Source organism: Stegostoma tigrinum, chromosome 14 (assembly GCF_030684315.1).
Source record: "Stegostoma tigrinum isolate sSteTig4 chromosome 14, sSteTig4.hap1, whole genome shotgun sequence".
Lineage (NCBI taxonomy): Eukaryota > Metazoa > Chordata > Chondrichthyes > Orectolobiformes > Stegostomatidae > Stegostoma > Stegostoma tigrinum.
In genome coordinates, this window is record NC_081367.1 from 13,752,070 (window position 1) to 13,824,158 (window position 72,089).

Here is a 72,089-nt window from a genome sequence, read left to right on the forward strand (position 1 = left end):
CTAAACATGCCACCCATATTTGCATCCAAATCATTTATATAAATGCAAAAAAGCAATGGACCAGCAGTGATCCTTGTGGCACACAGAGCTCCAGTCCAAAAAATAGCCCCCCACCATCGCTGCCTGTCTTCTACCTTCAAGTTAATTTTGTATCCAATTGTATAGCTCCTCCAGATTCCATGTGACCTAACCTTGCCAACCAGTCTATTATGTGAAAACTTGACAAACACTTTGCTGAATCCCATATAGGCAACATCTACTGCTCTGCCTTCTTTGTCTCCTCTTCAAAAAAACTCAAGATAGTGAGACATGATTTCCCACGCACAAAGCCATGTTGACTATCCCTGATCAGTCCTTACTTTTCCAAGTGCATGTAAAACCTGCCCCTCAGAATCCCTTCCTGCAACATACTCCCAATTTACATCAAGTTCATCAGACTATAGTTCCCTGGCTTTTTCTTACCATCTTTCTCAAATAATGGCACTGCATGAGCTAACCTCTGTTTTTCCAGAACCTCACCTGTGGCAGATGATGATACAAATATCTCAGCAAGGGGCTGAACAATCACTGCCCTAGCTTCCTACAAAGTTCTGGTCAGGTCCTGGGGATTTATCTATCTTTATGCATTTTATGATCTCCAGCACCTCTTCTTCTGTAATATGTAATTTCAAAAAAAATCATTATTTATTTCCCCACATTCTCTAGCTTCAATATCCTTCTCCATAGTAATACTGACATGAAATATCCATTTAGTGTCTGACACATTTCCTGTGGGTTTCACACATAGACAGCCACATTGATCTTTCAGGGGCCCTATTCCTTCCCTAGTTATCCATTTACCCTTAATGTACTTATAGAATCTCTTAAGATTCTCCCTAACTCTATTTAGCAAAGTTATTTCATGCCCCCTTTTGTCCTCCTAATTTCCCCCTTCAGTATACACCTACTGCCCTTACAGTCCAGTTTCTTCACCAGAGCCTCAATTTCTGTAGTCATCCAGCATTCTCTACAGCTACCCACTTTTGCCTTGACACAAACAGGGACAGATTGTCTCTAATCTCTCATTATCTGATTTTTAAAGGCCTCTCACTTCCCAACCACCCAATTACCTACAATTAGCCTCCCTCGACTTCTGAAAGTTCCTGCCTAATCAAAATTGGCCTTACTCCAAATTAGAACTTTAACTTATTGATCAGTTCTATGCATTTTCCATCACTGTCTTAAAACTAATAGAATTATGATCACTTGCCCCAAAAGTGCTTTTCCACTGACACCTCAGTCACTTGCCCTGATCTCCTTACATATTTGCTTCTCAATTTCCTACTGATTATTGGTGTGCTGATGTTACTATTGGCTGTCTTTCTGAGACAGCAATTAACCTCAATGCAAGTGAGGCACAGAGTGCTTTTTAAAAGAAAAATTCACTATTTTATTCTTAAATGTCTTGAGGTATCAAGTATCCAAAATATCAAGTATCAAAAATACCCAAATATCAAAATGTTCCTAAATATAAATTGTAGACACTTAAAAGAAACCACACTAGTCACTCTTTTGCTAACTTAACATTGCACTTAAATTGAAACACATTGCACAGCTGGCCAGGCAACACAGTTCATTTGTTCTCTTCACTCCAACCTCCTGGCAAGCGGTTAATCATGCATTGTTCATCCCCAGAGTTACATTAGAGGGCTTAGGTGATGCTAGGTTTTATCCCTGATATCTTTTCACCATCATACAATCAGAGACATCCCATCCTGTTGCTAAGCGCCAATTCTCCACTCAGGTACCAGAACTGCTTCCCCTTTCCTTGATTGGTCCAGTCATCAGGCATTGTGGACGGGACTGTTACCACTCCACTTGCTCAGCTTGAGCAACTCACAGTTTCTCCAATTCGAGCTTTAGCCCTTTGTAGCCTTGACCAACAATGCAATGCCAATTAGGTGATCATCACTTTCGTATTTCTCATTTTCACCCATAAAACTTCACTGGATGATCTACAAGGAATATTCAACCCAAATACAGTCTTAATGTAGTCCGTAATCTAAAACCCCATTCCCTTTCCTTGCTTTCCTTCCTTCCTATCCTTCCTGTTGCATCTATACCTCAGAACATTAAGCTGCCAGTCCTGTCTGTTCAGGAGTTGCATAGTTATCCAGAAATTAGGAAAAAAATCTTGGATAACTAAGTAAATTGGGCCCATCTGAAATCTCCAACTCCAGCTTGGGGTCAGAGGCTAATTTGGAGGGTTCCAGGAGCAGAGGATTTGTCTGTTGTAAACTCAAATCTCCTGACAATTCCCACAAAGCTTCTGTATTGAAACTTCTAAGGAGCCTCACAGCACACTTTCTGGGATACATGTCATCTCTAAGCAGAAGAACTAGGCCATTATAATTCCAGACTCAACAACGAAAATGTCCCAGATTATCTATGTGACCATGCGTGTGCACCAACCAGAGGGAGTGTGCATAACTTAACTCCTCAACCAAGCCACTCGCAAACAATGATAATGCACATTTATGAATAAAGTGAAACCAAGAAAATGTGAAATACCAAGTAAAATTGACATTAGAAACCTGTAGCATCTTTGTGTTCTCAATAATTGGAGTCAGGCAGGAGTAATGTGGCTGTATACACGTCCCCCCTGTTTGTCCAGGAGGCTCTCTTACAGTTGTTTCTAGCTGCTGCAGTACCTGATGATGGCAGGATTTACCACCAGAAAGCTCCCCCACCTCCTCCTTCTGCTGCATGATCGCAGTATCACTAGAACATACTGTCATCATTTTACATTTTACTTGTAATCGCCTGGGAACCAGCAAAATATGAGAGAGGAGAAATGGCGCTTGCTACCTGTTCTCCCACTGGGAACAACATACCACATATAATTCAGATTCTTCAACTAGTCAGTTCTGGCCTCGCCTCTGACTGCCTGAGAGTTTCTGAGACCTGAGGAAACTGTTGTTGCCTTGCACAGTGAGAGATTGTGATATTCTAATGGGCATTCCATTGTTTGCAATTATAATGTGGAAAAACAGCATATCAAGTGGATGTACCCTTCATGAAATTATCTTCAAAATACTGTACATGCCATGCACATTGTGAAGATCATAGTGAAGACCTCTGCATCAGAATGATACTATACCAATGATACAGTGGGTGAATAGTACAGCCACCTTGTATGAAGTGCTGAGAATACATTTTTATACTCATAGTTGGGCAGGGAACATTAGTACTCGACTCCTCCATCAGAGTTTCCTGTCAACTAATTGATGTGTATAACATGACCAAGCGATGGATATGTTCATCAGGAGAACTGAGGGTCTCATCCCATTGGTCATGGCAGCAACACAGCAGCATGATAGGCCCATGTATTAAAAGGTTTCCTAAAGTATGATGTGCAATCAATCACAATTTTAACCTCTTTAACAGGAGGAGCTTTGATCTGTTGAGTGTGGAGATGAGATGTGACAACTTGTACAGTTTGTCAGTCAGTTAACATTTACGTGTCTTCACATCACTCAAGGTTATGTTAAACTGATTTCCCATGGCTGCTTGATATGAGCCTATGACTTTGGGTTCAGTCTGTGTCCCCTGCCCAGCCTCGTGATTTGAAAATAATTTCAACTTTTGCCAAGCATTAATTAGGGAGCTCTCTCCCCCATTCCAAACGTTGTGTAAACTGTAATTAAAGTATGCCCAAATGGAGGCTGCACCATGAAAGATGGTGTAATACTGAGTTGTAGACTCTGTGTACTCTTACTACCACTACTAATGCCCAATTGATAATCAAAAACAAAACTTTAAAATTAATATTATAGAACAGGTTCCATTTGCAGTCCTTTAGCAAATACTGAGAGCATTGTTTAGAGATAACAAGGTGTAGAGCTGGATGAACACAGCAGGTCAAGCAGCATCAGAGGAGCAGGAAGGCTTGGCCTGCTGTGTTCATCCAGCTCTACACCTTGTTATCCCAAATTCTCCAGCATCTGCAGTTCCTACTATCTCTGAAACATTGTTAGGACTTTATTTTCTTACAGCCTCATTTCTCATTGTACCAGATTAATTCATGAGTGAATCTATTCTCTTATTCCATTTCAATATCAGTTTTAGATTTCATATTTTGTCGTACTTTCCCTGAACAAGTTAATTTTACCCGGATCAGTCATTGACCAACATCAATTGGCTTGAATGTTTACTGGACATTGAGGGAGAAATAAACTTCCATTGGGCGAAATGATACAATGGGTGTATCATGCATGACTTCAAGATCTGTTCCTACAAATAAGCATTAAATATAGAACCTGTCTTTGCCATTCTTAACAAAAATAACACTTGTTCACAACAAATGCTGATTCTGAGTCAGTGAGCTTTGTTTGGCTCATGTCCAATTTAAGGTATGTACATAATTTATTTTAGTGGAGTTGAGTTCAGAAGCTCTAAAACTGAATTGTATTTTTTAAATACTGCTGCTTTCATGCACTACCACCTCACATGTCAAGCCTATCCTTATAATAGAGTTTATAAGTGTAAGGCTGAAAGAGCACAGCAGGTCAGACAACATCCAGGAGCAGGTAAGTCAATGTTTCGGTCCAAAACTGTTCCTTATAATAAATGGTCAAAACCCCATTCACATTATTTATGAGTCAATATATGTCTCTGACTTCTTTTGAGGTTGTCTGAAGTCCTTTATCCCTTGATATCCCATCTTCTCTCATTTTTCCCTTGTGACACTGGATGAGGATCAGCGTTAATGAACACTTATTTGTTGGGATTTGTTGGAATTCCAATATGGTGTCAGCAATCCACACAGAATCTGCTGGGATAAAATCATAATGAAAGCTAAATTGGTCACAACATTAGAAGGCGCAGTTATCATCTGACTGATTTGTGCTGATTTATATGCAGTTAATTCATTATTTTAGGGAAGAGATACATGCCCACTTTAGTTCTTTTGAAAAAGCAATTGCAGCATTTAACAATTTGATTTATAAAGATTCATAGATTCATACAGTGCAAAAAGGCCAACTGAGTCTGCACTAACCTAACTTTACCACTAGAGGTGCACTAATCCCAATTTCCTGCACATCTCCCATTCCCTTGAATGTAATGATATGTGAAGCGCTCATTCTAGTATTTTTTTAAAAGTTGTATGGTTTCCGGCCTCAAATACCTTCCAAGGGAGTCCATTACAGATTCCCATTACCTGCTGGGTGAAAATTTTTTTCCCAAAATTCCTGCTGAATCTCCTGCCCCTTATCCTAAAACTATACCTTCTTGTGGTTGGGCAACAGCTACTCTCCTCTCACCCTGCCAATACTACCCATAATGCTATACATCTCAATCATGACCCCCATCAGTCTTCTCTGCTCTCGAGAAAACAATTCAAGTCCTACCCTGATTTTGCCTTCCAAAAATGCAACACCTCACAATTATCTAAATTAAACTTCATCTACCACTCATCGGCCCATTGGCCCGTCTGATCAAGGTCCTCTTGTACGTTAATATTCTTTAACACTATCCACTGCAGCACTTATTTTGGTGTCGCCTGCAAATTTCCTAACCATACCTCCAGTATCTTGTCATTTACATAAATAGAAAGAAACAGGGGATCCAGCATCAATCTTTGTGGCTCAAAGCTGGTTTCAGACCTCCAGTCTGAAAAGCATCTCTCTGTCACCTCTCTTGGGCTCCTACCTTCAAGTCAATTTTGTATCCAATTGGCTAGCTCCCCTGGATCCCATTTGATCTTACGAAACAGCCTACCATGCAGAACTTTGTCAAAGGCTTTGCTAAGGTCCATAAAGACAATGTCTATTGCTCTGCCTTCATCAACCTTCTTTGACACGTCTTCCAAAAACTCAATTCTGAATGAGACACAATTTTGCACACACAGAGTTGACTATCCATAATCAGCCCTTGCCTTTCCAAGTGCATGTAAATCCTGTCCATCAGAAGCCCCTCCAATAGCTTCCCCATCACTGACATCTGGCTCACCGATCTATAGTTCCCTAGCTTATCTTTACTACTTTCCTTAAATAATAGCACCACATTAGCTAACCTGCAATCTTCCAGAACCTCATCCACGGCAGTTGATGATACAAATATCTCAGCAACAGGCCCAGGCATCTCTACCCTATCTTCCCACAAAGTTCTGGAAAACACCCGAAGAGGTCGCAAGGATTTATCGACCTTTATGCATTTTGAGACCTTCAATGCCTCCTCTTCTGTAAAATGAGGTCTTTTAAGGACTTCACTAGTTATTTCCCCAAGGTCCCTAGCTTCCACATCATTTACATAAATGATGAAAAGCAGTGAGCCCAGCATCATTATGTCACACTACTGGTCCTTCTCCCTGTAAATACTGATACAAAATATTTGTTCAGCATCTCACTCATCTCCTGAGGTTCCACATATAGACAGCCTTGTTGATCTTTAAGGGCCCTATTTACACTTTTGCCTTTGAGGCATTTGTAGACTTTCCTTAGATTCTTCTTAATCCTATATGCCAAAGCTATCTCAAGTCCCCTTTTTGCCCTCCTCATTTCTTGAGCATACTCCTGCTGCCCTTATACACTTCAAGGGATTTACTCGATCCCTGCTGTCTATACCTATGTATGCTTCCTTCTTTTTCTTGATAAGAACCTCAATTTCTGTCATTAGCCAGCGTTCCCTACACCTACCAACCTTGCCTTTCACCCTACAGGAACATACTGTCTCTGAACTCTCATTATCTCATTTTTAAAGGCCTCCCACTTCTAAACTGCACCCTAACCTCTGAAAAGCTCCCCCCCACCATCAGGTTAACAAAGTTTCTGTCTAAAACCGTCAAAATTGACTTTAGTCCATATTATATCTTTAACTTTTGATCAGCTCTATCCCTTTTCCATTTTAATAATGAAAAATTTTAACTCTTGTTCGTTACATGTAAAACACAAATGTCCTTCCTATTTACTGTGTTTATCTCCAGACAGGATTTATTTTTCAATTTCTTTTTCTTCTAGAGTAAGTGTCAATATGTATACCACAATATTGAATAACAAAGGAGACAATTTTTAAAAAATCTTCCTATGAATTAATATTAGCTTAGATTCTTTGTGATCCATCTCATCTTCGGTTGAAACCTATCTCTACAAATTTGGAATCAATTTAATAGATAGATTTATTCTTAGTACCAATCATTGCAAACTTTTAACAATTCTACTGCACTGAATCAAATGTTTTGACCAAATCAACAAAATCATTGTCCAGTGTTATTTTATTAAGTTTTGTTCCTTTCTGACAATTCTGGATAACAGTTGTATTTCATTCCAACCTGAAGTATTAGCGAACAAATTTATTGGTACTAATGTTAATAACCTCGGTCAATTTCACAGCTATGGTTTTTGTTAAAGGTCATAATTGAATGGATCCAGTGGTGAGCAGCCTCCAATTATCATTAAAGTGCATCAATATTTCTGTGTCCTCAGTTTTGAGATTGAACACTCTTCTGCAAATCTTAACTGAACAGGAACCATTAGTTTCATCCAAATTGTGCATTAGAGGAAACAATTCAATACCTGTGCGTCTGAACTTCTTGAAATGCTCCTATAAACTGCATACCGACTTATAGACAATAGACAATAGGTGCTGGAGTAGGCTATTTGGCCCTTCGAGCCAGCACCACCATTCATTATGATCATGGCTGATCATCCACAATCAGTATCCTGTTCCTGCCTTATCCCCATAACCCTTGGTTCCTCTATCTTTAAGAGCTCTATCTATCTCTTTCTTAAAAGTATCCAGAGAGTTGGCCTCCACTGCCTTCTGGGGCAGAGCATTCCATATACCCACCACTCTCTGGGTGAAGAAGTTTTTCTTCAACTCTGTTCTAAATGGCCTACCCCTTATTTTTAAACTGTGTCTTCTGGTTCTGGACTCACCCATCAGCGAAAACATGCTACTTGCCTCCAGAGTGTCGAATCCCTTAATAATCTTATACACCTCAATCAGATCCACTCTCATCCTTCTTTGCTGTGAAATAGCTATTGGAAGATTGATAACTTTCAGGGAGGATGCCATGGGATCCAAAGTGAGTTGGCAAACTGGATCCAAAATTGTATCAGAGATAATGGGAACTGTATTTCTGGAGAATTCAAGGTAACAAAGTGTGGATCTGGATGAACACAGCAGGCCAAACAGCATTTTAGGAGCACAAAAGCTGTCATCTGGGACTAGACCCTTCATCAGAAAGGGTTTAGGCCCTAAACATCAGCTTTTGTGCTCCTAAGATGCTGCTTGGCCTGCTGTGTTCATGCAGCTCCACGTTTTGTTATCTTGGATCCAAAATTGGTTTGCCAATAGGAGGCAAAGGGTAATGGTGGAATGCTGCTTTTGGTATTGGAAGCCTAGGACAAGTGTTTTACAACAGGGATCAGTACTGTGGCCCTGGTTAAGCAGTTGTTCCTGCATAACTGTCACTACCTACCCAACCAGAGCATACTTTCCCTTTAAGAAGTACAGGCTAGCTTTAAGTGAAGTTAGCCTTTCATGATTTCATGCCCTCTATTCAGGCTTGCAGCCAAACAATAACAAAAGTTATCGCTGGCTCTGGGCAGAAATCATTTAAATGAGCAGGCAGCATGTTATTGGCTTGCTGCCTGAATTACATTTTACATGTACCCGTTCATCAAACACTGCAATCAAAGTGATCACTTACAGGTACAGTATCTTTCCCATCTGTATTGCGTGTGGATGTATATTTACCTATGCTCTGTAATGTTGTGTGCGTATGTCTCTCTCTCTCTATAAATTCATCTATCTATCCATCTGTTCTGTGGTATGTTGACTTTCCCCATGTGCCTCATTCACAAGGATAAAGAAGATTGCTTTTATTTTCAATTGCCTGCAAAATAAGTAGAACATGTGGACCGAGGGAATACTCTGTTTTAACTTCCTTTTATATCGCAGTACCTTTAATTTATTTTTAAAGCTCTTTCATGGGAAGTAGGTGTTGCTGGCACAGTTGTACTTGTTGTCCATCATCAGTTGTCCTCGATCTGAGATTGAGGAAGTTTGTTTGGTCCATTTCAGAGGGCAGTTAAGAACCAAATATATTGCTGTGTGCTTGGAGTCTCATATACGTCAACTAGGTAAGTTTCTTCTCTGAAGAACATTAGTCAACCTGAGCATCTCTGAGCTTAGGTTTCAATTCCTGGGAAATCATTTTATTTAAGTCCCAATTATACCATTGTACGATAGGAACCCAAGTGTCCAAAGCACTAGCCTGGCCGTTTGTATTAGTAGACCTTTGACATCACCACTTTGTCATTATCTCACAAATAAATGTATGATATTTCTGCTAATATCAACAATGCATTTTCAGACTGGAACATGAGCTATTCTTTGCAAATGTGCAACTACCTATTGTCTGTGAAACCATTGAGGAAAGATGTGATTAGACACGTTACTTTCAATTTACTCATGTTCATGAGTAAAAGGTAGCTTACGTAAGGTGGAGGAAGCAAGGGTCTAGCACAGCTTTAGAGGATTACAGGCTTGCTCGGAAGGAGCTCAAAAATGGACTGAGGAGGACCAGGATGGGGCATGAAAAAGGCTTGGCAAGAAGGATTAGGGACAACCCGAAGGCATTTTACTCATATGTGAGGAATAAGAGAATAATCAGGGAGAAGGTAGGGCCGATCAGGGATAGCGTAGTGAACTTGTGCGTGAAGTCTGAGCAGATAGGGAAAGCCCGAAATGAGTTTTTTGCTTTGGTTTTCACTAAGGAAGGGGACCTTGTTGTGAATGAGAACTTTGAGGAGCAGGAAAACAGGCTTGAACACATCAAGATTGAGGAAGTTGATGTGCTGGAAATTTTGACAAACATTAAGATTGATAAGTCCCCAGGGCCAGGCAAGATTTATCCTAGGTTGCTCCGGGAAGGGAGAAAGGAGGTAGCTAAGCCGCTGGCGAAGATCTTTGCTTCCTCACTCTTCACGGGAGTCGTACCGGATGATTAGAGGGAGGCAAATGTTGTTCCTCTTTTCAAGAAAGGGAATAGGGAAATTCCTGAAAATTACAGACCAGTCAGTCTTACGTCTGTCATCAGCAAGGTTTTGGAAAGAATTCTGAGGGATAGGATTTATGATTATTTGGAAAAGCATAGCGTGATTAAAGGGAGTCAGCATGGCTTTTTGAGGGGAAGGTCATGCCTCACAAATCTTAATGAGTTCTTTGAGGAGGTCACGAGACAGGTTGACGAGGGTCGAGCAGTGGATGTGGTGTACATGGACTTCAACAAGGCATTTGATAAGGTTCCCCATGGCAGGCTCATTCATAAAGTCAGAAGGTATGGGATTCAGGGTGATTTGGCTGTCTGGATTCAGAATTGGTTGGCTGACAGGAGGCTGACTGTGGTTGTAGATGGTAAGTATTCTGCCTGGAGGTCAGTGCTGAGTGGTGTCCCACAGGGGTCTGTTCTTGGGCCTCTGCTCTTTTTAGTTTTTACAAATGACTTGGATGAGGAGGTTGAGGGGTGGGTTAGTATGTTTGCTGATGACACAAAGGTTGGAGGTGCCGTTGATAGTATCAAGGGCTATTGCAGGCTTCAGCGAGACATTGACAGTATGCAGAGCTGGGCTGAGAAATGGAAGATGGATTTCAACCTGGATAAATGTGAGGTGATGCATTTTGGAAGGTCGAACTTAAATGCTGAATATAGGATTAAAGGCAAGATTCTCGGCAGTGTGGAGGAATAGCAGGATCTTGGTGTTCAAGTGCATAGCTCCCTCAAAGTTGCCACCCAAGTGGATAAGGTTGTTAAGAAAGCTTATGGTATTTTGGTTTTCATTAACGGGGGATTGAGTTTAAGAGCCGCGAGGTTTTGCTGCAGCTCTACAAAACCCTGGTGAGACCACACTTGGAATATTGTGTCCAGTTCTGGTTGCCCTATTACAGGAAAGATGTGGAAGCTTTGGAGAAGGTGCAAAGGAGGTTTACCAGGATGCTGCCTGGACTGGAGGGCTTGTCTTACGAGGAGAGGTTGACTGAGCTCGGACTTTTCTCTCTTGAGAGAAGGAGGAAGAGAGGTGACCTGATCGAGCTGTACAAAGCAATGGGAGGCATGGGTAGAGTCGATAGCCAGAGACTTTTCCCCAGGGCAGGATTGACTGCCATGAGGGGTCATAGTTTTAAGGTGTTAGGAGGAAGGTATAGAGGAGATGTCAGAGGGAGGTTCTTCACCCAGAGAGTTGTGAGTGCATGGAATACTTTGCCAGTGGTAGTCGTGGAAGTGGAGTCATTAGTGACATTTAAGTGACTGCTAGACATGCACATGGACAGCAGTGAATTGAGGGGAATGTAGGTTAGGCTATTTTAGTTTTGGATTCGGATTATTCCACGCCACAACATCGTGGGCCAAAGGGCCTGTACTGTGCTGTACTTTTCTATGTTCTGTGTTCTATGATTGCTGCTGACTTTGTGTTCTCTGTTTCTACTTCTTGTTTCTGGCCACCCAATCATGAAAGCCTTAGCAATTATCTTTATTTAGATATTGGTAAGGACATTGCTGGGTTTTTGTTTAAATTTGTTTCTCTTAAGGGTAATCAGATCGGAAAATGTACCAATGCCTATAAATTTTCAAACAATATTTTTTATCATTGTGAAAGAACAATAGATTTTTCAGACCAAAGTTCATAAATCTTAATTGAAAATATTGATCAAAACTCAGAAGGACTATTCCTTCCAATTTGAAAGGATGAGAGGTTCTCCATTGACATCCAAGGATCTTCTCTGGCCTATCTTTTGACCGTCATTGGTTGACCCTTTTGACTAGCTCTCAAATTCACCGACTTGGCTGGTTTCATACTCTTTTTGCCAACAGAAGTGGGCTGTCCTGTAATTTCCACTTTCCCTATCCCAAGATAATGGGGAATGAAGATACCGTGTCCGAGGTTTACAGCAGTGTCCTCCAAGTTTTCAAGGTCAAGCTACTGCCTTATGTTTGATTGTCTCAACACTGCAGAATAACATTTCCAAAGATGGTCAACATTCCTAACCTGCAGCCTAGAGCAGTCAGTTCAGCAGCACTTTTAGTCAAACTCTGTTCCTTTAGCAGGAAATAAATCCAGGGTTTTGCATAATCTTTTGGCTTCCTTGGAACTGATATTGTGAAGTAAGAAGAATAAGAGAGCTGACTAACACATAGAGTGGTTGCAGCACATAGCAGAAGTACGAAATTGTTCCACCATTCAGTCCATCATGATTTCACCAGTTCTATTCCCCACTGCCAATCTCCTACCTTCTCCCCATATCAGTGCACCTCATTTTTATCTAAATAATCGTCCAATGCCCCCTTGAAAGTTATTGTTAAGGCGAGCCTGGTTTCGATTTGAAGGAGAGAGGAATAGAAGGACATTGCGATACGGTGAGATTAAAGGAATAGAACAGAAGGTCCACATGAAAAACAAACAGTGACTTTGGCTAGTTGGGCCAATCAATAATTTCTTATCTGCAAGCTCTGAATCATTTAGTGCAGGCCCAGGTGCATGTGCAAAACCAGGGCATGCAGGTTTATGCACAGAAAAGTTGTCAGTAATGTGTTTACTTTGTTACCTTAAAACAGTTGTAATGATATTGTGAGGAAAGGTCAGTGGACTGAAATGTTAACTGTGTTTATCTCCCAGCATTACCTGACCCTTTGCGTATTTCCAACATTTTCTACTGCCAATTCAGACATCCAGCATCCACAATATTTTGTTTGTTTGCAGTCAATGATATTCCACCCTATTAAGTTCACGTTCAGGCTTTTGAGAGCATTTGAGGCAGCAGATGTTTGGGTTGGGTGTCTGTGTGGGGCTGCTAACAGTGAAGATGCATCATAATGAAGCAGGTGAAGCTGTGTTCCAATGACTGGCTGTGAGAGTGGAGAGATGGTGTGACAGAGAAGGAATATTTACTGCAATATTGGGCTGGATTTCCTCGGCCCCGTTTTTGTGGGAGTGGGTGTGGGATGGGAGGTGGCATTTGGGGATGCGTGTAAAAAAGGTCAATTTTCCAACCCAATACTTTGCTCAACCACCCACAATCCCAGCCCCTCACTCCCCTTGGTGGGTCAGTGTCAAAATAGACTGCCCACCTGCCATATAAAAGTAAATAATCAAAGGCGAATTAAGCTTAGAGTCATAGAGTCAACAAAATGTACAGCAGGGACACAGACCCTTCAATCCAATTCTTCCGTGCAGAACAGATATCCTAAATTAATCCAGTCCCATTTGCCAAATCCCAGCCTACATCCCTCTAAACCCTTTCTATTCATATATCCATCCAGATGCCTTTTATATGTTGTAATTGTACCAGCTTCCACCATTTACTCTCTGGCAGCTCATTCCAGATACACACCACCCTCTGTGTGAAACTGCTGCTCCTCAGGTCCCTTTTAAATATTTCCCCTCTCATCTTAAATCTATGCCCTCTTGTTTTGGTCTCCCACAGCCCAAGAAAAATACCTTGTCTAATTACCCTATCCATGTCCCTCAAGGTTTTGTAAATCTCTGTAAGGTCCAGCTCTCAGCCTCTGACACTGCAAGGAAAATAGCCCCAGCCTATTCAGCACCTCCCTAGAGCTCAAACCCTCCAACCCTGGCAACATCCTTGTAAATCTTACATGCTTGCTAATTAGCCTATCGAACTGAATAGCATGTGGATGGTTTGGGCAATTGAATGGCAGGGGGAAGCATATTTTTAAAGGCTCACATGCACAAAGGTGGGAAGGGTCAGAGATATTTATTTAGTGTGTGCCCAGCCCTACACCACTACCCGACCTCACTCCAAAGATGTCAACTCCGCTTTCTTTTCATAATTCTGCCCAAATGAACTCAGCCCATACCCAACTCTACTCCCTCCTTGAGCTCTATGATCCCTCCCTGCTCTGAAACCCATAAGGTGAGCTTCCCAGCTGGGGGAATCATGGTCACCTTCAGACACCTCTTTCCTGCAGTATGGCAGTGCCAATTCTGACCTCTGGCACTGCCAGGAGTGTTGGAGCTACCATCCAGTCAGATGGCCTGGTGGCTCCTGAGGCTGAAACGTCCCCCTGAGAGGAGAAGGAGTCCAGCCCTTAGCCAAGTTAGCTAACCACAGCAACCCGTGCGAGCTTGTAAAGGACAAGTCAGTTTCTAGCCAACTTTCTGAGATGGGGTGAGGGTTTCAGCATTCTTCAGCTACTACCTGCCCCTCGCCACCTCCACCCCCACCTGTACAATCAGCCCACTGACACATTGGAATTAAATCAGCTCTGGGCAAGTACAGAGGGCCAATGGAACAGCTGCAATGGGAACCGCATTTTAGTTTCCATCAATGCCCGCTTGAGATGTCGCTTGGAGAAGTTGGCGGTTTCTCCTGCCACTTCATGCCAACACCCCACTCCGAACTGGATGGTAAATGGGGAAACAGATGGGAAATAAGGGGAGATGGAAGAGATGCAATCAAAATGAGAAAGGGAGAAAAACATTGCAACATGAATACAGCAGAGAAAGATGAGAGAGAGAGGGAGAGAGACAGCTATCACATTCTCTCACTTTCTGGTTGCAACATAGTCAGATCAAATGATCGATATCATAAAAGCCACTGTATTAATACAGTTTTCACTGAATAACGCACCATTATTAGAATTTAATCTTCGAAGCACCAGAAAATTCCATAGAAAACCATTTAATAGGAGTGGAATTTTACCGGTTCAGTACACTGTAAATTGTTATTCCATGGAGTTTTGAGAAGATTTGTAGCTCAGGTTGAGGTTCTGGATGTGAGTTTGCTCGCTGAGCTGGAAGGTTAGTTTTCAGACGTTTCGTCACCATTCTAGGTAACATCATCAGTGAGCCTCCGACTAAGCGCTGGTGTTATGTCCCACTTTCTATTTATCTGGTTAGGTTTCCTTGGGTTGGTGATGTCATTTCCTGTTCTTTTTCTCAGGGGATGGTTGATTGGCTCCAAGTCAATGTGTTTGTTGATGGAATTCCGGTTGGAATGCCATGCTTCTAGGAATTCCATGGAGTTACGGCACAGGAAGAAGCCATTTGGCCCGATCAATCCATACCACAGTTTATGCTTCATTTGACCTAGCTTCCAGCCCACGTTATCCATTTAGGAACTTTCATGTTATTCTGTACATGGCATGAATAACCTTTTTGTTTTAAAATAGAAAAATATCCGATTCTGCATGCGAAAGGAAATCTAACAACAAAGGAATAAATACCCCTATCTCTCACATGTTTACTCAGGGTCTTAACGTCTTTGCTGCTTGACCAAACATCTACTTAACGTGACAAAAACAATTTTGCTTAAATCAATGTGAGCTTCACTGAGACTTCTGCACCTGAGGCTCGTCCCCTCTAACGTCTGCATTCTCTTTTTTTTTTCATTTTGGTCTTGCTCTATTTCTCGTTCTGTTTTTTTTTCCTTTTCTTCCCTTCCTTTTGTTTGAAAGGGGACATTGGTTTCAGTACAGCAGTGAGAGTGCGGGGTCGCACGCAGAATGGCAGTAACCTCCTGGTGGTCTGAGGTGGCACTGGCAGCCAGGTGGCAACTCCACCTAGTGATCAGTGACGGCAACAGCAACGGTGGAAAGGTCCTTCCAACCCCTGAGTCAATCGGGGCAGCAGGAACGTGGCTATCAATGTAATACTCTCAGGCTGGTTGAGCATTCCATGTACCCTTATTAACATGGAACTTTAGGAAAATCTGGACCATTTTTCTTTCCTTGTATTTCGTTTATTTCTCCTGTTGGGTTTTTTTCTTCTGGTTTTGTAACCAAGATGGTGACAGTGAATGGCAACTTGTACACTTTTCACTGTACTCTTGTATTCCGAAACTTGAGTACACCTTAATAATAAGATCTAATTCTGATTCTAAATCCAAACCTCATCTCCAATCTTGAAGAATGGCTAATCCTTCCAGAATTTCCACTTAAAGTCTTTTGCCATTTGCTTCCATTTCTAGCAGAATCAAATTTTTTAAAAGATCGGTCAAAATAATTTAGTTACATAACAAAATAATCCCAAATTTCACATTGGGATGTTAAATTTACTAAGAGGCTAGGGCAAGGTTTTCTTCTCTGAGACATGGCTAGATGAAGAGCTGCTAGAGGATGCTCTTCCACCTACTCTAGAACAGTGTTTTGCCATTGTAAGCTTGCAACCAGACAGTTCTGTCGATTACTCCCTCGGATCACTAGGCATCACCATCACATAACTCTAGTTTAATCAGTTCTTTCACTTTATTGTATTTACCTATGTTTGACTAAGAGAAGCACAGTGATACTGCATCACACAGAAGTTCACGCTTCAAACAGAAAGGCATCTGCTCTATCCAGCAGCTGACACAGCACCAGCTCATTCACCTTTCATCACAGCCTTCTCATCTCATACCTTCTCATGAAAATGTCGAATGCAACCAGGGCACCATTTCGAAAAGTGGCTTCACCGTTGTTGCCTGAGACAAAGGCCAAGCATGCATCATATGAAGCTTCATTGAAACCTAACAATTCCAGCCCTTTGACTGTATGCAGCCATTTTCACAATCTTCCCCAAACCACTTTCTTCTGTCATATATGGAGAATCATTGCTCTGTTGGTTCAGATCTGTGCCTGTATACTGCAACACAAGCCTGTTTATGTGTCCAAGCCAATGTCTCTTAGTGGCTCTCCTCTTTTGCAGTATAAGATGACAGACATCATGAAGACGATGATAAGTCAGGCAGTGGTGTGGCTAAACTCCAGGTTTTGAGGAGCAAGCTTTTGAACTGGCAGGAGTGCATGGGGTATGGGCCTGCATGCAAGGTGAGATTGGATCTGCCCAACACCCACCAATGTGAAAAACCTCCAAATGGAAGCAAGAACCAATGTTTTAAAGCAACCTTTGGTAAAGGTGGTGTCTCGTGACTCTAACACAGTTTTATGCTTTTCTCTGAAGCCTCTGATCACTATTGCAGAGCCGTCAAGAATGAGGCAGAGCCCCATACCCCAGGGCCCACTCTTCCTGGCCCATCCAAAACACCTCTGAGGACGAGTAACTGGGATACTGAGGAAGCACAGCCTAGGGCTCCCACCCCACCAGCACAAAGACTCTCACCTCAGTGGGAGATGTGTCTGGAGTAAGCTCAGGGCCACATTATGGTGAGCACTGCATGGAGCTGGAAGAAATAGCTGTATCTCTGACACTGAGGATTGCTGGGGAAAAGACCCCCTCACAGAGTCCAATACAGATTGGGACACTCTAGACTTGGCCCATAGAACTGACAAGCAGCAAAACATGTGGCAGAAGTGCCAGAGATCCTGCACAGCCTGGTGCAGAGGGCAGACGGTGTCTGCCCAAGTTCTGTCTGATGTCACAGCTCAGGGGGCATGGCTGCCTCAATGGAGCAGGTGACAGCTACTGTGCAAACCCAGCTCCACTGGTAAATTAATTCACTGCCAAATACACAGTCAGATCTTCACTCCTTCCATTGATCCATGGATGACTTCCTTCTACCAGATTCCCCATTGCCCTCAATAGGTGTGGGAGCTGCCACTGCACGTCAGCATGGAGGGGGACAACAGATAGGACACTCCAGGGATACTGTGCCTTTCCAACTCCATTCTGCCAGGGACTCAAGTCAGCTTGGGTTGAGCGGACTGCATCTACATCGGGGCATTATAGTTTATTTACTTTTTGCTGAATCCATGTCTAAACTTAACGATTTTTAGAGACCACATATTTTCTTTTTTCAGATTATAGACTGAAATGGAAGTTGGATGGCTATATCTGAAATAGCAGCATGTTCTGCACTTTAAAAAAGATCATGTGCTGCAAATATTGACGAGCTGTGCAGTACAATGTTACTTTTTGAAGCAGCAACAAGGAGACGGAAAGCCTTTTGAATTTAGGACATTCTACCTGACAACTGCCCTCCAGTTAACCTGCTGAGTGTTAGAAATGTGTAAGGGTCAAGACCATCAAACTAAAGAAAATTCTAGACCCTGCAGACAGAAAAATTCATTCCCCTCTTTCTCTCTCTTCCTATCTCTCTGTTTCGTTTGCTCTTTCCGTTTCTCTGTCCCACTCTGTCTCCATGTGAGAGAAAGCCAGAAAAAAGAAGATAACTTATGAGAAAAGACTTGAGTTTATGCGATCAACTGTCAAATTTGCAGAACGACCGTCACTGTACAGCTTATCATCTTTGCTAAAGTCAAAACGTCTGTGAGAAAATATCTTTCTCCCTTGACTTTTGATTGATGGAATTGTACTTACTATATATATATTCTTCTTCCACAATAGCATACATATTAAAGCAGTTGTTTTTTTCTCTGTTAGTGACTGGGATTTTCAGAGAGATGTAGTTCAGTTCAGATACGTTAGAAATCCTTTCTTTTCCCTGCTCTTATTAAAGTAGCACATTACCAATTTTTTTTCAATAATGACACAACCTAGATTGAATTACAGTCAGGCAAAATGGGTATTGTCTTTGTATCATGGGTGTTTCAGTGGTCTGATTGAGATTTTATGCATTTATAATCCATGTGGTAGCTTGTTGAGCTGTGTTGCATGATTATTAGCATACTCTTCTAGATCATGAAACTACTTAAGTACAGTGAGCATCAATAATAAACTGACACATATAACACCTCAATGCAATACATAAGGTATCTGCTCAAATTGGTATGTGCTAGATGTTCTCAACATTGTTGTTTATTAGAATTTTGAGCTGTCATCTTTTAAGCTTTTAGACATGGCTGTAGGAATCATGGATATTGGGAAGTAAGTAACAGGATGTTAGGTAGCAGATGGTGAGGGATGGCACTGAACAAGAAAACTGACTTGCTCTCTGTGATCTTCACCAGCAGGCAGTGATGTTACAGGAGGCTAGCTTGATCTGTTTAATGAACCCTAGCTGGGCACAAAAGTGAGAGTTTGGGAGATAGAGTCATGATGGGAAGGGAAAGCAAACAGACAATGGAGCCCTTCAGCCCAATATAACCTGCATGGTCAGTCTGTGTACAGAATGTAAATCGTTACTTTATTTATCCTGAATTACCTGTCCTGCTTGTAAAGATCCAATGCCATTGGCACAAAGAATCCACGTTTTATGATCTTTTGGCTTTCCACATTTTTATGTTGAATCTTACCATGATTTTTAAGAAAAATATATGCTTCTGAGTTATAATGTTCTAAGTCACAATTTTCACTAAAATTTAATTATTATGAGTACTTTTAAACTAGTCCTTTATGAATGCAAAACAAACAATTTGTATTTATGTGTCCTCAGGATGTTAGAAAGTAGTTCAAAACCAGTATTGTTAAGTAGGCAAATGTAATCCTCTATTTGATATGGCCTTTGCTTTTCGCAGGTGTGATATCCATTTTATTATCATGTTATCTCTCTAATATTACAATAAAATTCAACTTTGTAGATCCCTCCTTTGCAGGCTACACGGCGGTGTAAATTAACAAAGCATTATTCATGAAGCACAAACAGAATAATTCAATGGAAAATGTGATGGGCATTTTGCAGAATATTTCTCTGGTAGAATCCATTCTTGCATAATAGTCGCCGTTTTCGCAGGACTGGAACCATGTGTGGAAGATGGCCCTGTCTGTGACATCTTCCATAATCTCCTCTCATATTTGTATTTTGGCAGTGTCTATCTTTGTTCCCTTGTGGACCTAGAATCTGCCTGCTTCTCTGGATCTCTTTCACCTGAGCTTGAGAACCCACATTCCCCTTTGTTCAATCACCAATATCCACCACAAACTCACCAATTCCCACAGTTACCTTAACTTTACATCCTCACACCTTGCTTCCCGTAAAGACTCTATCCCATTCTCCCAGTTTCACTGTTATATCTGTTTTGATGATGCCAACTTCCTCTGGGTGGGGTTCTCAGAAATATCCACCTTTTTCCTTAGCAGAAGATTCCCTACCACTGTGGTTGACTGGGCCTTTAGTTGTGACTGACCCATGTCCCATACTTCTGCCTTCACCCATTTCCTACCCTCGCACAACAACGATAAGGCCCACATTTAGCACCCCACCAGCATCCAATTCTAAAGGGTTCTAAGATGCCATCTCATGCACCTCCAGTTGAATGCCAGTACCAGGCAAATATTCCCCTCTCATTCACTGTAAGCATTTTGCAAGAACCATTCCCTCTGGGATATTCTGTTCCACTCCTCCTCCATTCCTAGCATCTCCTCAGATCGCCACCGCACCTTCTCATGCAATCGCAGAAGATGTAATGCCTTTTCATTTACTATTCAGGCCCCCGACACAACTTCCAAGTGAAGCATTAATTTACTTGTTCTTCATTCAATCTAATCTACTGCATTCACTGCTCACAGTGTGGTCTCCTCTAAATTGAGAAGATACAATGCAGACTGAGTGACCACTTTGAAAATCACCCACAAAGGTGGCCCTCAGCTTCCCATTGCCTGCACACCACTATGTTCCCAACCCAACATTCCCATCTTGGACTTGCTGCAGTGTTCCAGTAATGCTCAACGTGAACTTGAAGAACAATATCTCATCTTCTTTGCTTGAGTGCCCTGCAGCCTCTTGGACTCAACATCAAGTTCAACAACTTTCGAGCTTGATTCCATACTTACACGTTTTTTACCCAGTCCTGTCGTGACATGGAGATAGTAAGAACTGCAGATGCTGGAGTCAGAGATGACACAGTGTGGAGCTGGAGGAGCAGCATCAGAAGAGCAGGAAAGTTAGCATTTCAGGCCAGGAAGAAAGGTCCTGACCCAAAATGTTAATTTTTCTGCTGCTCTGATGCTGCCTGGTCTGCTGTGTTCACCCAGCTCCACACTATGTTATCTCTGTTATGACATGGGTTCCTTTTAGCATAGTCACCCATTCCCATATACGCCCTAGTCCATTGTCACATTATATGTGTTACATTGAGCACAGTTCACTCAATTTCTCACCCTAAGCTCTTATTATCTTTTAATCGGCTTTTCTTCTGTCATGGTCTGGTGTCCTTCCCACACTTCATCTTCAGCTTAAATGCTACCTTTTCCTTGTTACTAACTGTTCCAATGAAGAGTCACCAGACTCGAAATGCTGACTCTGCTTACTTCCAACTGATTTTTCTGTCAAATCTGCTGAATATCCCCAGCAATTTCTGCTTCTGTTACAGATCTCCAGCAACTGCAGTTCTGAGGAAGTGTCACCGGACCTGAAACGTTAACTCTGTTTTCTTCTTCCCAGATGCTGCCAGACTTGCTGAACTTTTCCAGCGACTTTGTTTTTGTTCCTGATTTGCAGTGTCCACATTTCTTTTGGCTTTTAACTGTAGTTCTTTGTTCTATTTCAATGCAGGTGAGTCTTATCACAGTGTGGAGCTAGAGAAACACAGCAGGCCAAGCAGCATCTGAGGAGCAGGAAAGCTCACGTTTCGGGTCGGGACTCTTCTTCAGAAATCAGAAATTTTCTGAAGAAGGGTCCCAACCCGAAACGTCAGCTTTCCTGCTCCTCTGATGTAGCCTGGCCCGCTGTGTTCTTCCAGATCCGCACTGGGTTATCTCAGACTCCAGCATCGGCAGTTGTTGCTATCTCTGAGTGTCTTGTCAGTTTGTCCTATTTCCAGAATGATCCCGGTCATGCAAATAGTATCTGCCTGTGTACTTTGAGAGTCTTACTCTGGCTTCTTGATGAAGCTGCCCCTTTAACTGGCACCCAGTCTATCACCTTCAATAGTCACTCCCTCCAGCACCAGTGACAACAGAGTGCCTGACCTGCAAGGTGCACTGCAGCAATTCAGCAAGGCTCATAACTCGATCACCAAGAACAACAAGGACAGCAGATCCGTGGGACCACAACCACCTGCTAGTTCCACATCAAGTTGCAAACCATCCTGACTTGGAAATATATTGCCATTCCTTCAATGTCACTGGGTCAAAATCCTGGAATTCCCATGCTAACAGCACTGTGGGTGTATTCACATCACATGGGCTTCAGCACTCCCAAGTGCCGGCTTACCACCAGCTTGTCAAAGGCAATTCAGCAGGAGTAATAAACACTCCCCCAGCCAGTAATACCTGCAGCCCCAGAGTGCACAAATTGAACTCTTCATTTTATGGAGACTCCACTTCTAATTTTACATGCAAGAAGTATCTGTCAAGAAAAGAGTTTAGGGATTTCAACATTTATATTGTGCAGACCAGAATCTTATTTATTTTGAGATACAAATTCAAACCAGCTAACATGTTTATTAAATACGTAAGGAAACAAACCATCTTGGAAAAATAAATAAGAATTAATGGAAATTATTTCATACTGCTGAAATAAAATTGTATAAGCTTATAAAATGCATTTAAAAAGAACATTTTCCAACATAATGAACTTAAAATCCTCAGCCTGATTTTTGGAATCCTGCATGTTTTTGCTGCACCCGAATCTGCAAATACTCGGATATATTACCTAAACCTTACCCTTAGGTCAGTTAATTCTGGCTTTGTACATCTCTTTCCTCCAATATTTGTGACGCAGCTGTTGTACAGTCGTGCAGGAAATGCACTGTATTATCTCCTAAACTTTTTTACTTCTATTTTTCTCTCTGACTTCCAAGAAACTTGCCAAAACCATCATTTTGCCCAACTGTCCTCCCAGGTGATCCACAGCTATAGAATATGAGAGTAATGGATGCCAGTGCAATCTACAGTGGTCACACCAGGAATAACCTATCCTCTCCCCACCTCCCCACCTATACTCTCCTCTCCACCAATCCCTATCCTCTCCCCACCTCCCCACCTATACTCTCCTCTCCACCAATCCCTATCCCCTCCCTACCTCCCCACCTATACTCTCCTCTCCACCAATCCCTATCCTCTCCCCACCTCCCCACCTATACTCTCCTCTCCACCTATCTTCTCCTCTCTCCATCTTCGGTCCGCCTCCCCCTCTCTCCCTATTTATTCCAGAGCCCTCACCCCATCCTCCTCTCTGATGCAGGGTCTCGGCCCGAAACATCAGCTTTTATGCTCCTGAGATGCTGCTTGGCCTGCTGTGTTCATCCAGCCTCACACTTTGTTATCCAGGAATAAAAAGTGTTGACTACTCCGGGAGCTTCAGTTCAGAGTTAAGGAGATGGATTCTGAGTTGTGGACATTATGACATCACAGGAAGGGGGAGAGGTACTTATGTTTCACAAGGCAGCCAAAGCTCTTTGTTTAATTGCACCAAAGTTGATCTGTTGTCAAGGACAGGAGGGTGGAACTGGGAGCCAGGCAGGTATGGGGATCCAGAACTTAACAAATCTCTGCCTGTTCGCTTAACCAGTAGGGGTGAGGTTCTTGCTCCAAGTTTAGATGAGGGCACAGGCTGCAGGGAGATTGAGAAAAGACCACATTATCATGGTCCAAAGCACTATTCAATCCGGGCAGAAAAGAGAAATTTAGTAATAATAGGGACATCATAGGTGAATAAACACTGATCTCTGTACCAAATACAAAGCCTCAAAGGCTGTGCCATATTCCTGGTACCATGGCTCACGGCATGCCTTCTGGGCTGAAGAAGAGACCATAGAGTGAAAGGAGAAGGATCCAGTTGTTGCGGTCCATGTGGTAACAATGCATAGATAAAAGGTTCGGCTGAGAGATTAGCAACAAGCTGGGGCTAAATGAAAGACAAAATGGAAGGCAAAAGCATAAATGTAGTAATATCTGGATTCCTACCTGAGCAAAGGGTGGCATGATGGCTCAGTGGTTTGCACTGCTGCCTCACTGCACCAGGGGCCCAGGTTAGATTCCACCCTCGGGTGACTGTCTATGTGGAGTTTGCACATTCTCCTTGCGTATGTGTGGGTCTCCCCTGGGTGCTGCAGTTTCCTTCTGCAGCCCAAAGATGTGCAGGCTACTTGGACTGACAATGCTAAATTGCCCATCGTGTTCAAGGATGTGTAGATGAGGGGCATCAGTCTGGGTGGGATGCTCTGAGTGTTAGTGTGGACTTCTTGAACCAAAGGGCCTGTTTCCATATTGTAGGGATTCTATGACTCAAAATAATGCTTCTTGTTTAGACCACCTTGGCACATGGCTGGGTTTAATATGGTATTCTATTATTTCTTTCATCCATCAGGAAATGAAGACTGAGAAATCTCTAAGTATCAATAGGAGAATAGTACAGGTAAACTAATGTCTGTCTGAAGTCTTTTTATACATCTTTGTACACATCGTTCATCTGTTACCTTTGCAGAGCTTTGTCCATTCTCATTGAATGGAAATCTTCTTAAAAGGCTTTAATGCTGATCTGAAATCTATGTCCATTTTTAAACATTTTGCACTCCTGTTTCTGTAATAAATTAATTCTGCTATAGATTGAAGTGTAAGTTTGCAAACACTAACAAAAGACTATACCTCGAGTACTCTCTTTCCTTAATATGTATAAAACAAAATATGCAGCAGTTGACAAAGGCTATTTTGTGCAATGTTTTATGCATGGTTCCTTCAGAAAATGGCTTCCATTCTTCTTACCAATACAATGTGAAATATTGTGTTCTGATGTTATAATTTATTTTCACAGCAGTCTCCTAATTTGTTTTTTTTTCTGAACAGCGTAACTAGTACAATGCAATCATCCCTTACTTTACTGATTCTGAATGAACAATACCATTGTGAGGACTGGGTGCATACCGCTCTTTGCCCCACAGGCTTAGTTTGCTATGTACAATACTTTATGGTTTCTGGATACAATTTCAATTGAAAACAGGAGTTTCCTTATTAATAATTGTTATTACTTTGAGCTACAAAAGAAACAGATGGTTCAACCTCTAGTTGTAATTTTGTATGTAGAATCGGTATGCCCTTAGAGTTAAACAAAGATTTAAACCAGGAAAGGTAAAATATACTGTATCAAATGTACATTTATACTGTCCCAGCTGCTGCAAGAAAATATCTTATTGTTGGCTAGCAGTGTGTCATTCCCACAAAACTCGAAATGGAGAATGTCAAGGAAGAAAATCTTTAAGTACAAAATGGACAATGAATGCAAATCAGATATTAAAAATTGATGCTTCAGAAGAAAATGAATTTAGATGATCTCATTAAGCAAGAATATGGTTCACATGGGTTCCATATTTTGGCCTCTGAGTCAGTCAATATGTGCTTCCGATACTCAGTTCAGACAATCAATCAAATTGTAAATGGCTTTCAGAGCATCAATTATGGCTTAAAGTTGACCAATGTACTTAGCTGACTGTTTTATCTGCAAAACCTAAGCCTGGAATTTACACATTTCATGGCAACGTGTAGACTGAATTTAATCTGTCATTCTGGCTCTCAGGGGATGTTCTTAAGTTATAATTGTCTGCCATACGTCTCATCTTTCATGGCCAGATTCCAAATTACTGTTTGTCCTTTACTATTTGGGACCCTTATGCTTACTCAATTTTAAACAACATAACAAAGGCACTTCAGCAAAGCATGATAAAATAAAATGTGACCTTGAGTCAAATAACGTGGAGTTCAGGCAAAAGCTTGGTCAAAAAAGGTAGGTTTTAATGAAGTGAGGTGAGACAGGGAGTCAGAGAGATGGGAGGAGAGCATTCCAGAGCTGAGTGCTTAGGCTACTAAAGCCACAGAGATGAAATTAGATTGGAAATGTTCAAAGGCAAAAACTAGAGGACCCCAGCTACCTTGCAAGGCTTTGGGACTGGAGAACAGCTAGAAGGTTAGGAAGAGATAAAGAAGTTTGAAAATATGTATTTTAAAATCCCTGGTGACTTGTGTTTTACATTTTTAAAAAAAATCCTTTTGAATGAACATTTCTGAATCCTCTCCTCTTGATTTTTCTCACTTTCTTGTACTGGCATCATTTTGCTTTCTATTTGAATGAACTTGGATGTTTTGCCTCTGCGAGAAATTGTGACAATCAGTAAGTTCTTCTCCCTGCTCCTCGCCTTGTTATGTTTGCTGACATACTTACTTTCTTCTAGGATCTTTATTAAGTTACCTCATGAGGTTATAGGCTTTTCCATTCTCTCCTGAAGCTGAAGCCCCTCATGAGTGGTAATTTCTTGGTAAACCTTCTTTGTTACCTTTCTGAAGCCACCGCATTTTACATGAGGTATGATGCCTGGATTTCAACAACCAAGCAGCTGAGGTGTAAGCAGTGATTTGTAAGGAACTAGCACGATTCAGTTCCCCAGACGTGATGTTTGTCTATCTATAAATCCAACATGTCAGCTTTTAATAACCACATTATCAATTTCTCCTACCACTGTAAAGAATTTGTGCAAACATACAACTCATTCTTTCTCACAAACAAAAATAGAAATTACTGGAAAAAATCAGCAGATCTGGCAGCATTTGTGGGGAGAAATCAGAGTTAATGTTTTGGGTCCAGTGACCCTGCCTCAGTGCACCTTCCTCAGTTCTGAGAAGGGGTCACTGGACCTGAAATGTTAACTGTGATTTCTCCCTTCAGATGTTGCCAGATCGGCTGAACTTTTCCAACAATTTTTTAAAAAGTTTTCTTTCTGATTTCCAGCATCAACAGCTCTTTTTTTTTATTTAACACATTTTCTCTGCTTTCCTCTCTGTAGTGTAGGGCCAAATTTTATCATGTTTCTATGAAGCATTTTAAAATGTCTCATTGCATTTAAGCCACTTCAATAAAACAAGCTGTTGTCCTTATTGTAGACATACTGAACATTCTTCATTATTCCATCACCAGTTTAAATTGAAGCCACTTCTTCCAATCTAAGCTAGACTCGTTCTTCAACTATTAAAATTAGCTCTTCTCCAGTTAAACATTTTTACCTTGGAATATTTTTTGGGTCCTGCTTCATAATTACTTTAAGCTGAACTACAGTCAAGACTATTTTCTGATAACGTTGTTTCATATCTTATCTGTATCTCGTGCACTAGATTTGGAAAGTGCCAACAATCAATTACTTAAAACTTTCTATCCTCATGAATTGGATTCATTTTAATTTAGTTGCAGGGCAAAGTAATAACTATGCCTTAGTCCTTAAATATAAATTACTAACTTATGAACAGGAAAGTGAAATCAATATTCACTCAATTTGTATTAAATTGACATAGAAATTTAAGATATTCTTATGTTGAAGATGAATGCAAGCTGCAGTTGCATGTAGCAACACAAATTCACTGGTAATGTGTTTACTTCGTCTCTGTTTGTTTCTGTCAGACCCTATCACATCCTTAGACTGAAGGCTAAACATGATAAGAGAGGTGAAAATATTTGTCCTCCAGACAACATTCATCAAGCCTGCCTTTAAGGAAAGCTACAACAAAGAGTAACACCTACCACAACTTGAATCATACCTGACTCAAAGTGACTCCGGTTGTTGGAAAGCAGTTAGTGCTGCATCATCACCTGGCCATCTTCAGTTGTTTCATCAATGATCTGCATCAGGCCGAGAGTGGGCTTCTTTAATGGACAGAGGTCAGTTTTTTTTCACAACTGCCTTTGTAACAAAATGGGAGTCAGGTTAACCCTATTGCCTGTCCATTGAAGCCTACAGCAGAGCTCAGATAGCATGGAGTCTCAGTTGAAAAGTGACAGTTCACGGTCACACCAGAGAAAGCCCAGATATTTCCCACCGACCTTCAACAGGTCCGTGACCTTCCTGTTGGGGTCAACATTGACCTGCAGCTGAATTCGACTGGGATTATCAACAATGTGACCACTGGGTCACAAACGTCCTTCCAAATCCATGACTACTACTATCTAGAAGGACAAGAACAGCAGATACCTGGGAGCATCACCACTTGCAAGTTCTCATCCAAACCACTCACCGTCGTCAATTGAAATACATCGCCATTCTTTCAGTGCCACTGGGTCAAACTCCTGGAGGCCCCTTCCCAGTAGCATTGTGTGTGCGTACTTACACTAACTGGACGGCAGCAGTTTAATAAGGCAGCTCAGCACCAGCTTCTCAAGGACAACTAAGGATGGGCAATAAAGACTGATTTAAACAAGCAATACCCACATCCTGCATGAAAATAAAAAAAGCAATGTTCTACAATGTGTGACTCACCTCACTGTCCTTAAAACCCTTTCCACCATCTGCAAAGTTTAAGGCTGCAGTGTGATAGAATACCCATGCATAGTCAATGGTTGTAACAACAACACATAATTTTAATTCATCCAACAGGTAGCAATTGACTTGATATATGTCACTGCACTACATTCAATGATCGCCCTTTGCAACTGTTTTTCCAAAGCCAAGTGTTTTATAAACTGTCTCTGCTGAAAGGTATAAAATTTTCTTCATGGGGTCCACCTGCCATGGATATGCAATATCAAATTAAACTGTTACTGAGCTCAAGGGGCTTTCATTCCCCAAAGTATGATGCCCTGGATGTGACATTGTAGTCAAACTAATTGTGAGTTTTCATGATTTATTTTTTTCAGAATCATGCATTTATTTTATGTTCATACTAATGTGAAGAGACGCAGGTAGGATGGATGTAAATGTGAAACGTTTCTTCCTTTTTCCACTTTATGATTAGGAGAGAATGAAAACTGGTGACTGGGTTCTGCTGTGGACATGAATTGAGAATCTTACAGTTAAGAGACCAATGTTAAATGAAAATGTTAGATGAAAAAGAATGAACATCATTTTTATTAGCTTTACTATTTTTTGTTCAAGACTGTGCTCCATTTCAATGCATATCCCAGTACTTTTTGCTCTCACACAAGCTCTCAAAGTGTTTCCATTTAGATTTTCTTTCCTTTCTACAAACTTATTTCATATGTGTTTCAATTTAAACTCATTTGTGTTAAATTGTGTTATTTCTTGTTCATTATAGGTCCCTGTTACTGTCTGGGTCAATATTTGTTGTCCATTGTGGAGGGTCAGCTTTGTGAACCACTGCAATCCATATACTGTAGGGACTTTAACAGCACTGTAAGGAAGGGACTTCCAATATTTTAATCCAATCAGCAATGAAGGAATGGCTATTGTATTGAGTTGCAAGTCAGGATTGTGTATGATTTGGAGGGGAAGTTGCAAGTGATACTGTTTTGGTATTTAAGATTGAAGAGTTTATGGGATTGGAAGGCCCGTGATGTTGGGCTGAACATAATGTCAAATTGAACTAATGTCCTTGGCCTTCGTGATCCATGTCTCTTCATTTGCCACTGTATATCGTATACATGGAATACGCTGGTATCTTTGGTGAGCAGAATTAATGTTTAAATTGATGGATGGGCTGCAAATTAAGCGGATTACTTTGCCAAAAGTTTTGAGTGTTTTTGGATTGCATTCAATCCAGGCAAGTGGAGAATAATCTATGATAGTCCTTGTAGATGGTGAACAGGATTTAGGAAGAAAGGAATTAAGTTACTCACCACAGAATTCACAATCTTTGACCTGAATGTCTAGTCGCAGCATTTATATAGCTGTTCTTGTGCAGTTTCTCATCGATGGCAACATCTAGATTGTTTACAGTGAGGGTGTAACCTCTGGTAATGTTCATAAATGTTAGGAGGTAATGGTTAAATTTTCTCTTGTTAGTATTGTTCGTCAAACAGCACCTGTGTGGCATGGATCAATCCTGAATGTTTTATAAGTCTTCTTGTATATGGACATAAACCTTATGTTGGAGAGAAGACCGTTCATTAAGTAATGGAAGAACATTGAGCCTGGGACATGACCCTGAGGAACTCCTCCAGGGATGTACTGGTACTGGGTTGACTAACCTACAGCAACTATCTATCTTTGTGTAAGGTTAGATTCCTACTGATGGAAACGTTTCCCTGTGGCTCCCATACACTTCAGCTTTTCTAGGATTCCTTGATGCTACATTCGCTCAAATGCCAGTTGAATGTCAAAAGCAGTCATCTCATGTTTTCATGTTTTTGTCCAAGTTTCAACCAAGACTGTCATCAAATCAGGAGCTGAGTGATCCTGGCAAAACCCAACATGAGAATCAATGAGCAGGCTAATGCTGAATAGATAACACTTAACATTTTTAACAAGCCTGTCCCTTACTTTGTAGATGGTCAAGAGTAGGCTGATGGGAAGGCAATTGGCTTAGTGTGTCCCGCTTTGTGTGTCAGCCCATTTGACCAATCAATTTAGCCCTCCTAAAATTTGTTGGTATCCTGTTCACTATTTTCTTCTTATACTCATCGGAAATGGACATCGCTGGCTGGTCAGCATTTATTGCCCATCTCAAGTTGCCTTAGAGAAGGTGGTGGTGGGCTGCCTTCTTGAACCACTGCAGTCCACCCCCAGTGGTTAGATCCACAATGCCATTAGAGAGAAAATTCCAGGATTTTCACACAGCAGCAGAGAAGGAATAGCGATGTATTTCCAAGTCAGGGCAGTGAGTGGCTTAGAGGGTAACTTTCAAGTGGTGGTGTTCCCATGTATCTACTGCCCTTGACCTTCTAGATGGAAGTGGTTGTGGGTTTGGGAGGTATTGTCAAAGGACCCTTGGTAAATTTCTGCCATGCATCTTCTGGATAGGTCACACTGCAGTTACTGAGCATCCTTTTGGTGATGGACTGAGTGGATGCTTGAGGATGTGATCCTAATCAAGTGGATTGTTTTGTACTGAGTAGTGTCAAGCTTCTTGAGTATTATCGCAGCTGTATTCACCCAGGCAAGTAGGGAGTATTCCATCACACTCCTGACTTGCCCTGTAGATAGTGAACAGGCTTTAGAGAGTCAGAAGGTGAGTTACTCACAGTAGTATTCCCAACCTCTGACCTGCTTTTGTTGCCATTGTGTCTATGTGACATGTGCAGCTATTTTCTGGCCAGTGGTAACCCTAAGCATGTTGGCCATGGGGGAGTTCAGTGATGCAATGTCAAGGAGCACTGGTTAGACTATCTCTTATTGGTGATGGTCATTGTGTGGCACAAATGTTACTTGTCACTCGTCAGCCCAAGCTTGGATGTCATCCAGCTCTTGCTGAATTTGAACATGGAGTCGCAAACAGTGACGAACAATGTGCAATACTGGGCAAACGCCCCTACTTCTGACCTTCTGGTGGAGGGAAGATCATTGATGAAGCAGCTGAAGGTGGTTCGATGTAGCACACTACCCTGACGAGCTCCTGCATAGATGTCCTGGAGCTGAGATGGCTGACCTCCAATAACCACAACCATGTTTCTATGTACCAGGTATGATGCCAAACTGGGTGTCACACTTCAGGTTATTGCTGAGCAGGTGCTGCTTGGTTGCACTGTTGAAAATACCTTCCATCACTTTTACATATTATCGGGTAGATGCTGGTGTTGTAACTATATTGGAACAGTTTGGGTAGGGGAGAGGCGGCAAGTTTGGGACCAGAAGTCTTCATTATTATTGTCAAATGTTATCAGGGCCCATACCCTTTGCAGTATCCAACGTCTCCAACTGTTTCTTGAAATCATATGGAATGAGCTGAATTAACTGAAGACTGGTACCTAAGGTGCTGGGGAAAACAGGAAGATGTTGGAATAGATCATGCACAATTTACTACACGGGCTGGTTTTCAATATTCAGTAAACTTAGAAATTGCACTCTCTATGTGCAACACCAGGCCATTTACAAACAATAATGAGTTATTGGATTTAAAACCAGCATCTTGCCAATCTTTCTGCATATTTCTCTTTGCTTGAAAACACCTGTTTCCAGTGTTGTCTTCCTGCAACTGAGCTAGTTACGTACCCAAGCTATGAACATTCTCTTAATCCTATACACTTTTATTTGCCGATAAATGTAAACTTGTAATTTTGGAAGATCAAATTTCCAAAGAATAAGGTGAAGAGGTCTGAACTTTTCCCTCTTTTCATCCTCACCAGCTGACCACTGCAAAAAAGAATGTACTTGTTACTGGCATTTGATTTGATTTGTAATTGCCATATGCACCAAGATACAGTGCAAAGTGTTGTTTTGCATGCTAACCAGACAAAGCATACCTTACACAGTTACATCAGGGTAATAGAACAGAATGCAGACTATAGTATTACAGGTACAGAGAATTTGCAAAGAATGATTAACTCTAACGTGAGAAGTCCGTTCATAAATCTGATAACGTGAATCTGTTGGTACACTTTATCAAACTTTTGTAGCTTCTGCCTAACAGAAGAAGGTGGAGGAGAGCAAAACTAGCGCGGGAGGGGTCTTTGAGTATGTTCGCCGTTTTCTCAAAATGCAAGTGTAGGAGTCAATGGAAATAAGGCTGGTTGGATTGAGCTGCATTCACAACTCTTTGTAATTTCTTGTGGTCTTGGAAAGAGCAGTTACCATACCAAGCTGTGATGGTGCATCTATAAAAATTGGTAAGAGTCCTTGTGGACATGCCGAATTTCCTTAGTCTCCTAAGGAAGAAGAGGTGTTGGTGTGCTTTGGTGAGGCCATGCCTCTCTCCATCTAAAATGTAGTTATTTAATTCATCAGAAACAATAAGGGGCAGTTATAATGTTTCAATGAGTCAAGAAAAAGCAATTTTATTATCTGCTATCTCTAAGGAAAATGTTCAGACACATTGCCCAGTACGCATTGATGTACAAATTTAAAATGGGCTAGTGTCCTGTACAAATGCAAGACAAAAGGAATATACCAGTTTAAAGTTCTTGGGGTGTCCTTCAAGATTAGCTTTTTAACCAAACACCATGGTTGTTTACTTGGCATCTTGTATCATCAGTGAGAAATGATTTTCAGCCATCTTTTGAGATTTTCATGTTCTGATTTGTATCAATATCATTCTTAGAGACAGGGAGAACAGTATCTCTAGTTTGTTCCAGTTCTACAGTCAAAAGTCCATCTCCTTTCTTTTTAGCACAAGCAGTTATTTAAAATATAAGCCTCTTTTTGTGTTCTATTTGAGAAAAGTCTTTATTCAGCTTTGCTAATTGAAGGTGACGTTACGTTTTCAAAGTGTGAAAGTTTTCACAGAGGTCTAAATCAGCATAGAAGGTAAAAACTTCTCTTGCTTGACTGGACTGACTCATTTTGGTGCCTTTTGGTTAAATGTAACTTTCAGTCCACACTAGTTCCGTTTATTCCATATTGGTTTAACATTGAGGCTACCTGTCTGGTCAGCTGATTGCCATGACCATATTTTTCTGGGTATTTTTCTCCTGAATGAAATCCATTTCCAACATCAAATAAATCAGATAAGTTAGAAGACACTATACAACTCTAACAAAACTTTGCTTCATACCTCTTAGGAATCTAAAGGCCTACAATTGAGAATTTTGTTTTGCCTTGTCTATGATCTCCTGCAGTTTTCTCACCACTGACATTAAACACAGTGGTTTGTAGTTAACAAGTTGACCCCATTTTGACAGAGGTATAACTGTAATAACATCCTTTTCTTAAAAAAAAGCTATTCACTGCAGAATGGTGAAAAGATAGACATGGATGTATTTCAGCTTGCTCTATATCAAAGCAAGCGTCATGGATTATAGCCAGATAGTTTTCACACCGATTGTGACACGACCGACACTGAGGTGACTTGTCTGCAGCCCTTGGTAGCAGAGGTCAAGCCTTTGCTCCTAATGCAGTTCTTTGGTGAAGTGCAGTTCTGATTCTTCAGTTCTGAAGGATTGGTTACTCCTGAGATAGATCTTGAAGCAGGGATAAAAGGATAAACACGGTGACTGATTTCTCACTGAGCTATCATTGATGCCTCCTTCATTTTATTCAGTAACCTAATTAGACATGCTCTGGAGTTTTAACAGGTGGAATAGAAAAGAAGTAACGCCGAAAACCACATTGATGCAGTTGGTACAATTACCTAAAGTCCCAATTATGAATATTAATGAGCTTCTCAAGGGCGAGTGAAGTTGACAGAATTGTTTGCTAAAAGTAAACAGAATTAGCTGCTTGAGCTAAAGGGGGAATAATTATTTTGCACAGTCTTTCTCTCCACTCTTAAAATGGTTTGAAGCTCGCACACTGAGCACCACTGTGCAGCTATCAAGTTATATTTGATTGCTGCAGTTGATGTCTATCAAGATTTGATCCACTGAATATATCCACAGATGTTAAAGATCTTGAGCAGATGCTGCAACTATATTTAATGTGAGACAAAACAGCTTAGCTCTAAATTGATGTTCTTCCAGCAGAAGGCTTGAGCACACATCAGAAAATGAGTTAATGCAAAATGAAATCTGGAACTGCAGTGCAAGAGTTTGGTTTAAGCTGTTTACCTGCATATTGTCTTTGAAATTTTACCCAAGCAAAGCATGTTTAAAAATGGGAAAAAAAATGGGATTGCAGCAAATGTAAATGCACAGAATTAAGTGTTTGTGTCTAAAGACATAATGTTGGCAACATTGGATAATTTAATTTTGTCTTCTGTTCTACTCTTAATGGTGTTCTACAAAGTGTACTTCTGTTACTTATCCAAATGTTCTTGTTTATAACCAAATCCCATTCTAACTCCTGAGCATTTAGATTTTAGATTTAGATTGAGATCTTATTGTCATGTATACTCAAGTACCAAAGAATAGGAGTACAGTGAAAAGTTTACAGTGTCACCAAACACAGTGTCATCTTAAGTACAAGAGCCTGGGTATAGAATCTTAAACAACGCGGTAGAAAGAATAAAGCTAAAAGTCAAACATTACAGACCTTCTTAGTATTAAGTAGAAATAAAGCTAAGAGTTGACATATTAAAGTCATTCTAAAGAGCTTAACCATATTGGGACTACACTTCGTACGAGGACTCCATCTCCTCTGCTTTGGCACACTTTCCCCGCATAGTCCGTTTCAGGGGTCAGTTTCAGTGTTGCTATCAGCGGACCACTAGGAGCAGCACATCGGGAGTGCCATGCCACTGCAAATGCTGCTGCCACTCCTGCCGATCTGCCAGGAATACCAATTCAGGCCTCCCACATTGCTACAGCTGACCGCCAACCGCAGAGGCTGCCCTGCCGCTGCCACTGGGCTTGAAAGTCAGTGCTGCCGCCACAGCCTCGAGCCCTGAGTTGGGCCCTCCACAGATGATGTTGCCACTCTCCAGCTCCACCTCTCGCTCTGGGCCCGCACTCAGTGATGTTTGTGAGCCCTCTGAGGGCTTGCTGTCTTCCGCACCTGGCTCCATCTCCCGAAGGAACTAACTCTGCCCTCGACTGTCGCACTTACTCGGGAGGTCGGGCCCACTCTCGCCCTGCTGAAGAGGCCTCAAAGCAGGGATAAAGACAAAAAGAAGGAAGAAAGAAAGGAGCAAAAGCAAGAAGAAAAGTAAAGAAACAAAGCGTGCAGACAGCAGCAGACGAGCCCCAGGCCAGGAACTCAAACACTACTCTGCTGCCACCAACTCTGAATTTTTTGAAAGTTTAAAGGCCTCAAATTTCTTTATGTATATTTCCCCCAGACTTTTCAATTTATTTTAGGGCAGTGTTTTGAGAGGCCTTTCCAGTGCTCTGCACTGCTTTATTGGAGACGCATTGCATTTGATCCCAATTGGTTCTTAATTTCTTGAGCAGTGTGCCATGATGGAGCGTGTTAAAGCCCATTTATATCAAAAGCATTACCATCATCAGCACTCTAGGCTACTTCTTCAAAATATTTGATCAAATTTTTCAAACTAATCATTCCCCTAACAAACTCTTCTGACTGCCCCGATTGATCGATGTCTTTCTGAGTGCAGATACATTTTGCCCCTCAGAATTCTTTCCAATAATTGGCCTCCAATTTCCCAGTCTATCTCTTCCTTTTTTTAAAGATGGGACACTGTTACCTGTCCTCTGCCACCTCACCCGGGACTAGAGGAGGATTTGAAAATGCCTGCCAAGGCCACTGATATCGCCCCTTTTCCCTCCCTCATTTTATCTGGGGCTGCAAATGTTGCCACTTTTCAGACTGTTAAACAGGTTGCGTCTCCTCCATCTATGTGTTTCTCTCTCTTTCATTCTCTCTCCCTCTATTTGCCACATCTAATAACTCATAGACCGCCAACCTGATATCAATATCTGCATTGTCCTTTTCCATTGTGAAGACTCAGGCAAAGTATACACTGAGGACTGTAACTCCTTCGAGGCCCATGCATAGATTACCTCTGCAGTCCCTAATTTCCTTCGATATACTTCTCCACCCTCCACCCCCTGCCAGCCCCAGCCCTGGCCCAGAGTTTTTAATACTCCTCTCAGAATGATTAAAAATTGAGCCCTTAGTTTCTGGCATAATGTATTTTTTTTATCCTTAACTTTAAATTCCTTGACATTTGGCATTCTCCAGGCTTGGTTTCACAGTTTGTCTTTACGGAACTTTTTTAATCATCTTTTTGGCATCTCCCTTTTGAATACCTCCCACTGTTCTGACAGTTTTATCTGCAACTGGCTGCTCCATTCTACTTGGATGAAATTGTATTTTGACTTGATTAAATTAGCCTTTCCTGAGTTTAGAACTGGTATTCCTGGCCCATCCTTATCCTTTCTCATAAGTAGCCTAACTCTGACAGTGTTATGGTCACTATCTCAAAAATGCTCTCTTACTAATCAGTCTTTCACTCGCCCGGGCTCATTTCCAATTATTGGATCCAAAATGGTCTCCTCTCTTTTTGGGATATCTAAATATTGGTTAAAAATATTGTTCTGGTTGTAATTTAAGAATTTTGCTCCCTCTCTACTTTGCGCACTAAAACTATCCCTGTTAATGCTTAGATTGTTAGAATCTCCTACTGTTATTGTTTCATAATTCTTGCACTAGCAAATAGTATGTTTGCCCCTTTTATGTTTTTTTTAGTTCTACCCATATCATTTGTTGATCCCTGTGCAACATCATCCTTCCTCACTTTTATAGTTTATTCTTGGATTAATATTGCAATCTGTCCTCCACTTCTATCCCCCTCTTTATCGTGTTTGAATATTCTATAAACTAGAATAGCTATCGAGCTGTCAATCCTGCCCAACTGTCGGTCAAAGGATATTAACATGAGCCATCCTTTGTTAATGCCTTCAGCCATTTTGTGATTCCACATGGAGTGAGTTGGTTGCAGATTGACATCCTTTGTTGTTGGGATCTCAGGAGGATATCGGGAGGAATCAAGTGCTCAGTGGTTCTGTTTGAAGGTTGTTGCAACAACTCAGTCTTGTCTTTTACACTGATGTGCCATGCTCCTCCATCCTTGTTGATTGACAATGCGTTCAGTCTTCTCTCTCGATTGGTTGTCTAATTATCCATTCTTTTCTGGAAATAGCAACATATTAAAAACCTTGAGTTAGAGAAGTATATTTGGCCCTTTCAGGCCCCTAACCCTAAAGAATTAACTCACATACAAAGTCATCCAATTGTAATTGAATATTTCTGATCATTCAAATTTGCCGTCTGGGTTAATTTTCTTTTTTGAATTTCGTCGTGGCTTGAATTAAGCAACATCAATAACACTTCAAAATGAGAATTGAATACCAAATATTTATCCCTCACCCATCTATGCTGTTCGCACCTTTCCTGCTTCTTGTAAATGTTATTCATGTCTCTCATTAGGCCTCCTGTGGTCATACAAACATTATTCCAGACATCTAATCATCTTCCGTTTCCGTTTGAGTCTATGAGAATGTCTGTGTGTTTTCTCCCTAGTGTGCCTCTGATTGATCTCCTAATTGGTACTGTCCATTTGCAATTTCTGACAAAAGATCCACGTCAGAAATTTTACTTTTTGCATTCTTGTCATCGACCCGTTAAACGTTTCTGAAATTCTTTTCAGGTGTATTTCAAGGTCTGGCCAGGAGGATTTGCTTTGACAGAAACAGACATCAGGTTCAAGCTGAAAGGCTTTCATTCTTGAATAACTAAGCACAATCTTGGACTGGCGTATTCATTTCTCAGAAGTCCTAATGCAGGCTTCTCTCCCCATTAGACTGTACAGAATTGCAAGGTGCTGCCAAATGGCTGCTTTGTAAAAGGACTAATTGCATAAGCAACGAAACAGATGTCGATTTTGGAATTTTTTCTTTCAGGGATATTAATCGTTTCTTCTGTCAGGTACATAAGAATCTGCCTCTGAGGAACGAAGCAGATGTTTGCTATGCAGCATCAGGCACACTTTGTATTACCTGTCACAGCTGAGAATGCTTCGTGAAGGATTTAGGTCAATAAAACCTGTCGCCTAAAACAAATCCCTGAGGGCCCCTTTCTTTGAGCAGGCACTGTGCACTGCTTTTACCTCTCTGCGCTGGAAGATGACTTTCAACTGATGTGATTGCAGTGTTTTAAAGATAACCTATGGCTAATTTCATTAATTTCTGCTGTTCGAATCCCCACACAATTGTGTCCAGGGATCAGAGCTACTCAATCTATTCAGTAGATTAGAGGAGTTACAATAAATTCTAATTTGATTGTACTGCACATTATTTAACACAAGGACGTCGGGCAAGAGCATTTGGAAGGGTAGAAAATAGAATACTATCGATCACACTTCATAGGTCAATCCAGTGTCTAACAATTCAATTTTATCAGTGCTAAAATGTGTCTTTAGGCCAACACTCAAAATATAAACTAACCCACTACCCATTTTTTCAGCTAATAAGTGCATGTTTTCAGATAAACAGAGTTGACTTCAATTTTTGCAGCTCCAAGACACATGTTTAGGGTTGTCCTCATCTCCAAAGTTGAACCATGAGATCAAGCATGTGATAAGGGCCATACTGGGGAATAAAATGTGTGGGAGTTTTAGTTGCCTGCAAAGAATCGATTGCACAGGACGAACAACAAATAAAAGAATGGGCCTTCATGTACAAAAAGATATAATTGCACTAGAAGCTGTTCAGAAAAGTATAATTTGCTTGATTCCTGGAATGAGGTGATTGTCCTCATAGGAACTAGCAAACAAGTTAGGCCTGTATCTATTGGAGGTTAGTAAAATGATAGGTGGTCTTATTGAAATATGTAAAATCCTAAGGGGCTTGCAAAAGTGGACACTGAGAGGAGATTTCCTTTTGTGTGAGAGTGTAGAATGACTGGGTACATTTTCGAAAAAAGGGTTGTTCAGTTTAAATAAAGCAAAGAACTGCAGATATCGGGGATCAGAAACAAAAACAGAAATTATTGACAAAACTCAGCAAATCTGGCAGCATCTGTGGGAAGACAACAGAGTTAACGTTTCGAGTCTGGTGACTCAATGAAGTGAACCTTTCGGACACTTCTGTAGAAGGTTCACTGGACTCGAAATGTTAACTCGGTTTTCTCTCTTCTGATGCTGCCAGCCTCATATTATCTTATGAGTTCCATGTATCAAATCTGCAATTGCATTTGAGTTCTTGGCAAGGTGGTGACTTTCTGTAGGTACAATTGGAGGAACAAATGTAAAAGTTATATTTTGATGCATTTTCCCTGTAAGTTTACTTTGCAGTGATAAAAACCAATATTGCGCTAATTTTATTTGCCATACTAATCACTGAAAAGGGTTAAAGAAAGCTTTGATCTCTGCTTCATCAAACTTTGGGATTAAGTGAATCAACTGAGTTGCCTCATACACAAGTTTGAGCTCATGGTATGTTCAAGGGATAAAGTAAGTTTCCTGTCCCTCAACTTGATCTACTTTAATACAAATTCCCTTTTCTCCCCTCGGTGTGAAATTTCTTTTCTTCTCTCTCTGCCCTTACCTTTTATATTCCCTTTTGCCCCCCTCTCCCTTGTTTCCATTTATATTATAATTCTTGAAATTTTATGTTGGTCAAATTTAAATCTCTCTAAACTATATCCAATCTTCGTCTTCAATTTCCATCTGTAGACTGTCTGGCTTTGGAGAAGAAAATCTAATTTCAAGTACTTCACAAAATCTTTTAATTGAGGGGTAGAGTTTTTAACTCCTCAAAAGTAGCTTCCACTATTTCTCCTGGAAAAGCATTGGGATTAAATGTGGATATAGTGATACTCTAGTACTTTTATCCAGATTCAAGAAAGTCTTTTGCAATTTTTCTTTTTCAAAGAAAAGGTTTCAATGGATGATTTGCCTTCCCCACTTTAAATTCATTTTTTCTGCTGGCACAGATTCCTCAATGAACCCTCAATTTGTGATGATCTGTCGCTGGACAAGTATCCTCTATTTGTAATATTCTTTGGTAAGGATGGAAGAATTGGCTTCCCTTCTTTATTCAACACCTTCTCAATATTAATTATAACAAAGTAATTTATAAAAATGATCACCAAACAAATGATCACCTCCTTAATGGGCTCCTTTCCCAGTTCTAATGTATTCTAATTTTTTTTGAAAAGAACCCCACTTAATCTTAGGCTTTCCTGAGTTTAAGAGTGCACAAACAATAAACAAAGAGCAATGGATGCTGGAAATCAGAAACACAAACAGAAAGTGCTGGAAAAGCTCAGCAAGATTGGCAGCATTTTTGGAGACAACACAGAGTTGACATTTCAGGTCCAGCTACACTTTTTCAGAAACCCTGAAGGAACTGAAATGAATGACTGGGAAACCAGATGCATACAGCACTGCCAACGATGTCAGTGTTTAGACAGCCAGCTGCACAAAAGACTCAAGTCAACAAAAGAGATGATTTAAGTGATGTGAGCGTTAAAACTGAAGGATATTTAGTGACGGGGACATAAGGATCATTGAATTTTAGTATATTTTATGTGTTGAGAGACAACTATACCCTTGTTGGAGGCAATATAGACATAGAAAATCAATTAAAAGTTGAATAGAGCACCAGTGTTGTGGAGTTGGACTCATCTGCTGATGAGGGAAATGGAATTAATGTCAGTGCCAAGGCTTTTCTTTATTTTTTAATGTAAAGTAGGTAGTGTTGGCAAGGCCATATATGTTGGCCATTCTTACTGTCCTACAACTGAAATACAGAGGACTTTCAGGAATCAACCAGATTGCCAAGGGCCTGGAGTCACACAAAGACTAGTTGAGGGAAGAACAGCAAATTTTCATTCTTAATGGCATTAGTGAGCCACAGGGACTTTTTACAGCAATTGATGATATTTTCTTGATCAACATTACTGATGGCAGCTTATTAATACTAAATTTTAATCAGTGGAATGTAAGTTTCACCAGTGGCAATGGTGTGAATTAAACCCATATCCCCAGTCTGGAGGAACGTCATATCAGACTTGAACCATTAACATTGTTAGTGTCACCACAGGTACTGCTAGATCTGCAGTGTTTTTTTCTCAACATTCTGTTTTCATTCCCCAGAATAGTGGCCCAGGATTTTGAGATTACAATTGGAGTGACATTACCACTGCGCCACTATATCTTGTTGTACAGGTGATAGTTACAGTGAGAGATGGTGGAGGGTTTGATGTTGATAGATATTATATTGCAGGGTTTGATACAGACATGCAGTCAAGTAGCAAGGGCAGGTCACCTGGCCCTATCAACTTTCTCTGCCATCATTAAGACCATGTCTGATCTGCTTTTAACCTCAACTCTACTTTCCTGCATATCCCCAACAACCATTCATCCCATTTGTAATCAAGAACCTATCTACCCAACCTTAAAATTATTTTAAAATTCTGTATCCATTGCCTTTCAATGAAGGAAATTCCAAAGACTGACAACACTCTGAGAGAGAGAAAGAAATGCTTCATTATCTCTGTCTTAAATGGGCAACCCTTTATTTTTTAATAATGACCCAGTTCAAAATTCTTCCGGAAGAGAAAACATTCTGTCGACATCTACCTGGTCAAGTACTCCCATTTGACTCCAATAGACACGGACCTAGTCTGTCTCATCTTTCTTCATAACACATGTTATTCTACAAATTTTAGAGTCACCCCATCATCAACTAACTTAAAGCTCAGGAAAAGTCACTTGTAAGAGAGAAATCGAATTAGCTAGTCATTGTGATATTACATTTGGTAGGATTTTAACTGATTTTAGTTTGGCGAGCACAACATTTCTAATTTCAGTGATAGATACAACAACCTAGCTGGAAATGAATGTAGGTGAGTGACAGCAACAAGAATAGCTAGAAGATCAATAAAAAATCTGCACATTGGTGTGGAATAATCAATATGGTAAACTATGTGCTTGTAGATTGTGTTGCAATCAAACAGTTTTCCAAAGTGAGAGAGCTCAGTTGTGTGTGTGTGTGTGTGTGTGTGTGTGTGGAGAGAGAAGCGGGGGTAGAGAGAGAGAGAGAGAAAAAACATTGCTGTTAAATTTCTGCTGGTCTCCAAATTGTCTTTGAGATGAATTTGGAGTGCACAGAACAAGAATGTGGTACAGTGGGAGTGACCTTGCTTCTGGACTAGGAGGCCTCAGTCAAATCTCGCTTGATCTGCAGGTGTGTAATAACATTTCTGAACAGGTCAATTAAAAAAAAATCCATTAGAACTACTTCCAGTGCCAGCTATTCCTTAATTGAAATGACCTGTCAGTTAGTTGACATTCAGAGACTGTCTAATTCACCTACTTGATGTAAATCCTCATTCATTTCAAACAAACTACACAAAAAATGGCATTTTTCCACTCAGAGAATGTGGAGAGCGGAATCGTTATATTTTAAGAATTCGTGTGTGTTGACATTATTTTGGAGAGCAAAGGAGCTTAGAGTTGAAAATAATAACTCTTACACTATCTTATGGTGAGGGATACAACATGCTTTTAAATGTTGCAATGAATGGTCACTCCTGGAAGAGAGCTTTTGTATGTGAGCAGACAGCAAGAATTTGGAGGAAAGATTACATTTTAATGTGTGTGGAAGAATCTGACATTGTGCAATTATTCACAGGAATAGTGTCCCCACAGCTAGGCTCCCAAACAATGTAGCTTTTTGGTAGATGGTCACTTGACTAATAAAATCTGGTCTAGCTTGAAATTTCTTTGCACACGTGTTGGCCTTATGTTTATTCTTTTGGAGAAGCGCTCAGAAATTGTCGGGTGTTGAATCCTAAAAGTCTGAAACTGAATGTGATAAATCTAATATATTGACATGCCAGAAAATGATTGCGATAGCTTCTGGATTATTCTAAAATATAAGATGGCTCACTGACTCTTCTCCATATCGTTTGGTCTAGTCCAGCTACTAACCTGTAATGTACTTGTACAGCCTTAATGAGGGGTATCCCCTTCTCCTGGTAACAATACTGTTATAATTATAGTCTAGCACCACCTCTGGCAGTTCAAGTAAGTCCAGAAAGAATGTCACAGACGACTGAAAGGAAAGGACTCACCAAGGGTCCTTCAACAACATCGTCTGAAGTCACGATCTCTACCATCGAGTAGGACGAGGGCATCAGGCATATGGGAGCAGTGTCACCTGCCAGTGCCACTCCAAACCATGCAACATTTTGGCTTGGAACTATATTAATGTTCCTTTAATGTTGCTTGATCGAAATCAAACTCACGATGAGTACCACCAGAAGAAAATGCAAAAATCCAAACATCAATTCACAACTTCCAATAAGAAACCTCATGAACAAAGGATGCCACACAGTGATTTGAACGGAGTTGTGATTACCTGTATATTCTATTATGGGAATGGAACAGTATGAAATTGTGTTTCCCTTTAGGCTGATAGGAAATATAAACTTGAAATGGATATCAAGACTGCTTTGCTTTCAAACACATGAATTGCATTTATATAGCACTTTAGTACTTTTCACAGCTTCACGTGGTCTTAAAGTATTTGACAGATGGCGAGTTATCTTGGATTTATAGAACAAAAACTTTTTGATGCATTCCAGGGTCTTGTCTACTGGCTGCGGAGAAAATGAGAAACTCACTGCTTGTTTTCAGGAAGATTTGATGAATCACATGTCAATCAGATATTGATGAGGGTGGCAGTGTTTCTCCTCCTGATATCAAGGTCACAGACTGGCAGCTAGAGAATGTTGAGGCTGGGTGATTAATAGAGTGGGGTTAAGGGGAGAGGCATGTAGGGGATCGACAGAAAAGCCTGTGAGATTTGTTCTGTACGGAACTTCCTCTTCTGGATAAAAACCAAAAGAACTGCAGATGCTGTAAATCAGGAACAAAAACAAAGTTGCTGGAAAAGCTCAGCAGGTCTGGCAGCGTCTGTGAAGGAGAAAACAGAGTTAACGTTTCACGTCTGGTGACCCTTCCTCAGAACTGATAGTGGCTGGGAAAATGTCAGTTTTTTATGCAGAAAATAGGGAGGTGGGTGGAATAGGGAGTAAACGATAGGATAGAGCCCAAAGAGAGAGAAAGACAGTTGGACAGACAAGAGAGTTGCTCACAGTCAGGCTGGGAGGGTGAATAGCTGTTAATGGGGAATGTTAGTGACTAACAACAGGGGCAGGCTATATGGTAACAAAACCTGGTGTGTGGGGTAGGGGGCTGGGACAAGGGAGAGTTTAGGCCCTAAAATTATTGAACTCAGTATTGAGTCCAGAGGGCTGTAGGGCCTCTAAGCGGAAAATAAGGTGTTGTTCCTCCAGCTTGCATTGGGCTTCACTGGAACACTGCAGCAAGCTGGAGGCAGAGATGTTGGCCAGGGGGCAAGGTGGTGCATTGAAGTGGCAGGCAACAGGTAGTTCAAGGTCTTTTTGCGAGCAGAACATAGATGTTCTGTGAAGCCATCAAAAAGTCTCTGCTTTGTTTCCCCAGTGTAGAGGAGACCACATTGTGAGCAGCGAATGCAGTTGACTAGATTCTTGGAAGTGCAGGTGAACTGTTGCTTCACCTGAAAGTTATGTTTGGGCACTTGGATAGTGGGGAGGGAGGAGGTAAATGGGTAGGTGTTGCATCTTCGCCAGTTACAGGGAAGGTGCCGTAAGGCTGCGGGGAGTTGTTGGGTGGGGCACGGAAGTGTGGATAAGGGTGTCCCGGAGGGAACAATCCCTGCAGAAGGCGGACATGGGAGGAGAGGGGCACATGTGTCTGGAGGTGGCCTCTCACTGGAGGTGGCAGAAATGGCGTCTGATTATCTTCTGGATTTGGGTGCTGTTGGGATGGTAGGTGAGGATAAGGGGAACGCTATCGCTGTTGCTGGGGGGAAGAGAAGGGGTGAGGGTAGAAGTGTGGGAGATGGGTTGGACCTGGTTGAGGGCCTGTCGACAATGGACCTGGGGAATCCTCAACTGAGAAAGAACATGGACATTTCAGAGGCTCCCTTATCGAAGTTGGCCTCATCTGAACATATGCAACGGAGGCCGAGGAACGGAGAGAATAGGATGGAGTCTTTACAGGAAGTGGGGTGTGAGGATGTATAGTCCAGGTAGATGTGGGAGTCAGTGGGTTTGTAATGGACATTAGTAGCCAGTCTATCCCCAGAAACGGAAACAGAAATGTCAAGGAAGGGAAGGGAGAACACAGAGATAGACCGGGTGAAAGTGAGGGCAGGATGGAAATTGAAGGCAAAATTGATGAAGTTTTCCAATTCCAGATGGGAGAGGGAAGTAGCACTGATCATATCATCAATGTATTGGAGAAAGAGTTGTGGGTGCGGGCCGGAATAGGACTGGAACAAGGGATGTTCCACATACCCCACAAAGAGACAGGCATTACTAGGGCCCATGCAGGTACCCATGGCAGCCCCTCTTACCTGAAGAAAATGAGAGGAGTTGAAAGAGAAATTGTTGAGGGTGAGGACAAGTTCAGCAAAGCGGAGGAGAGTGGTGATGGGTGGGAATGTTCAGGTCTTTGCTCCAGGCAGAAGAGGAGAGCCCTAAGACCCTCCTCGTGGGGAATGGATGTGTAAAGGGATTGCACATCCATGGTAAAGAGAAGGTGGCTGGATCTGGTAAACTGGTAGCTTTGACACCAGCGTAAGGCTTCAGATGAATCACGGATGTACGTGGGTAGGGATTGGACCGGGGGTGAAGACTGAGCCAAGGTAGGAAGGAATAAGTTCTGTGGGGCATGAACAGGCTGAAACAATGGGTCTACCTGGAAAGTCCTGTTTGTGGATTTTTGGCAGGAGGTAGAAACAATGGCCTGATGTGCCATGGTGGGGTCATGGTCCGGGGGAAGGTAGGAGAAGGTACCTGAGAGCTGGCACTCAGCCCCTGCAAGGTAGAGGTCAGCACACCAGACTACAGCAGCACCACACTAATCAGCAGGCTTAATGACAAAGTCAGGGTTAGATCTCAGTGCACGGAGTGCAGTCAGTGCAGCGGGAGATAGGTCGGATTTGTTGAGAGGAGCAGTGAAATTGCGGCAACTAATGTCACATTGACAGTTCTGAATGAAAAGATCGAATACAAGTAAAAGGCCAAATGTAGGGGTCCAGGTGGAGTGAGAGTGCTGGAGATGGGCAAAGGGGTCGATGGGACAGGGAGGGGACTCTCGTCCAAAGAAATGAGCACGGAGGTGAAGACGGCGGAAGAACAGTTCGACATCATGTCGTGCCCGAAATTAGTTATGGTGGGGATGCAGAGGGATAAAGCTGGGGCCTTTGCTGAGTACAGAGCGTTCAACATTAGAGAGCGGAAGGTTAGGAGGGATGGTGAATACTGGACAGGAGGTGGGTGGTTTGGGGGAGGGGACAGAGTCAGAGGGAAGGGGAGGAGAGGTTATTTCCAGACGGCAAAGGGTATTTTTGTGGCCCTTGATGCCTGAAAGGAAAAGAAAAAGTTTCTTGTTAACACGACCAATGACCTAGAGGATGAAATGGAACTGCGCTGTGGTGCAGCCCTGAGGCAGTGTGTTGCAATACTGTTGGAGAGAAAGGTTGAGAATGTGCATGTTGTGCCGCATGACACTGGCCATGAGGAAAGAAAGCGTAGACTAGGCAACCGCTTCGCGGAACATCTACGTTCTGCTCGCAAAAAAGACCCTGAACTACCTGTAGCCTGCCACTTCAATGCACTATCTTGCTCCCTGGCTAACACCTCTGTCTCTGGCTGGCTGTGGTGTTCCAGTGAAGCCCAATACAAGCTGGAGGAACAACACCTCATTTTCGACTTGGGGACTCTGCAGCCCTCTGGACTCAATAATTTTAGGGCCTAAACTCTCCCATTTCCCAGCCACCCACTCCACACACCAGGCCTTGTTACCACTCAGCCTGCCATTACACACCCCCTGTTGTTAGTCACTAACAGTCCCCATTAACCAGCCTGATCGTTAGTGACTCCTTTGTCTGTCCAACTGTCCTTCTCTCTCTTTGGGCTCTATCCTCTCGTTTACTCCCTGTCACACCCGACTCTTTATTTTCTGCATATAAATCAATGTTTTACCAGCCACTATCTGTTCTGAGGAGGGCTCACCGGGCATGAAATATTAACGCTGTTTTCTCCTTCGCAGATGCTGCCAGACCTGCTGAGCTTTTCCAACAACTTTGTTTTTTTCCTCTTTTGGATGCCCTGTCCACTAATCACGTACTGTGCGCCTTTAATTTAGAAACCTCTCCCACCAACCCTCACCCAAGTTGGACTAATAAGCTACCACCTGTTCTTGGCTACCAAACACACAGCATGCTGTTAGCCTCTGTAGCTGAGTTAATCCCTGAGCACAGTGTAATAAGACCCAAGAGTGGTCATTGATTGAGAACTTAAAGGTGTCAGTTGGAATTCGGAAACGAAGGTCATCCATGGGTATTCCAGTCCGTAACTTATCTGGCAGCGTTGGAAGAAGGGTGGTGATCAGGAACACCTTTTATCTGCAGACAGGAAAATAACGTACATTATGACTGTGTCAATTCAACAAAAGAGTTGACAGCCATTTTCTGGTTTCTTCCTCATGGTAATGCCTTGACCAACTTCAGTCAACTTTAAGCTTTAATAAAGCATGATAGTTAAATGTCAGTCATCATGCTCTGGTGCATTGCCCATGGAAATGGCTCTACCAATGAAAGTCAACTTGCACACTCTTCTCATTCAGTATAGAAAGATTGTATACTTTTTACTTTGGGTATTTCTTGTGAATTGTCCTGATGAGTACAAGACAAAAATCTTTAATGAAATATGTCTCTTTTTCAGCAACATTCAAGTTCTGTGCTACCAAATGATTATTTGTATAAAATATGAAATCAGTCAACACTCTCAAGGAAGCATAGGGATCCTTATTCAGTATTTAAGTTGGTATCCGATTGTACCTTACTGTGAAGGAAGGTGCAAAGCCTGAAAATACTTAAAGCCCAAAGTGATACCCTATGTATACGTCAAAAGAATAAAAATTGAAGGTGAGGCTATATTTGAAAATGAGCCACGATGAGTTGGCAAACTTAACACAACCATGATGAAATACAAAACGGACAATTTAGTGTTGAAACTTTGTGCACTTCATCATCAAAGTTCAAGCAGTATTGCTATTGAGAAACAGAACTATGTCTTACATTCTCTCTGGGACTCCCTTGCCCACACCACACTCCCCTCCAACCCCACCACACCCCCTCCAAACCCACCGCATCCGGCACTTTCCCCTGCAACCGCAGAAGTGCTATACTTGCCCCCACACCTCCTCCCTCACCCCCGTCCCAGGCCCCAAAATGACTTTGCACATCAAGCAGTCGTTCACCTGCACATCCGCCAATGTGGTATACTGCATCTGCTCTACCCGTTGTGGCTTCCTCTGCATTGGGGAAACCAAGCGGAGGCTTGGGGATCGCTTTGTAGAACACCTCCGCTCGGTTCGCAATAAACAACTGCACCTCCCAGTCGCGAACCATTTTAACTCCCCCTCCCATTCCTTAGATGACATGTCCATCCTGGGCCTCCTGCAGTGCCACAATGATGCCACCCGAAGGTTGCAGGAACAGCAACTCATATTCCGCTTGGGAACCCTGCAGCCCAATGGTATCAATGTGGATTTCACAAGCTTCAAAATCTCCCCTCCTTCCACTGCATCCCAAAACCAGCCCAGCTCATCCCCGCCTCCCTAACCTGTTCTTCCTCTCACCTATTCCCTCGTCCCACCACAAGCTGCACCTCCATTTCCTACCTACTAACCTCATCCTGCCCCCTTGACCTGTCAGTCCTCCCTGGACTGACATATCTCCTCCCTACCTCCCCACCTATACTCTCCTCTCCACCTATCTTCTCCTGTATCCATCTTCGGCCCGCCTCCCCCTCTCTCCCTATTTATTCCAGAATCGTCTCCCTGTTCCCCTTTTCTGATAAAGGGTCTAGGCCCTAAACGTCAGCTTTTGTGCTCCTGAGATGCTGCTTGGCCTGCAGTGTTCATCCAGCGCCACACTTTGTTATCTCTATGTCTTACGTTCAATGGGATGGTGAAGGAAAGGAATGCTGGCATTTTAGAGCAAAAGTTTTGTGTTCTTATAGTTTTTAATATTTTGAAGTATTTGCTGTGGGAGCATCATAAGGGTAAATGCATCAATTTACTGCCTTTGATGCACAAAGGTATAATATGACATTTGACCTCCTGTCAATGCATATTTTGTCAAGACAAGCAATTATTCAAGTACCGCAAAAAGCTTCCAATATACCTATACATTTATGGACACTGTTAGAATTTCTTCAGGGCATTATGATTTTTTACAGGACTGAAGCAGCATGTTAGGCCTAATGGACTTGAAAGTAAACCTGAGATGTTAATGTGTGCTGTGCCTCTTGTGGTTTCGAGGCACCACTGGCAAATTGTGTAAAGCTGAACTTAAAGGTATAGAATCTCACAAAACTTTGGACCTTCAGACAGTTCCTAATTATCAGTAAAAGTGCAGTTGATAGCACTCTTCCCTCTAAATTAGAAAGTTGCTTAATGAAGATCCGCTCAAGGGACTTGTGGACAAAAATCGAGGCTAACACTTCAATTTAGAACTGAGGAAATGCTGCTCTTGTGAAGGTGAAGTCATTTGAATATGACATTAAAAAATAACCCACCTACCTTACAGAAAAGCCATTGACATTATTTCGAAGAAGAGTTCGTGAAGTTATCCCTGGTGCCCTCACCAACAATTATCTTTTGATCAACATCACAAAAGCCTGGTGCGCTGGATTTTCTGAAGAGTGGCAATCTCTTGCAGAATGTGACTCCTCATATCAGCCAGCCCAATATGTTTTTGTATTGTTGAGACATAGTTTCCCCTCGCAGAATGCCACTCCGCTTCTTCACTTTTGCGCAATGAAAAAGATCCATATCTCTGGCAAGGGATTCTAATCAGAAGTGCAGAATTGTACTTTTATTCTAGCAAGGTCCTTGTTGCATAGACAGTCAGGGGATGATAAATCACACCCCATTTTCACAGCAGTCAGCTGCTATATTCTTGTAAAAGTTGAAATTCACAGGCAATGACTTTGACAGCTGCTGTCAGAAGTTAAGTACTTAAGGCAAATGTGAAGTGAAGGTGCCAAGTTGGGTCAGTGTAAAAGTGCCAGGTAGTAGATAGTAAACTGGATGGGGAGTAGGGTGCCAGGTGGCATACAGTGCCAGAAAATAGAGTGCAGGGTCAGTAGAGTGCCACGTGAATTGGGAATAAGGTGTCAAGTGGAGTAGGTTATTCGTGTGTGGGGTGCCAATAAGTATGGTGTTGGTGCCAAGTGACAGGGCAGGAGGTACTAATGCATTGGATAGGTCAGAATGAGTGAGAGATATCAGGACCCTGAGGAGGCGGAGGCTGTCAAGTCCCAGACTGGCAGACATGCCACTCCACTTCTTCATTTTTACGCAATGAAAAAGACCCATATCTCCGGCGAAGAGAGGCAAAAATCACAACCCACTTTCACAGTCGTCAGCTGCTTTATTCTTGTAAAAGAACACAAGAATATAGCAGCTGACTGCTGTGAGAGTGGGGTTGTGATTTATCATCCCCTGGCTGTCTACGCAACAAGGGCCTTGCTAAAATGAAAGTACAGTTCTGCACTTCTGAAGGATACCCGAATATATATATAATATATAAATATATAATTTTATTGTAAATTATTTTTTGAATTTGTTCACTTCATTTTCGTCTTTAACTGTTCACCAAGCTTCTAGGAATGATTGTCATCTTGAAGTTCTCAAGGTGAGGACAATGGAACCAGGGACTAGATTATAGATTGTGTTCATATCTTATTAAGTGATTGAAGCAAAAATATTTTAGCAGTCCATATTCCAGAGTCTCATTGAAAGTTACATCAAGGGAGAATATTCCACATAGTGTGAAATAAAAACAGTCAAGACCTTATTATTTGCCTTCAATGTACACAGACAGTTCCATAGTGCTGTACACCAGGAAGTCCTCTCACTGGTAATGTTGGCAATCTTTTCTTCTAGCTATGTTGCCTATGACTAGGCACATCAACAAGTTCGTAGTCTTTGTAAAGTTATTGTAAAATTTTTACTAACTATTAACAAATAAGGCCCTTCTGCTTATAATTCAATGCACCAATAAGTTTCTAAATCACTAACACAAATGTACAGTTGCTCTTCTTTGCAGGTCTTTAGCTCCATTGGTTTTGGCCAGGACCCAGTACAGGAGCCTGTTTTGACCAAGAAAGTTGGCCACCTCCTTTAGGTTTTTACTGCTCTTTGAGCTGTGTTCATTAAAATAAATTTTATAGTGCGATATTCTCGTTTGTACACTGAAATAATTGACTCTTGGCCAATATGCCTGGCTGTTTATAACTCTTCTTGCCCAACTGACTCTATCAGCTTGTGTTACTGCCATATGAATAAATTTCTTCAGCTTGCATCAGCTTTCCCAGCTTACTTAGCCACGGACAGACACAGCCAGCTTTTAAAAAAATTTTAGTTTCTGACATGGGATGCACGCTATTAAAATAATATTTCTTCAGATTTTGCTACCATGAATCATAAATAGGATTTTTGCCTAACTGATAGTAAAGCTAAATAGTGGAAACCATTTTCAACTACTTTCCGTGTAATGACCTGGCAAAATCCATGCTCTGAAAGGGTACAATTTCTATGTTAATCACAGCATTCCATGACAGAAGCCTTTGGCTTGGGCAAGGGGGCAGGCTGTATTATAGCCAAATTTGCTGATGTTACAAAGGTAAGTGGGCAAGCCAGTTGTGAGGAAAATACAGAAGAGTCTATAAGTAGGTAGAGGTAGGTGAAGTAATTGGGGAAAAAGATTGGCAGAAGGTGTATGATGTATATAATTGTGAGGTTATCCATTTGGCAGGGAAATAAAAGCTGAAAATATTATTTAAATGGAGAACAACTGCAGAATGCTGGAGTAAGGAGGAGTCTGGTTATCCTTTTGGTCGAATCATTAAAAGTTTATCATGCAAGCATGGCAACCAATTGGGTAAGCACTTGGAACGTTGTTCTTTATTGCAAGGCTGTGGGATTTATAAGTTGGGAAGTCTTAATGAAGTGACGGAAGTAAAATGTCCAATTTTTGTCTTCTCCTCATGTAAGAGTAATATATTTGTCAGCTGTTCAGAGAATGTCCATTAAACACATGAACTTGAGATGAAGAGGCTGTCTTATGGTCTAAGATTGAGCAAGTTGAGCCGAAACATGAAATTTAGTGAAATAAGAGGTGATATATTTGAAACAAGTAAGACCATAAGAAATCAGAACCGGAGTAGGCCATTTGGCCTCCTGAGTTTATTCCACCATTCAATATGATCGTGGCTGATCTAACATTCCTCGCATCTACTTTCTGCCCTTTTCCTGCAACCCTTGATTCCTCTGCTGATCGAGAATCTATCCATCTCAGCTTTAAATATACACCATGGTCCTGTCCCAACAGCTCTCAATGGCAAAGAGTTCCAAAGACCCTTAAACCTCTGAGAGAAGAAATTTCACCTCAGTCTTACATTGGTGCCCCTTAAGTCTTAGACTCTCCCTTTAGTACTGAATTCATCCATGAAGGTAAACATCCTCTCAGACTTCACCTTATCACGGTCTTTGAGAATTCCAAATGATTCAATGAGATCACCTCTTATTTTTCCAAACTCCACGTGTAGAGTCCCAATCTGTTTAATCTTTCTTCTCAAGACAAACTTTTCATTTTAGAGATCATCATAGTGAACCTTCTTTAAACTGCTTCCAATGAAATATTTTAACTTGAATAAGGTGACCAAAACTGCTCACAATGCTCCAGAAGTGGTCTCACCAGCACCTTGTACAGTTACACTAAGACTTCCCCACTCTTATACTCCAGCCCCATTGAAATAAAGACCAACATTCCATTAGCCTTCCAGATTACCTGCTGTGGATGGAGTGTGCAGCAGCTGAGAGGATGATCCATCTCAGGGAATCATGTAAGAGTGGGAAGTTTAAAATAAGGGGGCTTTTATTTAGGGTGGAATTGAGAAGGAGATTTTCGTCTGAGAATTTGTATTTTCAAAATTTTCTACCTGGACAAGCACCATTAGTCTGCAACATTTACCCTGGATGTGGCAGACAAGGAAAAATTAGTATTTGACTTTGGTGACAAGGTCCTGGTGGATAGAGAGGTGCAGACACAAGATGTATTGTTTCCCCCAAGACTAACTGAGCAAGCCACAAAACCAGAGCAGGAGAGCCTTGTCGCAAGGTTAGACCTGTGTCAATACAGTCCCAACCATCTGGAGGAATACCCAGCAGTGCAAGAAGAAAGTCTCTGACTTTCTCTGCTCCACCAGTGTAAGTGCCATTACCTCACGCACACACTATCTTTGCTATCTTCAACCAAGTCTCATGCTCTACTACTCTCATTATTGTCTGCAACATTTTCCTTCCATCCCAATTCCCAACACTACTAAACTAGCATGTCCTCTACGCCACCCACTCACTGGCTCAGGATAACTCTCCACACGTGCCACAAGTGATAGCTGTGCCAAGCCCTTCTATCTCCATTTATACCTGCTTCTCCCTCATTCCTGAGAAAACAGGTAGCTGGTGGGCTGCCCAACGTTCGGCTCCTTATCCATATACTGAGTCCAAGCCCCTGGACTGTCTTTGACTTCACTGGACCCCAGTGATGTAACTGGGGACTTCTGACAAGCTTTCTCACTATCGCTACTAAATGTATGTAAGGCAGCAATACCGTGAGCCTGGTAACTCTGGCTGTGAGGCAAGATGCAAAATGTCAAGTCAAGGCCAGGCAATGTAAGCATCGAGAAATGCCTAAAGTACGTGAGAATATGAAGATAGTGAGCGAACCGCCTGTATGGACAGCCTGGTCCAGTTCATGAACTGAGTGCACATCCCTTAGCCCAAACAGTCCATGCTATAGCATTATAATAAGTTTCCTTTGTATCACAAGTACAGTATTGAAGTACAGACTGCACCGTAAGTGGTTTGGAGAGGTGCCTTAAAGGTTTATGTGAAAGAGCAATTTTAATAATTTGAAATTTGTTGACGTAGAGATGGGTTAGTACTGTGATTAAAAATATTCTTTTTGGGTTAATCTTATTTTCAGCTATTTCATGAAAATTCAGTATTGCTGCTCTTCAATATATGAAGGAAAGCTTTTTTTCTAAACTTGAGTTTTGTGTTAAGACTCCTTCAAATGGACTTGGCAGCAGAATCAAGTCAAACAGGAAGCTCTATCTCTTGGAATGTAAGTTGGCTGGCCTTTTCCATTGCATTTCTGTTCCTTGCTAACATTGTAGGAATTTTTTCTTTTATTCATTCACGGGACAAGGGCATCTCTCATCCCTTATTGCCCAGAGGGCATTTCAGAGTCAACCACATGGCTGAGAGTCTGGAGTTACATGTAGGCCAGACCAGGTTAAGATGGCAGTCCCTAAAGGACATTAGTGAACCAGATGGGTTTTTCCTGACAATCGAAATGAATTCACAGTCATCGTTAGACTCTTAATTCCAGATATTTATTGAATTCCAATTCCACCATCTGCCATGGTGGGATTGAACCCAGGCCCCAGAACACTATCTAGGTTTCTGGATTAACAGTTCAGTGATAATGCCACTAGACCATCGCCTCCCTTGCAGCGAACTCTAAATTTTCTCCATGGCTGCTGACTTGTTGTAATCTTCATAAATTTTTTGGTCAACTTAGTGTGGCTATTATCTGCGCTTTGGGTGATAATTTCCCCATGATGATAAGCAGTTAACTATATTAGTGTTCAGTGAGTGAGTGCAACTGTAACAAAAATAAGTTTGAGTTCAAAAACAGAAGTCGCTGGAAAATTTCAGCAGGTCTGGCAGCATCAGCGAAGAAAAAAAATCAGAGTTAATGTTTCAAGTCAAGTGTTCTGAGGAAGGGTCACCTGAGCTGAAACATTAACTCTGATTTTATCGTCACAGATGCTGGCAGATCTACTGAGCTTTTTCAGCAACTTTGTTTTTGTTCCTGATTTACAGCATTCGCAGTTATTTCAGTTTTTATAAGTCTCAGTTCACCAGTTTTAAAATATAATTGGATAGATCTGAGCATTATGTAAACAAAGCAATGTTAAAAACAATGGGAGTCCAAAGAGATTGAGGGTCTTTCGGCACATACCACTTAATTGTCATGAACAAGTGCAGAAAATAATCAGAAAGACTGGTGTGAAAGGTGTGAGATAACAAGATATAGAGCTGGATGAACACGGCAGGCCAAATAGCATCAGAGGAGCAGGAAAGCTGACGTTCTAGGCCTAGATCCTTCCAAAACATCAGCTTTCCTGCCCCTCTGATGCTGCTTGGCCTGCAGTGCTCAACCAGCTCTACACCTTATTATCTCAGATTCTCCAGCATCTGCAATTCCTACTATCTCTGCAAAAGGTGTTACATGCATGAGATTCTCTCTCACCAAAGAAAGCAGTAGTTGCTAGCTCATTACTGATCAGGCATAAAAAAAGAACTGCAGGCACTGAAAATCTGCCGCATGAACAGAGATTGCTAGAAAAGTTAAGCAGGTCTGGCAGCTTCTGTGTAGAGAAAGCAAATATTTCAGATCCAGTGGCCCTTTTTGTAGCTAGGAAAAGATTGGTGTGTGTATACTGAGTTTCTCAAGCAACTTCCATTTTTGTACTTACTGGATGTGTTAGCCTAAATGTATGACAGAGCTGAGATACGTAAATGGAACTGAGTTATAGATCAGCCAAATACCACTTGACTGATGGAACAGTCTCAAGCAAATGAATGACCTGTTCTTATTACTTTCATAGAACTGGTCAATGGTCTTCTCCTTTTGAGTCACTGGACTCAAAATGTTAACTCTGCTTACTCACCATAGATTCTACCAGACCTGCTAAGCTCTTCTAACAATTCCTATTTTTTTTGTGTTTCAGATCCCCATCATCCACAGTTCTTTGTTTTCTTGTAGTCAGGAACCACCTCTGGACCAGGAGGCCCAGATACCTACTCCAGAGCTTCGTCATAAAATTCTTGAACAGTTTGATTAAACAAAAACCTAGAAAACTGCCTCAATCCGATCACAATGAGAAATAACACTAGGGATCCTCCATGGAAAATAAGTATGTATGTTAGTTCCTTCATCAAAGTGTTGTTTTTCTTCTTGGATAACCTGCTGAGTAAGGCACAGATGCTGAAACAGCTAAGTGAATTAGTATTGTATGGCAGCTATGATGAAACTTAAAAGTAAAACTTCTGATAGGGCACGAAGCTGAAAGATCCAGCTCTCTCAGATGGAGAGAATGTCCTATCACTCATCACTACCATTTGTGAAAACAGATTACAAAGAATTTGTTGGATTTTATTTCCAGTTAAATTCACCACCAAAGATTTTTCTTAATTAATGAGTACTGATGCCATTGTCAGAGGAACAGTCTTGCAGAGCTCACTAAGCCTGAGGAAGTTGTATTAATTCAGTAGAGACTTTGTTATTCGCTTGATGTATTTTACAGATCAAGTGATTTCACCCATGCATGCTAATTTAGTTGTCTTGTGCTGTCAACAACAGTGACTCAGCTCCATGGTGATGTCATGAGCAGTCACAGTTTGGATGGCAATATTTGAACAAAAGACAAACAATTGAACTTGGGGAATTTGTGGCTCCTAAAGAGTAACCTATTTCTGGAATCAAAAAGAGGAGAGTCAAAAATATCTTCTTGATAATTTATGTTCCATCTGCGAATCCAACGAGGATTTTTATTTCTTTTACCCCGATGAGATTCTCTATTTTTTTTGCTTGTTTTCCCAAAAGAATTCATAGCATCAAGTAGAGAGAAATGGCCGACAGAGATTATTGCCACTCTGCGTATATGGGAATCTAGTCAAGTGGGCTGCTATATTCTGTCTGATGTTAAGCTCTTTGAGTGTTGTTGGAGCTGCACTCATCCAGGCTAGTGGAGAATATTCCATCACAATTCTGACATGTGACTTGTAAGTGCTGGACAGCAAAAGACGAAATAGGAAATTAGCTACCTGCTGCAGGATATTCAGCTTCTGAGCAACTCTTCCAGCTACAGTATATGTATTAGATTAGATTCTCTGTAGTGTGGAAACAGGCCCATTGGCCCAACATGTCCACACCGCCCCTCAAAGCATCCCACCCAGACCCATCCCTCTATAACCCACACACCCCTGAACACTACGGGCAATTTAGCATGGCCTGCACATCTTTGGACTATGGGAGGAAACCGGAGCACCCGGAGGAAACCCACGCAGACACAAAACGCAAACTCCACACAGACTGTCGCCCGAGGCTGGAATCGAACCCGGGTCCCTGGCGCTGTGAGGCTGCAGTACTAACCACTGAGCCACCATGCTATATGTCTAATCCATGTCAGTTATTGGTCAATGATAACCCCCAGGATATTTATGGTGGTGAAATCAATGATGTACTGCCATTGGATGCTAAGGGGCAATGACTGAGTTTTTTTTAGTTGGACCTGGTTGTTGCTTGGTATTTGCATGGCGCAGCTGTTACTTGGCACTTTTCCTCCCAAAGCTGGATGTGATCCAGATCTTGCTAAATATAAGCAATCAGTGCTTTAGTATCTACCAATCCTGAATGGTGCTGGACATTGCTCAGTCTTCGGAAAACATCAACATATTAGGCTTTAAGGTGAAGGGATGATCATTGGTGAAGTAGCTAAAGATGCTTGGGCCTGGGAAACTACCCTGAGGAAATGAAGCATTCCACGTCTAAATGCAACACAACCTGGACAGTATCCTGGTTTAGACTGACAAATGGCAAGTATTATTCATGCCAGGCAATTTCCTGGAAAAGACAAAGTAACCAATGTCCCTTGACATTCAATGGTATTACCATCATTGAATCCCCTGCTATCAACACCCTGAGATTTAGCATTAATCCTGGGTACCCATACAATTATTTTGGCTACAAGTACAAGTCAGAAGCATGGAATCCTGCAGCAGACAACACACACCCTGGTTCCCCAAAGCCTGCCCACCTTCTGGAGTGAGATTGGATACTTCCCACTTGCCTGAATAAGTGCACCTCCATTCATATTCAAGAAGCCTTATTAAAAAATTATTCATTCATGGGACTTGGGCATCTCTGGCTGATCAGCATTAATTTCCCATCCCTAGCAGAAATAAGCAGGCCATTATTGGGTAAGTGCCACCTGATTGCATTCTCAATGGCACCCTCGACTACTTATCTGTTGACTGAGAGTAGACTGCTGGAAAGTCTGAAACAAAGACAGAAACTGCCAAAGAAACTTTGCAGGCCTGGCAGCATCTGTGGAGGGAAAGCAGAGTTATTATCTTGAGCACAGTGACCGTTCTTCCGCACTGGTCACTGAACTTAAAATATTTAATTGTTTCAGCATTGGCCCTTTCTTTGTTTAATGAGGGGAAGACTGGGTGAGATTGGATTTGCCTTTTTTACCTGCAGAAAGGATGTCTTTAACCTCACTGCTCGTTGGATGCCAGTGTTGAATACTGGAAAAACTTGGCTCAGATTGTGACTAGTTCCGAAGTGCAGGTCGTCGATACTATTTCCAGAACACTGTCAGGCTCCAATACTTTTTATTCCTCGGCTGATAAATCAGTTCGCCTCGATCTCTCCTCTAGAGGACGTTGAGATAAATTGCCCACTCGGCATGTCTGTCTGAAGATGCTTGCAAACACTTCAGCAATGTCTTTCGCACTGACATACTGTATTCCTCCATCATCGAAGATTGGGATATTTGTGGACCTGCCTCCTCCATTGCATTGCTTAGCTATTATTGTTTGAATCGACTATTATTTGAATGGAGAAAGGGGCTCCAAAAAGTAGAATTAGAAGGATCTGGGTATTCTTTGCCTGCAACCAACACGTGATTTAGAAAACAAATGGAATTTTGGGCTTTATTGCTAAGGGATTGGCATTTAAAAATAAGCAAGTATTGTTACAACTGTCCAGAGTTAGTGAGGCTGCACCTTTAGTTGTAAACCGTTTTAGCTCTTGTACTTAACACATGATGTTTTGGCATTAGAGACAGTTCAAAAGAGATTACGTAAACTCAATCCTGGGATGAAGTCATTCACTTATCAAAAACAGCTAAACAGGCTAGACCTTTTATCACAGGATACTGTGGGAGGCAAGGGAGGGACTAGATGGGGCCTTAACAGATGCCTTTACATCCTCTTTATCCTCAGGTGAGGTTCCAGAGGACTGGAGAATATTGTTCTTTTGTTTAAGAAGGAAAACAGAGATAATCAATGTAATTGCAGGTTGGTGAGCCTAACGTCAGTGGTGGAGAAACTGTTGGAGCAGGTACTAAGAGATAGGATTTATGCACATTTGGAAGTGAATAGACTTGTCCATGACATGTAGCATGGATTTGTGTAGGGAGGTCACATCTCACCAAGTTGATTGAATTTTTTGAGGATGTGACAAGAACAATGGATGAGGGAAGGGCAGTGGATGTTGTCTACATGGACTTTAGTAAGGCATTTGATAATGGCAGTCTGGCATAGAAGGTAGAGTTTCATGAGATCTGAGATGAGCTGGCGAGATAGACACAAAATTGGCTTGGCCACAGAAGACAGAGAATAATGGTAGAAGGATGCTTTTTGGAATGGAGATCAAGAATGGTAACTGTAAAGTTCAGTAACTTGACTGAGAAAGCCTATTCTGCAATCTTACTTAATTCCAGGAGAATTTCATTGCCCAAAGGATTTGGACCATAGGGGAAAATAAATCATAGATTCTTAACATTCAGTTCCTCAATTTGTTTTCCGTTACACAACGGTCAAGACAAGGTTTTGCCATTGTTGGGGAGTTGAAATATGTCTTTCCGATTGTGTTGGTGAGAAATGGCATAACTTGTGTTTTCTGGAACAAGAATTAGTACAAAGATTGCCTCTGTTGCTTATATTTAATAGATTTTTTTTTCTGTTTGTATGCTTTGAGCTAGATATCAATATTGCTTTTCCAGAAAGAATGTGTGAGCTGAATGTATTAATCACATAAAAAACTGTGATAAAGGTAGGAAGTGCAATGAAAATCATCTGCAAATGGAATAGATATTTGAACCTGTTTGAAATAAATACTTAACAACAATTCCAGTCGCCACGTATGTATTCAACTACAAATCTAAATAAGTCTGACTACTAAATAATAATATCGATAACTCCACGTGTATGGTTTTATAAAACACTGTGTGTTTGTATTTGTAAGTCAGTCTTGACTGGAGCCGCATTTCTCACAAACTGTTAGAAATAAATTGCCTTTCTGCAGCATTTGTCACATACAAAATATTTTGCAGCGCACTAACTGAATATGAGTTTTAGTCATTATGATAATATAGCAGGAAAGATGTTTCAAGTGTCACAGTTGTCCACCTCAGGCCCTGAAAAGTCAGCAAGGAGCGCACACCTCCTTAAAGCTTCATGGAATGATAATTGGCTGAGACATGACCATTAGCCTTCAATCCACGAGGGAAATCTTATAGGCTCACCACTTGTAAACCCACTGCCAGGCAATTGTAAAATTCACCTAGGGAGGAGTGAAACGCAATTTGCACACAGTAAGTTCCCACAAACAGAAATGGGATAAGAGTGCAGGTAAATTGTTTTGGTTATCTTGGTTGAAGGATAAATATTAGGCATGGACCATGTTTCTCTTTAAAACTTCCATGAAATTTTTGACCCCTGGCTATGGCCAGAGGCAGCATGATACTTTAATATCCCATCCAAAACACTTCCCTTCAGAACTAAATTGAAGCATTGGATGGAATCCTATAGGGGTCTGAGTGATGTAGTGTATGGTGAGTTTGTGGCAGAATTGAGTGAGGTATTCAGCAAGGCCCACAACAACATAAAGAGATCTCACTGTATCTGGGCAGCATAGTGGCTCAGTAGTTTGCACTGTTGTCTCACAGCACCAGGGACCCGTGTTGGATTCTGCCCCTTGGTCACTTTCTATGCAGAGGTTGCACATTCTCCCCATGTCTGCGTGTGATTCCTCCTGACGCTTTGCTTACCTACCACATTCCAAAGACATGCAGATCACGTGGACTGGCCTTGCTAAATTGCTCCTGGTGCCCAGGGATGTGCTGGCTAGGTGGATTAGCCATGGGAAATGCAGGATTGCATGAAGAGAGTAGGGGGTTGGGTTGCTCTTTAGATGGTTGGTGTGGACTCAGAGGGCCAGATAACCTGTTCCTACACTGTTGTGATTCTGTGATCTTTTATTCTTGTCTCAAGCGATACGACAACATTCTCATTAGGCAGCCGCAAATTACCTATTAAGTGTTTATGGCTTGCTAAGAGCCGTGTTGATGATCCAGATGGCTTCATAAATGTTCAACTTTCTATTTTACCGAACTTGTCAAGTGAGCTAGGGAACTCGACATGGAGAACATAGCAGGTACTTGGCAAATTCAGTTCACTCCTTGCATCAAAGGAGCTTGCTGTTGGACACCGTGCGCTAACAGAGTCATACAGCACAGAAACAGACCTCTCTGCCCAACTCATCCATGCTGACTAAGTTGCCCAAACTAATTTAGTTCCATCTGCTTATGTTTGGTTCATATCCTTCTCAACCTTCCCTATATACCATGGCAAATGGCCTGATGTACCCTGCATCCATAGACATTGGCACGTGACATACACCAACAATGATTGTAGAACACCAACAATCCATTCAGCATGTGCTTCTGCATTTCAATGCCGCCCGTTGGGCTGCACTGACAACTGTCATTGTAACACTGTAGCGAGTACACTGTGCGGTCAGGGACGTATGCCCAGCTCATAGACAGAATCTAGTTGCATGTTTGGTGTCTGCTAGCTGTCATAGAACAGAGTCCCTCTGAGCTCACAGCATCTCCACCCGCCTTACTTTTTTTTATACCTCATCCCTTTAGCCAGAGATACCAGGTATATGTGACTTTTGTCGTGTCTTACCTTGCCTTGCTTTGCTATTTAGCGTAGATGTAAACAACACTTCCCGGAGTTGTCAGGAGGCCTCAGTCAAGTCAATGGGCATACCTTTTGGTCAGGAGACCCTGGCATAATAAGCTGAGGGTAGCCTGCAGCCCTGGTCCTGGGAAAAGCACAGAGAATGCTGGAAAAACAGAGATTCTGAAGAAGAGACATACCAGACACAAAATGTTACCTCTGTCTCTCTCTACACAAATGCTACCAGGACTGCTGAGTTTCTCCAGTATTCCCTGTGTTTGTTTCAGATTCCCAACATCCACAGAATCTTGCCTTTATACCAGTCGCAGGAGTTGAAGTGTTAACTCCATTTTCTCTTCACTGATGCCAAGTTTCACTAGCATTCTCTGTGCTACTGCAGATCTACTGCAAACGCAGTACTTTGTTTTAATGTATGAGACTAAAGCACAACTGCTCAGGCACAGTTATGTGAGTCTCCTCTCCTGAATTGGACGTTTGTACTCGGAGGGTTAATATTGGCACTGAGTGACTAAACAGAAAATAAGAAATATCCATTTTCAGTGTTTGTGTTCTTAGTATTGAATGAAAAAAACACCCCCCTGACACCAGGTTTTGTTTTAGTGACATATCTATGACTGTCTCTCCTGCACAGATAATAAAAAAGTATGTCTTTTGCTCGTTCAGACTGCTGTGGAGCCATTATATTGGCTCTGTTAATCTGAGAGCCTCATTGATTTATTGGCTAATGCTACTTTAATGAAATAATGGGATTTCATATGAGCTAAATTAGGTCATGGCTTATCCATTGTGAATGCTTACAAATTGTGTGTCATGTGAATATTTACAAATAATGTCTATTCTTGCTGAAATTATCCCCTATCCTTATATATTTGCATAATATTCATCTATGATATGTTTGCATTGTGGATTATGGATTTAATATTGATAAATTGTCGCCTGACTTCAAATAAATTTATTTGGAATTCGATGCAAAAACAAATACCAGAGCCATTGCAATATCTGAGAATCAGAAATGTTGAGACTGAAAACTCAGTTTTAACTTCCTGTTTGAGAAAGATATATCAGGTATTGTGTTGAAAATAGATTTTAAAGAAAACTGAAGCATAAATTTGGTTTGTCCATAATGGGATACAGTCTTCTGATGTCTATTTATACCCTACAACCAGGCTGACTTCTGTCTGCTTACTACATAGTCAGGTACCTGTTTGGACAAAGAAATGAAACAGACAGTCTGGAAAATTTCCACTAGGTTGTAATGTACACATTAATCTTGACCTATCCAAACAATTACTGTTCCAATATGAAGTCAGTGAAATGCTTCTCATGTCTTGTCCCAGCATAATTACATAGCGACCAAAGTATTGAATATCCTTTATCCTCTGTGTGTCATTTGTGCGATCTCCTTAGGTTTTTAAAATCATTTTGGTGCCACTGATCATCACAGGAAAAGCAATCATAGTGATCCCCAACAGCAGAATTTTGGAATATTTTGTACCAAGCTGGGATCATTTTAGGTTCTGACTCTGCTCTGGAGTTAACTGGCCACAAGGAAAAGCAAAAGTGACCAATTCTGCCTCAGAATCTGCTGTTTGGGTACAGGCGACATGATGGCATAATAAACAGTGAAGAGGGCTTTCTAAGATTACGAAGAGATTTAGATCAAATGGGTCAATGGGCTGAAAAATGGCAGCTGGAGTTCAATTTGGATAAATCTGGACAGCACGGTGGCTCAGGGGTTAGCTCTGCTGCCTCACAGCGCCAGGGACCCTAGGTCCAATTCCAGCCTTGGCTAACTGTCTGTGTCACATTCTCCCTGTATCTGCATGAGTTTCCTCCGGGTGCTCTAGTTTCCTCCCACAGTTCAAAGATGTGCAGGGTAGCTGGGTTGGCCATGCTAAATTTCCCATCATATCCAGGGATGTATAAGTTAGGTGGATCAACCATAGGAAATACAGGGATGGGGGGGGGTTAGTTGCCAGTGTGGGCTTGTTGGGCTGAATGGCCTGTTTCCACACATTAGGGATTTGATGATGATTCTAACTGCAAGATATTGCATTTTGGTCTAACAAACAAAGTTAGGCTTATACAATTTATGAAAGGACCTGGGGTGCTGTTGGAGAACAGTGGGACTGAGGGATTCAGGTACATAATTCCTTGAAGTTTGCATCATACTATAGACAGATTGATTAAAAAAGCATTTGGCCTTCATTGCTCTGTCCTTCAGAATATGAAGGATGTACATTCCTGGGAGGCTTAAGGTTTTTTTTTGATAATTGTCTCTGAACTGTGTACTTAGTCTTAACTTTGAACCTGATTTCCTCCAAGTGTCTATTGTGTACATTAGATGCAATGTCATTTACAATTATGAAATATGTACTGGATGTATTCTTATTTGTTAACCTACTTCTAAGATCTCAAATGAGCATCGTTTTACACTTGGTATTCAAAATGAATATTACAATCAAAAAACAGAATGGTGTTAGTGAATCAGGCCAAAGTATCTCAGAAGGTTCTGGTGTTCATTTAAGGATTCATTACAATGTTGATAGTGTTTGTGTTCAATATTAAAAATGGTAGCACCGAGTGAGTATCACTGACCCATATAAAATGCTGGCAGCAATGATGTGCAGGAAAACCACGCCCATGTGGAGTGAAGAAAGAAGATAAACAAATACCAGTCAGAAAACCGAGGGCATAACTTAAAATATTCAGCGACTTAAAAGCAAACAAAGCCTGCCAACCTCAATGAGTGCAGCAACCATCAGATAAAAATCAGCGGTATGCCACAAGGATTGGAACATAGAACATAGAACATTACAGCGCAGCACAGGCCCTTCGGCCCTCAATGTTGCACCGATCTGTGAAACCAAACTGAAGCCCATCTAACCTACACTATTCCATTATCATCCATATGTTTATCCAATGACCATTTAAATGCCCTTAAACTTGACGGGTCTACTACTGTTGCAGGCAGGGCATTCCATGTCCTTACTACTCTCTGAGTAAAGAACCTACCTCTGACATCTGTCCTATATCTATCATCCCAAATTTAAAGCTATGTCCCCTCGTGCTAGCCATCTCCATCCGAGGAAAAAGGCTCTCACTGTCCACCCTATTGAATCCTCTGATCATTTTGTATGTCTCTATTAGGTCACCTCTTAACCTTCTCCTCTCTCATGAAAACAGCCTCAAGTCCCTCAGCCTTTCCTCATAAGACCTTCCCTCCACACAAGGCAACATCTTGGTAAATCTCCTCTGCACCCTTTCCAATGCTTCCACATCCTTCCCATAATGTGGCGACCTGAACTGTACACAATACTCTAAGTGCAGCCACACCAGAGTTTTGTACAACTGCAACATGACCTCATGGCTCTGAAACTCAATCCTTCTACCAATAAAACCAAACACATTGTATACCTTCTTAACAACCCTATCAACCAGGGTGGTGCTGAGTCCATTGCTCTTCACCATTTATGTATATGATTTGGATGTGAATATAGAAGAATGGTTAGTAAGATTGCAGATGACAATAAAATTGGTGATGTAGTGGACAGTGAAGAAGGTTGTCTTGGAGTACAGTGAAACCGTGATGAAATGCGTCAATGGATTGAGGAATGGCAGATGGAGTTTAATTTAGATAAAAGTGAGATGTTGCACTTTGGAAGAGCAAATCAGGGCAGGACTTATACATTTAATGGTACGGTCCTAGAGGGTGATGCTGAGCAAAGAGACCTTGGGATGCAGGTTCATAGTTCCTTGAAGGTGAAGTCACAGGTCGACAGGATAGTGAAGAAGGCATCTGGTACATTTGCCTTTATTGGTCAGTGGATTGAGTAGAAGAGTTGGGAGGGTCATGTTGCAGCTGTACAGGACATTGGTTAGGCCACTTTTAGAATTCCGTGTTCAGTTCTGGTCTCCCTGTTACAGGGACTATGTTTTTAAATTTGAATGGGTGTGGAAAAGATTTTGAAGGATGTTGCCATGGCTGGAGGGGTTGAGCAATAGGGAGAGGCTGAATAGGCAAGGCTATTTTCCCTGGAATGTCAGACACTGAGGGGATACCTTATAGAAATGTATAAAATTGTGAGGGTCATGGATAGATTGAATAACCAAGGTATTTTTCCCAAGGTAAGGGAGTCCAAAACTAGAGGGCACAGATTTAATATGAGGGGGGAAAGATTTAAAAAGGGCTGAAGGAGCAACTTTTTCATGCAGCAAGTGATGCATGTATGGAGTGAGCTGCCAGAGGGAGGGGTAGAGGCTGGTACAATTACAACATTTGAAAAGCATCTGCATCGGTACACGAATAGGAAGGATTTCAAGAAATATGGGCCAAATGCTGGCAAATGAGTCGAAAATAAATTAGGAGAGATAATAGGAACTGCAGGTGCTGGAGAATCCGAGATAACGTGATGTGGAGCTGGATGAACACAGCAGGCCAAGCAGCATCTTAGGAGCAGGAAAGCTGACGTTTTGGGCCTAGACCCTCCATCAGAGAGGATAACTAATTGAATTAGGATATCTGATTGGTATGGATGAGTTGGGTCTGTTTCCATGCTATACATCACTATGATTCTATGGCTCTAAAAAGGTTGTTGAAGTGCAAGCAAAATTAAAACTGCTTGTAAAACATCAAAAAGCTGGGAGTGATGAAAACTGCTTTAAAAAGCTTGAGCTAGGTTGGAAACTTTGGCGTCTCAGGAGTTTCAGCTAACCACTGAGGAAAATACAGTTTTAAAGTGCATCCAGTTGCTGAGGTTCTTGCTGCTGGTTCTCTCAGTTCAGCGCAGGGTTGTGTCTGGAAGCTCTTGTTTGAAAAATGCCTAGCTGTTTGCCCCCCAGCCCCTCTCAGATATGGTCTGATGAAGGGTCTAGGCCCGATACATCAGCTTTTGTGCTCCTGAGATGCTGCTGGGCCTGCTGTGTTCATCCAGCTACACACTTTGTTATCTTGGATTCTCCAGCATTTGCAGTTCCCATTATCTCTGCCTGTTATTCAGACTGTGTGCTCCATTATCTCCCCTTAAATCTGTGTTGCATACTGTGGTTCCTTCTGAAGCCAATTAGTTGATTGAAGTTTAATGTCCGATATCTCTGTGAATGGATTTTGGTTGAAGTGAAGTGTTTGATATCTGTGTAGCCCAAGGTGCAAAAGTTAGTTTCGATCTGGAGTGTTAGGTTTGGTTGATTTGTTCTCTTAAAGTGGAGGTGTAAGTTGGATTTCCAGGCTGAATGATAGACGCAGACTGAAATCATTCGGGCTCTGTGTGTATTTTTGCAGCCTGAGCTGAGGACTTTTGTTCGGTATTTTAGATGTTGGGAAAGTCTAGGGTCTTGTCCAGTATTTTAGATCATGGTGACTTTGCATAATCCTACAATCCGCTACCAGGATTAATTTGCGACAGAATTGTTGAAGATATTTCTTATCTATTTCTTTCACAGATGTTAAGATCAAACAAGGATCTCACATTGGAAAGAATTATTCAGGAATTGATAGACACTGAAACTTGATACAGCACAAGAGAACAATAGAAAAAGAAAGCCAACCTAAGCTCAAGAAATTCACCTTGCATCACATTTCAAAGGTACAGGAACATGACATGATAGACCAAAACAACATATCTCGACAATCTTCAAAGCTAGAGCTCGCTGTTTCTGTTTATGCTTGTTTAAACCTCACGTCTGAAATAATGTCATCCTTTATCGCACTAATGCAATTTTAGATACTACCAGAAGATATAATTATATCAAAAAAGTGGAACTAATATTGAGTACTTGCCCAAAGATATCAATTCCTCAGAATATCCTTGGAAAAAAACACAGATTATGTTAATTGGAAAAGCTATCTTTATATGATGGTGCCATCATCTTTGGAAGAGGCAACTCAACCTTTTCTAAGGTTAATAAGTGATCCATTTGAACTTGATACAACACAGATCATATAATTGCATATCACACAGATCATATGGCCTAATAGCCATCTAGCTAACTTCAAACTTGAGAACTACATGGCACAGGCTGCACATCTTTCAGTATTAGAGAAATTCTGAGGGTACTCTTACAGTAGAGAGACCAATACTGTGAAGAACATAGACAAACCATCTGAAACCAATACTTCACTGTGCACAAACGTTGTCTTTTTCCTCCAAAATGTGCTATATCATATCTTCCAGAGTAAGCAAGAGTTACTCCCAAAAAGTTAGGTCTGGGTTAATGAGGACCACAGAAACTCTGCAGCATGCTACCTTTGGCCAAATTTTGATATTAGCAAGCATCACCTCCCCCTGCCCCCTTTTTGAAGTTTAGTGTGGAACAACTGGATGACTGCCCTGGGTCCAGTTGATAACCTCCTTTTGTGCAGTTGACACCTGTTCCTTTTCTGGAAAGTATAATTCAATACCAAATAGGAACATATTTCTTTGGAATACTTCTTACTGCATCATCCCCAACCTTCTGAATTCTTTCAATATAAGAACAGAATTTTATGCTCACAATTCTCTGTGACCCTTCCCAAGTATAACAAATGTAGGTGCATTCATGTCATTGCAATATATAACACTTGTTCTGTCAAAACCTGATCCTTGACCTTCAGGTATCCCTGAATGACTTAATGATCAGACTTGCATCTTTAAGACATCATACTTGGCCAACATGCACAGTGAACGATATATGCATGTCCAGCAATAGCAGTCTCTTACATTGTGTTGTGCATTTGCAGTGCTCAGTTCATCATTGACTACTTTTTAAAATTAGTAATATTAAGAAAAGAAATTCTTCACCCAAGGGCACGTCAGTCTGTTAAGGATACATTATTGATTAAGAATTCAGCTTCTTCATAATAAGGAATGAGGTATGCTTGCGGGAATTGGTATGAATCCAATGGGACAACAAATGTTTCAAATAAAAAAAACAATAAACTTGGTAGTTAATTCCTTCTAGTACAGCAGTATGTGATCCATTTAATCCTGGGACCTCTAGGAGCTGTGTTGCATTTCTCGAAGGTTTAATGATATTAAAATATGCATTGTTAAGGTATTTTCCAAAACAATATACTGCATGTAATCTTTGCAGTATATACCCATCTCCTAATAGATTGCTACATCTGATTTATACATTTGCTATTTTATTGTCTGGATTCTTTTCATGTTTCTGTGGCATGCATTCATTTTGTATTATGTTTGATTTGTTTCAGCGGCAGCAATAAATTAATATTCTCAATATTCCAGAGTAAATGTCAGTTTCAATTGTCTGCAATAGTTTTGAGAGACAAAGTAAAGAGATCTATTGTTGAGATCTTTATCAGGATGAGACATTCAATAGAATTGCTTGGTTCTGTGGTACATTGCATGACAAAGTTATTGAGTATAATGAGTCTGTAAAATTTGAAGTAATTCTGAAGAATATTCTTTTGGAAGAAGAGGATGAGACAGACAATGGGCTGGATTTTCTGAGGAGTGGTAATCTTTTGCAAGTTACCAACCTGTCTTTTTTGGAAGGGAGTCCATATTTCTGAGAGGGAATTCTTCAGAGTGTGCTGCAATGTGGATTTCACAGGACCCTGACGTACATCTCTGATCTAGTCTGAAATACACTCATTGTCAGGTCATTTCAGTCCTTGGCTTTGTAAATAGGGACATTAAGTGCAAAAGCAAAGAGAGAGCATTGTATTTCTGACAGGACATTCTGGTCAGGGCTCCTTTGAAAATGTGGGGGTCATACTTCCATTTTCCCAGTTCCCTGGTAGTACAGAACTGTTGATGGAAAATAAATCATAGCCCCGTTTTACAGCTGTCAGCCATCGAAATCTGAAACAGAATGGTTCAGAATCACAGGCAGCCACCTTTGGACAGGAGCTATCAAACAGTTAGTGTGATGTTAGGGAGCTGGCAGACTAAAATACCAGGCTGGTAGGGAATAGGGCGCCAGGTTGGAAAGGACACCAAGAGAGCAAGGGTGGAGTGTCAGGCCTCAGATTCAGAGTTGGGTAGTGATTTTGGATTCCAGGGGAAAAGGGAATATTAGATTCCAGGGTCAGAGTACAAGGGCTCTAAGGTCAGAGTTTGTGGGATGTAAGGGATTTGGTGCTGGGGTGGGGGCATGAGTTGGTGGTGAGATGTTAATATGGGATCAGTCAGACAGTTTATCATGAAATAAGCTATGTTTTTGATAGTTAACTCTTCCTGAGTTATTATTACTGAATATCATCAGAACACTTTGACTTCTCTGGTTAAAATATATACTTTCAGAGGCTTCCTGAGTTATTATTACTGAATATCATCAGAACACTTTGACTTCTCTGGTTAAAATATATACTTTCAGAGGCTTCTAAGTTCACAGGAATTGCCTAGCTGAATCATCAATTTCCCAAGCAACTCTCTGGGAATCTATGATGAAGAGGATACTATGGGCCCCTCATGTGTAATTCTTATCTACACTGCAATAATGACCGTCTGGCCATTGGGAAGTCTGAGTTTACAAATTGTTGTTGAGCCTCAGAAAGTATAAGGTCCATAATTCTGGATGTCAAGGCCTTTAGTGGGTCCAAAGGAGTTTCACCAGAATGATTTACAAGAGTAATGTTGTTGTTGTCTGGTATTCAGACCTCTACATTGTGGAAGCTGAGTGACAATTTTTGGACAACTCCTCCAATCTTCCTCGGGCCACGACCCCACATTTAACCATTCAGCCTACTTTTTCCTAACTGTCGCCAATCTCATCTCATCTAGGATCTCTGTGTGACAGCCTATGAGCTCCTCGTCCCCAAACCTGTGATTTTCCTTCAATCTTCTCTCCAAAATCCACAAAAAGAGCTGCCCAGCCATATCCATTGTTTCTGCATGTTCCTGCCCCACAGAACTTATTTCTTCATGCCTCCACACAAAGTTTTCTTCCCTTGCCCATTCCTTCTATAGTTATTCTGTGATTCTTCTTATGCTGTACATCAGTTTCAAAATTTCCAGTTCACGGGCTCCAGCCAACTCGCCTTCACCATAGTCATGCAATCCCTTTATTTGTTCATCCCCCAGCAGAAGGTCCCAGCACTCTTGCATAGTCAGTTTGCAATCAGCCCCTTTGATTTTCTGATAGAAATAAGCACAGCTCAGTTCACCTGCACCCCCATCTTCCAATCAATCCTTCTACAATCACACAAAAAACAAATTCAAGATCCGAATGCAAGAACAGAAGCAAGTGTACCAAAAATGTATGGCAACGATGAAGAACAAAGTGTACGATATTTAAGAACAGTAGTACATATTTCTCAATAACAATTTTAGTGCAAAACTAAAATGATTATCACAATTAGCTTGAATTTCACATTTGTACTCGTACAACTTTTGAGCCTCTTGATGTGAACTCATTGCTGCATATTACATGAACACTTTTTTTTTGCAGATACTCCTGAATTGAAGAATAGGATTGCATTTAATCAGAATGCCAGAGAAATTTTCCTATGCTTGAACAAAGGGCTATTGTTGACTTGAGAGCTCATTGTTCTTATTTATTTGCGGTGAATTGGACCTGCTGAGAATGAAATTTGAGATTCCATAACATGTTAAAATGTAAAGGATATTTTTAAAATAAGGAAACCTGTCACAGGAATCTACAGAAATGTTGGAGAAGTTGAACTTTGAAAGATGATTACAGTGCATCACAATTTAGGAGATATGAACTGAACAAGAAATGTTAATTTTAACCATATGGTGTATTGAAGGGGCATTGTAGCACAACTGCAGAGTATGTGTAAATGAATATTGAAGAGAACAGTGAGCAGCTTCACAGTGATCTGAAGACTTGATATTTCATTTCATTTTCTGTATGAAATTCAGTAAAAATTCTCGTGGTGCCCTGTATTTTATAATCTCAATGGTAACTGCACTGTACCCACCTGAAGCAGTAAATCTCTGTGGACGAAATACAAGTTATTTTGTCAATTAATTGCACTTTGATTTGGTGCACGTGCATAGCTTGTTTCTGTTGATATCGCTTTAAGTTTAGATTAATCATTGAAATATCATTCCCAGAGAATACTGGCAAATTGCTCAATCAACCCTCATCTTTTCAAAACTCTTTGTGTCTGTTGGAGTTTTGTGCTTGAGAAAAGTATGCTTTCCCACCTGGGTG